The following is a 72,089-nucleotide window of genomic DNA, read 5'->3' as shown; positions in this document are numbered from 1 at the left end:
TGCATTTTACCACGGTATACACTTCCTTGTAGTATTTCTTCCGTTTCCGACGACCATTCTCCGTCTTCTCCTGTCGTGCTGCTAGACTCTTCCACCAGTCGTCCTCCCTCTAACTTTGGAGTTCTGCTGCATTAGCGGTGGTTCTGTGGTAGACCTCTGTGTGCTGGGGCTAGTGAAATAGCTGAATATATGTTGAAAGTTCGCACTAGCCTTAAATTATATGACACACTGGCGTTATATTGCACTAAACGCGCCTACTTCATACAAGCGTAAAGGCTCAGTCTCTTGTATTAAACGGCATTTAAATACACTGACCGGTAATTTAGTATTGGTGATTGCCTAAAGAGTCAGGCATAGAGAGTTTGTCTTTACCAATACTGTACCTAACTGCAGACAATATTAACAGGTGATACGGCGTATGACGTAAAATGGCAAAAGTTAAAACTTGTGCGAAGCACTTCACAAAATATACGTGGAAGCATTGTCTCTTCACACTCGTAACCCTTTGCACCTGTTTCAAATAATATAAAATCACCTTGCAGACGTTTCCGCAAACCGCACTTTGGTAAATGTTAGCAGTACCTCCTACGCTCTCATTCCACCAAAAGAAGATGAGTTCAGCGTTAACGAAGATAAACTGGCGGTAACTTAGCTTTTAGTGCTCATTTAATAAAACACACGCACTACGGATATGCTTTGAAATTAACTCACCGTCATTTTCAACACAAGGCTGACCGCGACTAATGTCGATTATCAGATTTCAAATAACTGGCGGTTAAAACAACAACTCCGAATTTCGTGTCCGATGTACACGATTCACGATCCAAGAAGCAACTGTCCTTCTGGATGTGTCCCGTAATGTTTTATTCACCTCCAGGTTCATTGTTCGCTCCAACTTTGGGTTGGGCCAAATCATTATAGCCCGCTTCACTCGAAATAGGTGTGGGAGGTATGTCACTCACCTGTAGGCTTCCCATGACCTAGATAACTCGATAATCAACACTTTTTCATATTCTTTTGCAATTTGTAATTCACTTCAATTACATCATTAATAGTCACTATGTGTGTTTGATAGCTTATTTATCAAGCTTTCATTTAGTGTATGACACTCACTCACACTGTGCTGTATTTAATGGAAAAATTAAAATAAACACCAAAATTATTTACACTTGGTCACTTGACAGGTTTACGTACACAACTTGACAGGTGATACCACCTAGTGGCGACACCCGGAACTGTTTGTTCAAGTGACATTGAATATTGCAAATTACTGAAACTGATGCATTGAAGGATTTTGCTTATTATTTGATAACTCATATTAATTACACAATTTAAATAAGCTACACACGATGCTAACATATTAAATGTACCCTAAACAATGCTGTCGTAACCTGACACAACAAGATAATCACAATAAAATTATTTGAGAGTTCTCTTCTCTCTTGCAACAGTAGGGAATTTCGTCAATGTTTAAAAAAAACTGAGGTGTGTGTTCGTCTTTTGAATACTTCCCACAACCATTAACTAGGCCCATAACTGACATTAGTACAAGCCATTTGTAGTAATCAAAATATATATCGAGCTAAATATATCTAAAACTACGGGAACACCCAGAAAGTTTATTTACATAACCAAAATACATAACATTGCACATACTATCATAACAAATCATGTATCAGCGGAGCAGACGAAACAATCTTTTAACAGAGACATCTTGCGGATGTCACTGTACTACTACAAACAGAGCTCTAAACGACTATCACTATAACTCAAGTGGACTCGTCCACAATTTTAAATTTGTCAACTTCCCTTGCTCTGACGGTAGTTCGTTGACCAAGCGACGCTTCTAGAGACTAACATGCTAAAAGTAGGTGTGTCTTAAAAAACTAGCACCTCTTTGTATCCTGGATTCTCTCATAGATACGCTAAAAATTTTATTACTTTGAAAGCATTATATTTTCGGACTCAGTGTCGCTGTAGTGGCAGTGTATGCACCTACCTACAACTATCCTAGGAAGTGAGACTAGCTATCCATATATGCGAACATTGGAGCTCATAGGCATTCCACCCATACAAAGATGGTTACCTTGATTCCTATATCTTCCCACGACGTGGGAGACCAAGGCTCCGTTAGGAATACACGCTTTCTTTAAGTTTTTTTTCTGTAAGACCTTCGCTGCTTCTCTGCCAGCAAAATAGCGTATCTAAACTATAGAATGTTCTGTTTTCTCCGAAGTCAATATTAAATAATATTACAATATCATTGCTCCAATCTGATGTTAGTTAATGTTCAAATTACATATCCAAAATAAACACTATATATACATAAAAATACCAATAAAAGATACATGCACCCGCTGATACTTATGCAAATTCCATTAAACTTCATATGCAAATCCCTAATTAAATGGTAAAAATATTCATACATTGACGCAAAAATTAAATATGTAAATCAAATCAAAACACAGTTCATGTGCCGTTCACAATATCCGTTTTCCTGAACAACATTATTTACTTTAGAAAAGAAAAATATGCTCCGGGTGAAAATTCATCAATTCTAACAACATCAGTTTAAAAAATCATCTTAGAACTCGAAGGTTAAGTGAAAATAATTTTTGCCTTTTTCGATGAGTATTAAATTTAATTGTAATTTTATTATATTCCATGGATTTATTAATCATTGTCTTCTACAGGGACATAATATAGTGGGAAGTTAATGGGCATGGGAAGGGGGGCCCAAAAATAATCCTGCGGGTGGGTCCGACATTTTTGCATTACGCTACTGAGTTGTTGATATGGAAAATGTATAGAAAGTGTGAGGAAAGCTCATCTCCTTCGTTCTCATGCTTATAATAAATGTTGAAGTTGAACTTTGAGTCTTCTTAACTTATGAGCCATAGCATAGAATGACAGTTCTTTGGCAACTCTTAACATGAATTATTTAGTTGCAGAAGATAAGCTGTTCAGCATATACCGTGCTTCGGAAAGAATCTGCATATCAAGATGTTTTTTCCCTTTCTTTCTGCTCGTATCTTCTCCACCTCTGATCATTCTAGTGTTGTTTAACGTCCTATTTGGCTAGGTTTTTCCGAATCTAAGAAGTGGACGATTACACTACCGAATAATAATTGTAAGAGATAACAAGAAACTGTTTTCGATATGAAATTAACATTGGATCAATAGCTTCCATCTTTCATATTATCACTCTATTGCAGCTGGAATTTACAGACCTGTTTCGATATTGTATACGTATAGTTTGAAAATTACCGTAGTTCTATTTATAGTCTACCGTATATATATAAATGAAAGTCACTATGTTTGGGACTTAGTACCTCTTGAACCACCCGACTGATCTCGATCAAATTTTCAATATAGATGAGGTCGAACCTAGGATGGGTTTTATCATCTCACTTTGACGGTGCAACTTAGGGGAAGGAGAGATATTTAAAAAATAATCGAAAATGACTTATATTAGTGTCGAATCCATAGTTTTTGCAGTCGCTGAGATGAACATTGACACTTCCTATGCCGTTTAAATCCAAATTCAGTCCTTTATGTCTAAAATAAAACGTATTCTCCCCGTGCGAAGAATGGGTATTCAGCTAGTTAATTTTAAGTAGTAAGGGGTCATATTTACCCTTATCAAAATCTTCTAGTCACGCCAATTGTGTTATACTTATTATCACTGAAAATATAACATTCAGTTTTCGGACAGTCACCGATCTTTTTGATTTTGATAAAAACATCATCGACGGATTGGGTATCAGTAGTTGGATTTCTTGACATTTGCAAAGATTAACACATGTTTAATATCCCTTCCTCCCTCGTTTTACCCTAAAAGAGTGTCTCTGGGATTCCCATCATTGGTTTAATGCAAAACATGTTGTTGCTGTATGTACACAATAATATTGCAAATAAATTGATTGCCTGTTGTTAACCCCTTTGGTGCACTTTGGCTCAAGGTCTTCTACCTACCTACACCCAGCAGATACATCGTCTCGCTATGCCTTACATCCTCTGTATTATATTGTATTAAAGAATTCCGCGACTGGAATTTTTATGTCCCAGCATCAGAAAGAAAAAGAAAGGAGTTAAGAAAAAACGGCACGTGTACGACTTGGCCCATTTCCTTCCGACGTAGTCTTCCTTTTTTCCTTCCCTGTCTTCCTTTTTAATTGGATAATGTCTTGGTGCTTAGACGATGACCTTTCTTTATCTACTGTAATCTTCAGTCTTTTTTCTCTACTTGAACCAGTAGCATTGCAAGGTTCCCAGTTCTTCGTCTGCTCCTAGACAGTATGTTACATATTTTAAGTACACTTATGGTATTTTAATGTATATATATATATACAGGGGCGGATCCAGGACGGACTTCTGGGGGGGCGGTGGGTTGTAACACTGCTATTTAGAGCTACTTTTAAAAGCTCCAAACTCTGGGGTGGGTTTCATTTATATATAAAATAAAAGAAAAGTTTTCTTTTCTGGGGCGGGGGCGATTGCCACGATCGCCCCCCTGGATCCGCCACTGTATATATATAAGGAAATAAATTGAATATTTTCTCTGTTTATAGTCCTTCTAATTATCTCCAATTTAGTTTCCAGAATAGATGCGTTTCGGGTCAGATTCTTCTCATGGTCTGTGGTATCAATTTATACAGTGGTTCCGAATTACTTCAGAGCTTGGAACTCTTCTTTATTATTACTTTTAAGGCAAAGAACGGACCCCACACTTTTAAATTTTGGTATCTGCGTAGTAATAGAAGTTAAGGAGTAGGCGACCATATTCATAACAATTGAGCGTGTCATTTTATGAAGGAAACTATTTCCGTTTAGTTGATTTTGAAAATAATAATAATAATAATAATTTCATGCTGGTCAAAATATTTTGTTCCTTTCAATTTGTGTAATTATGATGGCACTGAACACTTCTCAAACTCGAGTCACTGTAAAGTTTATTCACCAATAGATACAATGGACGCGTCTTTTGAATGTGTAGGGATTGGCTATAAAACCTCGTTTTAGACAAAAACTGGAGTTTTTCTCTTCTTTAAATGACACTTTTTACATTTATTTTGCCCTAAGTTCGTTATATCATAATTTCTGGAACTCATGAAAACGTAGTTTACTCAACACACAAAGTGAAATATATTTAAACTGACGTATTCTCTGAAAATTTCCTGCATTTACCTTTGTATTTTTACAAAATTCCTTCCTTGTAATAGAAAATACATCCACTGTTAATGACTTCTCTGCTTAAACAAACATGTTTATACGGCTCAGTGGTGGCATAACGCGGTGGCTCAGTGGTAGAGCGTTCACCTCTGGTGCTAGGGGTCCCGGGTTCGATCCCAGCCTCCGCCAAGTGAACCCTGTGGTGGACAAACACCGTGTGCGTGGGTTTTCTCGGGGTTCTCCCGTTTCCTCGCACTTTCTTCATTCCACCATTTCCTTCATAACTCATCGTCACCGTCTCCTTTAGCCTAACCGGCCTAACCGTGGGACGTAAAACTCAAAGATTTCATTTTTACCATAGTTATGTGAGGGCGATAGGTCACGTACTGTCCGAGATATACGATATGTTGTTAAAGCTGACAAGTATGTTTGTAAAAGGTGGCAACGCTGAACATTGGGTTGGAATCCTAACAACCTGGTTAAGATATAAAAATAGTGTGTCATTTGGGTGGGTTTATGTACTCGGGAGCTTTTGAGGTCGCTGATAACGATGATGACGTCAAGAGTAAAAAAAACCGCCGCTGTGCAGCTTTGCCATCTTTTACAAACCTTACTTCTTTGTTTCAACAAGATCCGACTATCTCTGTCAGTACGTGACTTATCGATCTCACAAAACCACGGTCCTACTCCTCATGCTTTACCGCCTTGCATTATATGTTTTAAACCATACAGCACTAGTGACTTTTTCCGAGTTATTGTACCTTTTCCAAACTCAACTTTCCTCTTCTGTTGATGGCAACACTGTTCAGCGGATCCTTCTAGACTTAGTGTCAGCGTAAACAGTTCTTATCACTATTTAATTTAAGTTGTACATAACGTTAGTACCCCACTCCCTGTGTGCGCCAACGGCGTTTGCATTTAAAACGTGTTTCACTTTATTTATCAAAAGGTTTGCAACACTGATCTGCGTTTGCCATCTCTTTTGTCTTTATTTTCATTGTTGCTTCAAATGATGGTATCGAATTTATGTCATTCCGTTTACAAAAACATAACTTCCTCCTGGGTTGGCAACACTGTTCATCAGGTGATTTTCATCGACATGGGAATATGTCTTCCTTTCTCTAGTTGCTTCGTGCAAAGTTTCGTTTCTCTGTCTCTTTAAGTTTCTTTGTTATGACGGTTGGAAATTCTAAATTATATTATCATGTGAAAACGTCATTTCATGACTTTGTTGTCAAGGCGGCACGGGTTAACGTTCTGGGAGAGAGCTGCTATTTCACAAGTGGGTGTTTATGGTCACATAGAATACATTTGGGGGGGGATGCGTATCGCAACACGAAATTACCCTAAATAAGAGACACCCTAATACGGGACTTTTCGCCGGCCTGCTTCTTCTAAGTGCAATATCTGCAGAACAAATAGAGATATTGACGTTGGGTCAAAAGAATGTGAAGAAACTCATACCCCATCAAAATTTTCGGGACCCATACTGTCCTTCCTGCGTTAGCGTCGGTCCAACAAACCACCTCGTTCGTGATGTATTCTGTCGTATACATTGCTTCCCCAGCTGCAGTGGGGAATCACCATTTGCACGTTCCAATCGATCATTCAGTATTTTGGCTAAACATAACAGGTCATTTTACGTTTATACGTAGAATTCATTTTTACGTTCCCTACTGCATCTCATGTAGTGAATTCCCTTTTCCCTTTGGAAAGTGCACTTGTGCAGTTTGTTTGCTCCTTTTTGTTTGCGCCATCATTTTGGTGGGTCTTTTCATTCTTTTGATCCACCGTCAATATCTCTATTTGTTCGGCAGTTGTTGCACTTAGAAGAAGGAGGTCGGCGAAAAGTCGCACAGCTGCTGTTCGTAAACGCCAATGCGTTGAATCTGTTTATTTGAACTTTTTTCCTTGCTTAAGCTGTAAAATCACCTCCCGAAGTTTTTTGGTCTTATTCCCTTCCATTATATATATATATATATATATATATATATATATATATATATATATATATATATATATATATATATATATATATATATATATATATATATCGGGTGTGTCAAAAGTCCCTTGGGTATCAAGGTATCAACAGTCACATACACACGACTGTAGTTTCATTGAATGTGAAACGAGCGATACACATTAAGCCCAGGGAAATATTTTCGAGAGTATGTCAAATAGACGACGCTAATTCGCTATGTAATGTTTTAAACAAGAAGCAATCATAACACATATATACACAAAAGAAACACAAAACGAAGACGAAAACAGATAATATCGAAAACAAGACTAACATCAGGATATACAATAACATGCATAAAGAAATTGTTATATTGAATAAAAATTTAAAATTATAAATTAAAATATAACATAATGCGTTATATATCTCTACAACTCTTAGTTTTCCCCTTTTGAAACTGAGTGCCCTCTGTAATAAATCATTTACATTACCTTTCGTTATAATCTCAGATGGAACAAAAGCCTTAACTAATTCCATTCATCGATTCCTAGTATACTTTGAAGGACGCCAAAGTTGAATTTCATCAACATTACGAGCAAAAATCAATTGAATACGGCTTTCTCGGACGCCGTAACTTTAGCTTAAGTTACATGAACAACGAATTCGTTTAATTTGCATTGAAAGTAATAAATCAGAATACAGTCTTGCGCGTTCTTTACTTCTACAACTCTTTGCTTACTATTTTTAGAATTTGTGCCATCTATGGAATTTCTACGAAGTCAAATTCGAGGGCAATTAAATCTAATGAGTACATGCTTCTTAACTGTACGATTACTATTACTGTTGCTACCAAGATTAGGTTCGGTTACGCGATTACTATTACAGTTATTAACAAGGTTAGGTTCGGTTATCTTACCGGTAGGAATTAGGTTCATTTTCATTCGTTTCACTGGTGACGAAATATCGTGTCTCCTAACAGATCTATACCTATTCTTTCCCCAATATTCACGGTAATTTGTCTTATCACGGTTTTTGTTTCCTCTGTAATTAGGTTCGGTTACGTTACCGGTACACATGAATTTAACATCACCTTTCACATTGGGATCACACTTAGTCTCACATGGATGTTTCGAATTTGGTTTCGATTTAGGTTAGTTTGGTTCAGGATAGTACTTTATTGCACCATTATTGTATTTTCAAAATTTTGTAATGTCATACTTAGATGATTGAAACCAACGCACTGCATCACGTTCTGTACAAGCACCATCGGATTGTTCACTAATATCATTTTAGTCTTTTCGTTGAATGAACATTTCAATAGCTCTAACTCAATCAAACAATCACTACAAGAATTGGTGCCAACACGCGTTCTCTTTCTTAATTTCACGAATACTAGAATCAACTTTCTTCCTGCTACATGAACCAATGTCGTGTTACCATTACCTCATTTCCAGAATTAATATAACTTAATGTTGAATATACTGGGAATACTAGCAACCAATAGCATTCACTAGACGAAAATGACCATAACTTTTCGCACATTGATACCCGCCAGAATCTTCATTACACGCAGCATCAGTAAGACAATCAAGAACACTAGAATAAAGAGAGAAGTTGGGATAATCTGATCCAACCAATACCACAATATGTTTTTGCGAAAACTCAGTAAATTTCACAAATGCAAACTCAGGATCTGCATTTTCTGTTGTTTCTGTGAAAGTTTCAAGTTCATTTATTTGGGTAGTATGGTCATTAACTATAGTTTCTACCACTTCGATGGAATTTTGCATTTCAGTGAATCTGCGCAATATCTGTTCTACCTTACGGTCACTCTGTTCGAATTTTGCTGGTTCAAACGATGTTGTAGATGATCCAACTTGTTATAATTTCGCTGTTGTAGCTGATCGAATTTATTGTCCACTTTGTTGATTCACTAGCTCCAATTGATATTGAAACTGGTTGAATTTGTCGTCATTTCGCTGTTGGAACTGGTTGAATTGCTTTTTTTTTTTTTTTTTTTTTTTTTTTTTTTTTTTTTTTTTTAAGTTCCACTATACTTCCAGATGTATTCATTCCAGCTTCCCTATCGTCATTAACTTCATCTCCTGGAACACTCATCTTAATGTTTCTATTTATTTTAGTCCCACTTCGCAATATGATATAATTCACGTTAGGCTTAATGGTGAAATCGTTATACTATACTGCTAATCGAGATCACAATTCATGGCGTTTCGGCACCATTTTTATATTATATAACATCACTCCTGATCCTTAAAATATTATTGAGCCATATGAATAAACCAAAATAATTCACTCACTATAGCACAATATGTCGTTTATTCTCAAATTTTTAGATCAGCTAACCGTAACAGTATATCTCTTCTATGTTTTTCTTATTACTATATCAACGAGCAATTCGTCGTTATGGTTACAAAACATTCTATTACATACATTAAAAAGTAACATTAATTCAAAATAAAAATCATTATTTTATGTATTCTTCTTCTTCTATTGAGATAGCTGACTACTGCATATAAAAGAAAATCAAGTATCGCAAAAATTACAAGCTTAGAAATACAAGAAATGATACAACATATCGTTGTAACGTTATTCCAGATGTCGAAACTTATGAATCTTCACATCTTCAGCCTAATCATGTCCCTAATGGTAGAAGTAATGAATGGCCTGACGGTGACGTTAGGTCTGATGATCGCGAAGGCCATTCAACTGTCCACGTCGACCAATCTTTGAGTAAGGGAATTGTTCATCCAAGTAATTACTCACCGTGACATCATAATGGGTGGAACGTCATCGTGTTGAAAAAATCGGGGAATGCACCACCTTCAGACATAGCAGTTGGCAGTATCTGTTCCTGTAACAGTGTGAGGTATCGTTCCATAGTTAAACTTCCTGGAATGAAAAAGGAATCGATTGTGTTCCCCATATGCTTGCCTACACCATAATATTCTCTGCGCCGGTCGTTTCAGAGGGATCTGTCCACCCAAGGTTGTCACGTGACCAAAAGCGTATCTTCTGCCTATTAACCTCCCCATTTACGTAGAAGTGAGCTTCATCTTCATGACTATGATTCATCTTCATGGACTTCTCCAGCAAAGTTAGGGTTTAGCCATAGTTGCTCGATAGCCCACTCGTAAAACTGCAGGATCGTTCTCTAACTGGTAAGAGATGTTACTGCATTTGCATTTTACACGGATGCCACTTATGCATCTGCAGCACCCTGTGCACTGAGCAATGACTCATCCCATATTGCATTGATAAACGACGTGTGCTCCGCTAAGATGATATCGAGAAGGAGGCTAATACTGCCATAGATGTAGCTTCGTCCGTCTACCACGAGGTCTGTCTGTCCACGACTATGTCCGTCTCCTCAAATGGAGTTAATAATTTATAATTGACACTTCAACATGTGGCACAGGGTCACGTTGTGGTGACGCTGTTTGAAATCGCCAGCCATTACACGGACACTCCTTTCGCCCCATAATTTAAAATTCTGGATGCTTTCCTCACGTGTTGACGGCATGGTTCCACAATTTCAAGAAAAAGGTTAACCTAACTTTCAGTAAACAATAACTTTTCACCAAATTTAGGTACCTGAAATCTCAACGTATATTTGACATTCTGAGAAACTTCTACCCCATATTCATATGTCACACTACCCACTTATTGTTTATGATAAAAATTTCGAATCCAGGATGGCGAAAACAAGATGGCGGTCGTTTGCCTGACATGCTCCTAAAAGTGTCTCCCTGTATCTTCGTACATCCCTGTACATCAATGAATGCACATACATGTGGATTTAAAAAAAATAGCAATTGGACTTCTAAATACATCCACATAAGAAGTTGTGGGTGAGAGGATGACTGATTGATCAATGCCTACGCTAAATCATTTAACGTATATAGAAACTTTGCCAGTACTGAGGATTTGTAACGTAAGGTGCCACTTAGGAAGGATTTTTTCTAAATTCGATAAGGAAGGGGGAATAGGGGTGCAATTTATAGTAAAGTTTTTCTATATCCAAATCTCTGAAGGGAAGGGATATGAAACTTAGTATATTAACTTTTCATTTAAGATAATTAGACCTGGGTTTCAGTGTTTCTTGATATTTCTCCTATAAGGGAAGAAAAAGGTGGGGCTACAGTTGTTATAACTGGATTACCATAGTGTATCTCGAAATCTCTTAAGTTAAAGACATGAAATTTAGAATTAAAATTTTTCATTTAAAATAATTTAAAGACTTGTTTAAGCGTTTTCTGATATTTCCTTACAACAAAAGAAGAAGTTGGGAATTAAAAGAGGTAGAAAGTCGCACCTATTAAAACAAGATTACAATATCTCGAAATCTCTTAATGTTACAGACATGAAAATTGGTATTTAGACTTTTCATTTTAAATAATTAGACATGTTTAAGCGTTTTATGATATTTCCTCTAAGCTAAGCAGTTAGTATACATACATTTGGCGTGGGAGTCCCGGGTTCGATTCTCGACGGAAGCTTATGTGGTTCAGATTCCATGTTAAAACTGTAGGTCTACGTCTCATATAGCCTCGCTGCTGCAAGGGACGCTAAACTAAAAATCAAATCAAATGTTTCCTTTAGTAGAAAAGAAAAAATGGGTGGAGGTTGAAATGAGATGACTATTTCTTAAAATCCTTTGAGATTAGAGACATATTGAGGGTACACAACTTGCTCTACAAACTCCTTATTCAAAACAAGGAATTACATGCCACAACGTTTCCGGAACTATCGCCATAGCGTTTCTCGAAATTCCGCTTTTAATGAAAGGAGAGAGGCAATTTCTATTTGTTTATCTCAACATGTAAAAATGTCTCAGTAAATGCCAGTCTCATCATCAGATTAAAAATTGTGTGAGTAATTTGAGATGAATTTTTAAACACAGTTTACACTTGGGCCGACATAGGTTTTTATCGTTTTACTTTGATTCAAATGTGTATATAAGGAGGTAAATGTTTAAATTTATCGCAAAGTGTAATCCATAAACGTATTCTTGCCGTACAAAGGACGGAAGAAAATGTTGTAATATGAAGTGCGAGGCTGTAGGCCAGGAGCCGGGGAATGAAGTCCCCAGCTAGTCGAAAGCTATTATATGCATATTACGGTATGATACATAGTTGCTGTTGAAGTATTGTAACTCTTCTAATTATATTACCTTGTTGTTGCAAAAAAACTTGACAGAATTTATATCTTCAGACGTAATATAAATTTTAAAAAAATATCATTAGCATTGTTACAAGAAGCATATACATGAAACTGACAACTTAATAAATGGCTGCGAACTATTTTGCACTTTCCCTACACAAATACCTTGCTCAATTCTGCTATTATAGGCGAACTCATTATAAGTAGCTGTATATTTTGTGGAATGAAACTTCCTCGTAAAACCCAAACGTTTTTTCCTAATATTTGTATGTGCGTAAGTAAAAGTTCGCAAAACCTTTGAAAAGGAATTCAAGTAGACGAAAGGACATCCACGTGGAACAAGCCTTCATACCAGATGGACTCTCGAATACTCAGACACTGACGTTCCAAACATACTACTTCCGAACAGCGTCACACATAACCTTGATAACTAATTTTTTTAAACACATATATGCATATATAAATATTGTGGGTAGTGAGCGTGATTATTTTTTTCTTGGTTTAAACCGGTTGTGATTTTTAAAATTGCTTTTTTTTTTTGTATAATGTCTATGCAAGTAAGAGAAAAGAAACAAAACGGAAGCTCCTTGCCTGTGTTGAACTAAACTTTCCTCCTCAGTGTATCAAATTTATAGTATTTAGCTTTTATAAATTCAGTGTATCCCTCTTTGCTCATATTTCATAAATAAATGTGTCATTAACAATCTTAAAATTAATATATACTATTTTATGGGGGAAAACTTAGTTAATTTTAGGGGGTGTCTTCCCACTTTACCTAATCCACATTTTGCCTAACACTTTATCAGCTGTCAATCACACATAAAAATCACATCCACCATTTTATGTCAAAATTTTATGTCCTACATACTGAATTATTTAATAAGAGCGCGAAAATAGTTTCAACAGGAAATGTTAACTTTTAAATTCAGTTGAGTTGGAGTTTAACGTCCCTTTCAGCAGCCAGTCTATATGGGACGGGACCTACTGATTAACGCTGAATCCGAACCACATGAGATCCCGCCGGGGATCGAACCCTGGTCTCCCACTCCAAAGGCGCGTACACTAACCGCTTAGCCACGAAGGAGCTCATGTTAACTTTTAATGAGGTGCAGGACTACCAACGTATGCGAGCTAAACCAAGTTTTAAAAAATGAAATGAAATCTTTGAGTTTTACGTCCCACGGATATCTGTGATGCCAAAGGAGACGGTGATGATGAGTAATCAATGAAATGAAGAAAGTGGGAGGAAACGGGAGAACCTCGAGGAAACCCACGCACGCGGTGTTTGTCCACCACAAAGTCCACTTGACGGGGACTGGGATCGAACCCGGGACCCCAAGCGCCAGAGGTGAACGCTCTACCACTGAGCCACCGCTGCCGCAACCAAGTTTTAAAAAAATCAACTCTCACCTAATAAGAAAATCAACTCTGTGTCATCGCTTTGATTGACGTTTGCATATCTAGGAGGTATTTAAGCGAATCTTGAATAGGTAAAGCTTGAAGACCCGTAAAGAAGATCTGACTTCCATACTTATACACGCACACATCAATTTCATACAAAAAATAACTTACATCAAAAAATTACTACAATCACTGGAAGAAATTGCTGTTAGGCAAAATGGGAATTAGGCCAAATGACGAGTAAATTACTTTTGGAAATGTGTATTTTCTTTAGAGAAAGTTTTCCGAAAACATATTTTTAATTTTGTTCGATTTCGTTAATGATGGACTCCGTAATAACTGCAGCATGAAAAGGTTCAATTTTTAAAAAGATGCACAGAAAAAAAGTTTAGTATGTTAATAAGTAGCTTCTCACTTTCGATCGTCAATCGGAGACAAGAAAGAAGGAAGAATTGTCTTTTAAAAATTGAATTCGAGATTTCAATGGATTTACACATTTTAAGGTCCATGTATATCGGAAAAGGGATTTTTCGATGTCCGTTCATCAGTTCTTTTGCTCGTTCCTTCAGATGTATGAATAGGTATGCTATGAGAGGGAGGAAATTCATTAACCTCTCTCATTTAATTCCAACTCTGAATACTGTGCATATCTAGTTGCCGGCTACTAAGAAATAACATAACTCGCGATACCCTTGTTCAAAGTGATTGAATAATTATTATTCTTGGTGCTGTTTAACTTGGTGCTGTGAAACCGAAACGCGCCTTTGCGTACAAAAGTAGTGAAGAGCGCAAGAGTCTGGTCCTTGCAGTTTTTGCAAGAGTCTTGGGTGCAAGTCCCAAGGACCAAGACCAAGACCATACCTGCAAGACCAAGACCAAGACCAAGACTCTTGCGCAAGAGTCTTACACAAGTACCGGTGTTACAGGGATTTTTACCCTGGAACTTTTACCCCCTGGAAATCTTTTACCCCCCTTGTCGGTTTCTGGTAATTTCAAATTAATATTGAAATAACATTTTCATGACATTGACAAAAACTTAGTGCATGTGACCGAAAGTTTGATTTCATGGGCAGATGCGTATATGTTGAATAATTGTTTATCAATATAACTTTTAGCCTCCTTAGATATACGACACGTTGAGTATTGAGCGATATAGTATTATACAACAATAAATAATCCATATTCACAAGTGAGAGTGATTTTGTACAGTTATTTCAAATAACTTGGGAGTTTCGAATTTGGTTGGAAGCCATATTGATGACGTCATATCTCTGTTTCTTCAAATGGGATTCCTGGGACTTTACTATGTTCATATATAGATATAATAAAATTGATGCTGAAAATTTCAGCTTGTTATTCCAAATTTCCATCTTTAACTCAATTTGAACCTAATTTTACTGGACTATAGTGTCTCTCATTTTTACCTTCATTGGAATATTTGCATTTTGATTTTTATCCTCATATGTATTGGAGTTGGCACTTCTGCCTGAAGACTAGCTTTATCAATGCAAAAAAGAAAGGAAAAACTATTTCGCTGGAAACAAGTTTTCATTTTGTCTGATACCTTCAAGAAAGAAAAAAAGAGAAGATCCATCGAGACGCTTGGATTCTTGCGAACTTGGCCATCCACGTGGAAGAGGCGTTACTGTTTTCTATTAATGTACTTTGAACGTCAAGGAAGAACTGAAAAAACAAACAAACAAACAAAAAAAAAAGAATGAGAGACCAAAGGTTTTGGGAAGTTGATTTGAAGCCATTCCACAATCAAAATACGTCAGAGAACAAGGAAAAAAGTTAAAAGACCTCACTAATTCCCAACAAACTAATTTGCAATCCTTTTTTGGTGTTGCATTCACCTCTGTGTGGCAATGAACCGAGGACATGCAATCATTGTTAACAAGAGATAAGAAGATCGCAACAGGTGTTCCTTCACTTTTTCCTCATTCTTTTTACGCTTCAGACAGGGGTGTCCACGGGCGGGTTTTAGGGTGCAGTGTTGTGCCTGTAAGATTATTTGGGGGGCTCATAATATTTCACTGATAATGGCACAAACTTTAGAATGGTAAATCCGTGGCGGTTTGGGGAGTAAATAGCAAATTTGGGGGCAGGATGGTGAATCTGGGTAAGAACAATGGTAAATTGGGGAGTGGCGTCCAATCCTTGTAGGGGATGGACACCCTAGCTCCAGGTATTGTCATAAAGATCTCTCATCTTAAATTATTCATACCATACACACCGTTATTGAGGGAATTCGGAGCTATAGCCTTTTATAGCTGCTTATTATTTATCCCATTAGTCCTCTGTTCTCTTTACTGTGGTGATATATACGAGGTGGTATCAAAAAGTTTCGAGACTAATAACGAAACTTGGGTGTACGTATACGACTCTGAGACAAAGCAACAATCTTCACAGTGGAAGAGTTCATCATCTCAACGATGGAAAAAGGCGAGGTAGGTCTGCAGTTCGATCAAGTACATGCTCGTTTTTCTTTTTTCTTTTCTTTTTCTTTCTTTTTTTGACATTCACAGCATTACGTCATGATCATCAAGAGCGAGTTCTACTGCCAGGTTTTAAGACATCTGAGGGAGAACATTCGGTGAACCACTCATTGTAGCATTACCGTACTTTGCCGATTCATGTCAAGCGTCTCTGGCGGATTTGCTCAGTTTCACATAGAATTTCACGTTCCCTCGTTGTTCTAACTTGCTGGCCATGATAAAATCGCAAACGTAGTAACGCATATGGTCAGAATAGCAAAAGTTGGACATCTCCCGATGTACACATGGCAATGTCTCTTGGCATACTGACTTACGAAGGTCGGTGCTTCCTGAACGTGTGCGTGCAGCGTTGTGTTGTCATTTGTTGGCCTGTGACAGAACTAGTCTCGAAGCATTTCGATACTACCTCGTACAGAAACACGGGGGAAGCAAATCAATTATAAACGTTATGGTTTCAACTCTTACTTTCTCAACAATATCCTCGAAGGACGTGTTTTTTTTTTTTTTTTTTAAATACTTATCATTAGAATGTATGCTTCTCATTAAAGATTATTTTATGTGAGGTCTCTTTGCATATGTAAACACCAGGTATAACAGAGAAAGTTTTAGGGGTTTTTCACATTATTTTAAATCAAAAGCTCTTAAACAATCGTTTTCAGATTATGGGAAAAAATTACCATTCATTGTAGATATATTTTGTTCGCTATCTTGAAATATCTAATTGTGTAGCACACATTAATGTCTTTTGCATTTGCCTATACAATAACTTCTTATAGAGTGGCTCAGTGGCAAATCAGTTACCTCTAATGCGTTGGGTCTCTGATTCGAGCTCAGCACGTCTTAGGTGGGCCTTTCTCATGAGTATTCATGAGCCCAAGGGCTTGAGCCAAACCCCAGATTTCCAATTCTCCCCCAAATTTACTATTCTTCTGCCCAAGTGTACCTTTCTCGCCCTCAAATTTACTATTCTTCAGTTTGATTGTGGGGATACGCTGGCTCAGTGGTAGAGCGTTCACCTCCGGTGCCTGGGGTCCCTGGTTCGATCCCAGCTCGCGCCGTGTGGATTTTGTGGTGACAAACATCGTGCTCGTGGGTTTTCTCGGGGTTCTCCCGTTTCCTCCCACTTTCTTCACTCCACCATTTCACTCATCTCTCCCATTTCACTCATCTCTGATTGAATTTGAAGTTAGCGTGCTGTTCAGCAGCAAGGCTATATGAGACGTGGACCCACAGCTTAACTTGGGTTCTAAACCACATGAGCTCTCGATAGGAATCGAACCCTCATGTCAAAGGCGCGTACGCTATCCCCGTAGCCACGAGGAAGCTTTCATTTTCAAAGAAAAATGATGTCCCCAAATATTCTCCTGGACGTATGTTGTGCCCTAAAATCCGCCTATGCGCAGCCCTGAGCTTTGTGGTGGACAAACAGCATATACGTGAATTTTCTTGGGGCTCTCCCGTTTTCTTCACTCCCACTTTCTTCATTCAACAATTTCATTTATTACCATAATCACTGTCTCTCTTGGTCTCGATGCATAATTGTAAGTGTTCATAGTGTTTACAGAAGACAAAGAAATCGGTGAGTTCAGTTTAGTCAGCTTATTCTCCCAATTTAAAATATGGACAAAGCTGCAGTCTCATATTGCTCTGCTTCATCACCATCACGTAAAAGATAAGTTTAAAATACCGAAGAAATTTCTGCCTTAATTTGCTCATGTTATTCTCCTGGTATAAACATGGATAAAGTTTATCAGTCGGCTTTGCTGCTTTGAATCTTCTTGTGCTTTGTACTGTCAGGAATCCACAGCATCTCACTTGTCAGTGATAGAGGAGTCTTCTCTAATGTTAGGAGGCCTATTTTACCATCACAGACCACGTGCATTTCTTATGGACAACACTGTGGCTGTCAGTTTCCTTGACCTTCCGTTTCCTACGACATTCTCACTCCATAAATCTTTCACCTTCATTGATTATCCGACATCTTCAGCCTAAAAAAGCACAATCGTGAGATGTTACACCGATGTTTATATCATTTCACTTTAACACAAAGCTCATTGGTGTTTAGTAACAAACGTTACAGGCCAACTATGGCTGAGAGTCCTGAAGGCAGAACTTTAGATAATCAAGATGGAAGGAGATATAAAGCAAGCTTTTAAGGAGATGGACAATAACCTTGAACAAATGTATAGTGGTGTTACCCATGAGACGAAAAATGTATAGTCTCTTCTCGAGAACAAGACAAGAAGTGCATTCTCAAATTCAAGGCGAAAAGTGAAACCTGACATTTCTCGTCTCAAAAATGAGGAGAATCAAAACGACGCGCGAGAAATTTCTCGAATCTCGTCAGAAACAATAGTTCACCCAAGACTTAGGTTTCAAACACTGTTTTGGTGTTATATGATTCCAGGGGTGCACCACGCGAGAGGCCACCGGGTCACCCCCCCCCCCAAAAAAAAAAACTTTCTAACTCGATGAACAATTTTACACTTTGTTTCTAAAACTATGTTTGCTTAGCAAAGAAATAATTGGAGCAAGCACAAAGATTTGATTGTACACTTTAACTGTACATTTCTTTACTTATGAAACACTCCATTTATATATATATATATATATATATATATATATATATATATATATATATATATATATATATATATATATATATATATATTGATACTATAGGTAGCAATACTTAACAATTATTTATCATTTTATCGGATGCAAAACAATACCGATTCAATGCTATATGACACAGTGTCTTATAGTGTTGGACACCTCCCAACGCAAAAAAAAAAAAAAAGTGGCCCCTCTTAACAAAAATGTTTGGTTACTCACCTACATGATTCGTATATAAAAGCTATAGGTTAATAAAGCAATTGTATGAACACAATGAAGAGAATTTATCAAAACATTCAAGGATAAACAAATCATTACGCAATATACTGCAATAATAAATAATGTTTGAAATGTTGTTTTATCACAATCTTCGTAGACTTTTCGTGACGCTTAAGGATTCTTATAACTTCTAGGTGAAATTAAGAAAAGCATCCAGGGCTGGCTTAAATTTTGTGCATAATTTTACAAAACGATATAAGACGTGAAAAGCTCTTTGAGACTCGAGACGAGACAAGAAAGAATGTTCCAGAATTGAGACGAGACAAAAATCCCATTTCTTGTTTTGTGGGCAACATTTGATCTAGATTAGGATTAACAATGATCTGTCCTTTTATTTCTGCGGCAATCAAATAAATAATAGAGCAAGTGTCTTAAGTAACGTGAGAAAGTTTAATTAGAGTATGTGTCCATGTAATTTTCAATGTTAACCCTGCAAGTACACAATGGAGTCTGTAGAACTTCATTTTAAATTTATACTGTTAATTAATTTTATCAGATTGATGAGCGAAACTCATACTGTAACGGTTTCCGTCACACTGTTAACATTACTTTATTAAATCTGAGAAATCGTTTCTTATCTGTGCACTGAGAATATCTTCTCTCAGAAAGAAGAGTTTGAAACTCTCATTAATGAGAAATGACAAAAAATAGATGAGGTTGTATAAAGCGAAAATATACTGTTACTTTCCTTATGAATGAGAATTGCCAAATTTTATTTCTAAGAAAATATTCTCTCGGTGCACAGATAAGAAACGGTTTCTCAAATTTAATAAATTATTTTTAACAGTGTAACACAACGCAAAATCTGGATTTTAATTTGCGACGATAGAGATAGTTGTTATAATCAGTGGTGCTATTCAGCCGGTTCAGACCGGTTCGCTAGAACCGGTTGTTAAAATATTTCGAGTTCGCAGAACCGTTTGTTATACACAGACATAAACACATACACACATACACAGCTGGAAGAGAGATCTGGTTGGATACAAATTTTTCACAGCCAAATACAATTTTACCTATTAGAAAACCTTGCTTTCCTCTGTACATACGAGAAGATTAAGTGGAGGTGGGTAAATTGTAAATTTTATCTTAAGTGTCTTTGTTTTAACTCTATAGCTCTTTATAGCTATAGAGTTAAACGTATGTTCTCTCAGAACAAGGTATAAGCACTCCATCAGGTCTTGTTTCCATATTGACAAACTATAAGCATTTATTGCATGAGGTATAAGCGTTTATTGCATTTATTCCTTAATCTCAAATACTAAAATATCAAGAATGAGAACTGAGGTTAAATGAGTGAAGTGGTGAGCGTTTTTATATTTGAAGCACATACATACCATTATCATCAATTGCCGTATGAAGGTCTTTATAATACTTTCTGACAACTATATATCTTGGACAATTCGTTTCCAATATATTCGCAGTGCTACATAATTTCGTGACATCACCTTGTATTAGGATGCTGTCTAGGTCTCTAGTTGTTACTTCTGATATCCAGTAAAAAAATTGGTTTTGTCTACCTTGTTTGGTTTATTTCCTAAAAGATTTATATTTCTTAATCTACTATATCTCTCTTTCACACACACACACACACACACACACACACATATATATATATATATATATATATATATATATATATATATATATATATATATATAAACCATAGGGGCTAAACCATAGTTTGCCGCTTTATCCAGTGTAAAGAAAGTAGGATTGAAGCTCATTTTATATAGTGTATATCTGAGCATCAAGAGGAGGGGCTGTAGCCCCTATAGCTCTCCCCTTGGATCCGCGCCTTATATATATATATATATATATATATATATATATATATATATATATATATATATATATATATATATATATATATCGGATGTTTCGAAAGTTCAATGACATAGGGTAACTGTTATTATCAGAGTTACAACAAAATGTAAGGGAGGAAATCGTCTCCAAATATGTTTTGAATCTAAATTAAAGGATTTTTTTTTTAATCGGAGGAGCCGTTTGGGCTGGACACTCTTTATGTACCCAATGTTAAATGAAAATGCAACGTTGCCATTTACCTGGACCCACAACATAAGTGAATGAAGTTACTGTCTTTTACGCTAGCGTGTCGATGGCCAGCACCTATTCACTTATGTTATTGGTCCAGGTAAATGGTAACGTTGTATTTTCATTTAACATTCGGTGTATAAAGAGTGTACAGCACAAACGGCTTTTCCGATTTAAAAAAAAAAAAAAAAATCTTTCACTTTAGATTGAAAACATCATATTTGGAGACGTTTTCCTCTCTTATATTTTGTTGTAACTGTGATAATAACGGGGGACTTTTGAGATACACTATTTATCTCTCTCTCTCTCTCTCTCTCTCTCTCTATATATATATATATATATATATATATATATATATATATATATATCCAGAGAGAGAGAAAAAACCGCTTGTTAAAGAATTAGAATAGCACCACTAGTTATAATTGAGTTTTGCATATTTTACGTTGTATCACACTCTGCAATTTTTGCGAAGTCTGGTACGTAACGAGACTTGTAATTCCCAGTTTCAGTCTCCGAATACGTTATTAATAATTCGTTTCTATAGTACATAGCATTTCTATAGTGCTAAATCTTTTCAAATCCAAGCTGTAATGTTGCGAGTGACACAGCAATCTTCTTACATAGCTATGCCTCGTGCAGTACACATGGGTTGTTTCAAATTAGGGATGGCCAAAATTTTCCAGAATCCAAAGAATTTATTTTCCGGAATCTGAAATTTCACTTTCCGAATTTCGGAAAAAATCTGGAATTTAGAAATTTTCCGAAATTCAGAAAAAATTCTGGAATTCGGAGAAAGTCCGGAATTTAGAAAATTTTGGAATTGAGAAAAAATCCAGAATTCGTAAAAATTTCGCAATTTTTCCGAAATGGGAATTTTTCCGAATTTCGGATTTTTTCGATTTTCTTTCCGGATTCCGGAAAGTAAAAATTCCGGAATTGGCCATCCCTATTTCAAATCGTATACCAATGATAGAGTTACTTGCAGATCTTCTAGGCTAGAAATTCACATGCATTCTAGAAAAAATGACTACTAATTATCTCCCTACATTAATACATGTAAAATCGCCCAAGTACTTCGTGCTTTGTCAGACCTCAGAGCGTAGTTTGTGTACAAAATAAATAAATAAATATGTATTTCCAGGGTTAAATAGAGTAATTAAAGAAGTATGTATGGCATAAGCTTCATCTCGGAGAAATGAGTCCAACATGAATTAGAAATGTTTAAGACCAACACGTGTTGTTAACCGTGAAAATTTATATATAAATCTTGCGTGAATAGCGGTCAAACACGCGAAAGATTCTCTTTCTGTTTTATATCAAGTACACAGTAATGAGGATGGGGTCACTGATGACGTAAAACAAACATATACAACGTCACATTCAGAGAAACTGAAAGAAACAAGAAAACAGGAACCTGCACCAACTAAATTTTTGTGGTTCACTGTTGAGGGCGAAGAAACCTTTAATTAAACTGCAATAAGTATTTTGAGCCTCAATCCCGTTTCCTCTGTTCTTAAATCCTATGATGACGTGGATTTATATTTGATGACGTTCAGCTGCAATATATTATTATTATAAAGAGGAGTCTGACTATTCTTTGCCGCAAGCGAAGAAATGGCCTTCATTGCAGGTATACACGTGGAGTGATCTTGGAAGGCCGATGCGCTGATGGTATTTGCTGTTTCTGAATATTTTGCACAATGAAGACAACGAGAACGGAAATCGTGATTACTATGTGCAGTAATGTTAAATAAGGCAAATGTTGCAATTCTTCGGTCTCTCATTATCTGAAATAACTATAATAACGCTAAGACCATACCTTAATGAAGTAAAGCCACTTAGAATGATCGTTTGGTCTAAGACACTCAAGATCACAATACGTACTGTTTTCAATATTGCCGCCTACAGTGTGGTTATTTCATTTCACAATTACATAATCATTAACTGGGTTCTTATTGTTTCGGTTAGTCGTAAGGGACCAAGTTCGAGTGTAAAAAGTAATTCTATAAAATAAAGTACAGAGATTCTATAATTCAAATGCTTAATAAACAACCCACTTTGTATTTTACTTTTCGATAATTAATCTTTTTGCAAATTAAGCTTTACTTAAATTTGTTTTCAAAGTAAACGATGAAACGCAAAATATTATTCTAAATAACTTATTTTCTGTATATATATTAATATGTTATACATAATTAGGATTTCCAGACGTCCTGTAAATAAAGGATCATCCGCCATTCCTGGACAAAATGCACTGTTACTATTTTTTGCTTCAAGGTGTGGAGGATGACCCGGTTTAAATCGTAAATAAAAAGCATTCACAATAGTGTGTTCTCCATGGCATACTTTCATACGACCCTTCAACAACTCATTGCCTTACGACTGTCCGGGTATTCCTACCTGTTCTCCGGTCTTGTAGAGTTTGTGACGTTACTCGCATGACCATAATCCATCACTGTATTGTGTTGCTGAGGTAGTTTTCCCTCAGACATTTCATTGGTACCAACTTAATGCTTTCCTGTGGAGCCCTCTAAGGTTTTTAATTACTAAATAATGGATTTCTGTATACATATTCTTTTCGAAATTATGAATAATTTTTTATTCGCATTGAATTCTGGATTAGGATGGTCTTTTGCAAAATAAAATTTCTCTCTCATTTGTGGAAGGATAAGTCTCGACAATCTGAAGAGATGGTATTGGTAAATTAGAAACTACTATTATTATTATTATTATTATTATTATTATTATTATTATTATTATTATTATTATTATTATTATTATTATTATTATTATTATTATTATTATTATTATTTAAAACTTACCTTCAAACAATTCTGAACTTCTCACTGTTCAAACATTTTTCTTTTTTTCTTAAAACGTTCACATTTCTGGAAACTTTGCTAAAAAAAACACTGGTTAATCTGGAAAATAATTGTAGTTCTTGATGGAAACTCATCTATCTGCTTTCGATTTGCAACTGTAGATAGATTTAGCATTTTTTGCGGGTTCTGTAAATAGCGGCATACCAAAAGCAGATAGGTGAATTGTGGTAAAGGCATCACATGCAAAATCGTATTGTCTAGTTCACTACGTTTCTGCTTTTCGAATTTTTTTTTATTTGTTTTGAAGATATTACAGAAAAACTCTAAAATTAGCGGTAGTTTAAGTTCGCGGTAGTGAAGACCCTTAAGCCCTAGATTTCCCAATTGCGTTGCGCCCGCGCTAACCACTCGCCTACATTCGATCATATTTAAACCTCAGAAATCTCAAGGAATATCATAATCTTTCGTTATTAACTTACAGCCTGTACGCTAACCAAAACTTATTTCAGTGTGCCTTTTTAATTCTTCCTCCACTAACGAATACTAGAAGAACACAGTACTACAAAATTTCGATGTCTACCTCACGTACAAACATAGTTGTAATTTGTAGAATATGTTCCGCTCATTCGAAGTGGACACATATTTTAAAACTTGATAAGTAGTATTGTCTACAAAACGAAAAATTTCTCGTCTTATCTCGAACATAAGACGAGAAACACCTCGTCGAATTTGAGACTCATCGATAAATTTTATGAGTCTTGTTAACAACACTAGTTTGCCCAAGTCTCTAGATCTCAAGCAGTTTAAGTGTTACATAATTCATAATATAAAACTATAAATTTATAAAGTAATTGTAAGACCGTAAAGAAAAACATTTATCAACGTTTAAAGGTACACAAGTTATTGCATAATATACGCCAATAATAAGTATAGTTTAAATCTTATTATATCGCGTTTTTCGTGAACCATTTGTGACACGGTAAGATTCTGGTAGTTTGTAAATGAAATTAAGATCAGGACATGAAATTAAGATCAAAATTTGGGCAAATAAGGGCATAAATTTTGTACATAAATTTTACAAAACAAGGATATTTTTCAGACAAGATTTCTACAAGATTTTTGAAACGAGAAGAGAAAACATCATTTCTAGTTTCGTCTCATTGGCAACTGTATTGAAGAGACACAGTGTAATACTGTACACGAACTATTTATATTTTATGTTTCGAAAACTTACGTTCAAGTAGATTTATTGTGTGATTTTAATGGTTGTTTAGCCATTTGTGAAATACATTCTATATATATATATATATTTTTTTTTTGTTAGTCTCGGTAAATCTAACAAAAGCATATCATTTGTTAGCATATTTTGTTAATCCATAATTGCTAGTTCTACGTAATAGTCAGTGCTTTATGCAGTTTTTCTTGATTTTTGGAGGGATTCTTGAGTTTAAGCAATAGAAAAGTACCTTCTAAAATTTACCTTTGGTTAACACGTACAAGCTGAAAATCTTGGGATAATTTCTCTATTGAAGGAGGGTATGGATAAAACAATTGAAAAAGAGTGGTTGTTGTCCGTTAGACCACCAAGAATTTTAAAAGGGAAAGACATCAATCTATTTTGAAAGAACTACAACAGTAGTTAGAATTGAGATTCTACCAAAAAAAAAAAAAAAAACGCCATTTTTGTTTGTGATAGTCATCATAGCAGTAATAATTATTTGTTGCATTTTTGCGTTGCTTCGTGATTCCCAAATTTTGCGAGAACCATTACGCCATATTACCCGAGGAAAGATACTGCACGTTTCATAGTGTTGCTATACGCTTCGATAGAGAGTATAGACCTACAGTAGGCCCTAATGTTATTTAAGCATTGCTTTTGCTAGAAAAATATTTTAATAATAGTAAAATAATAATAATAACTATTCTATCAGGCCTTGTTTCCATTTTGTACCAATACACAATAACACATTGAGCAAGTCTATGTGATAATATGTAAAAAAAACAATCACGTAACAGTTTCAACACAATAACTGTGTCTTCATCAGACTTCCACTCCCTCAGAGAAGGAGTGGAAGTCTGATGAAGACACAGTTATTGTATTGAAACTGTTACGTGATTTTTTTTTACATATTATCACATAGTCTTGCTCAGTGTGTTATTGTGTATTAGTATATAACAATAATAATAATAATGAATTCACTTTAGCTACGGGTCCGAAATTATTCACACTTGAGATATGTACCCCCAAAACAAGGACTCATACGCCCCTGTTTTCATCTGCTATAAGCTATATTTACTTCTTTACTAGAGCAAAAAGCATAGAACCACTAATATATAATAACACAATAATAAGCACTGAATATTGTCGTCAAAAAATCCAATCTTGCTTTAAAAAAATAATTTAAAAAATCTGTAAATAACGGAACTCTATAGTAAGCTTTTTATATTTCCTGCAATATTTGCTACCTAGGTATTATCGAAACATTAATAATAAAAATTAAAGCAGTGTTTCTCCAGTAGGTATTCGACAAAACTCCATGACTACTTCCTTTATTATCTGGCACTAGTGAACACTAGCCACTATATGGGAATCCTGTACTATTCTCGAAGCGTTTTGCATAAGCCGAGAATAACTAGTGATTCACCTTAATAAGTTGAGATATCCAAATTATATTATGTGTAAGGGTTAGAAGTCTTAGAGAACGGCTACGTCTGTTCGTTCGTCTGTCTGTTGACAGGTATCAGAGCAAAAACGGTAAGAAATATTGAGAAGCGGATTTTTGCGATTCAAATCGATTCAAAAGCTCAAGAATAAGTTCCATCTCTTCCGCTAACCCTCTATTCAAACCGGTAGTTGGAGCTGCGGTGGTTCAGTGGTGGAGCGTTCACCTCTGGTGCTTGGGGTCCCTGGTTCGATCCCAGCTCGCGCCAAGTGAACTTTGTGGTGGACAAGCACCGTGTGCGTTGGTTTCCTCGAGATCTCCCGTTTACTCCCACTTTCTTCATTTCATTCATTTCTCATCATCAACGTCTACTTTGGCATAACCATGGGACGTAAAACTCAAAGATTTCATTTCATTCTTTCAAACCGGTAGTGGTTCAAATTAAAGATTTTCGATTTCAACGTAGATTACCATAGGACAAAAAAGGTAATAGATAGGCCTATCGTCAAACAGTTTTTTCGCAAACGATTCAGTATGCCAAGAGGACATGGCATCACTTCCCGCAACTTTCTACGGAAACAGAAAGTGAATGAAATTATTAGTATATCCGGTTTCGATATTATTTGCATAAAGCGAAAACGGCAAGACATATAGAGTTAATTTTTAGCAGTCAACTACCGTCCCAAGAATAGATTACACCTCCTTTTTTAATTCTCTATTCATGACGTTACTCGCCATAAAATAAAAAAAGATCATAGATAGCGAGAAACGGTTTTTAGCAATCGATTCAACATCACAAGACACCATTGCCACCAACAATACTTTGCCAAAACCGGAAATAGTTGGAGTTTCCCAGTACTTTCGGTTTTAGTAATTATTTCCATAGAGCAAAAACGGTAAGATATCGAAAAGCTGTTTTTCTGACAGATTCAGTATTCCAAGAATGATATTTTTTAAAAATTTAAAACGGAAGTGGTGAAAATTTATGATATTTTGGTTACAATACTGATCACATAATGGATAAAATGGAAATAGATAACGATAAGCGTTTGTGTATATATAGATTCAGTCCCCAAGAATATGTTTCACTTCTGATTTTATCCCTTGATTGCAACCGGAAATGATAAACATCGATTAGCATTTGCAGTTCCGATATTTTTTTAAAAAAATGAAATCATTCAGTTTTCCGTCCCATGCTTATGCTAAAGGAGACAGTGATTATGAGAAATGAAGGCAATGATGGAAAAAATAAAGTGGGAGGAAACGAGAGAACCCTGAGAAAACACACGCACACGGTATTTGTCAACCACAAAGTCCACTTGGCGCGGGCTGAGATCGAACCAGAGATCCCGTGCATCAGAGATGAATGCTCTATCACTGACAGTTTGATATTCATCTCCATACAAGAGAAATAGTACGAGATAGTGAAAAATGGCTTTTTATATATAGATTCTATGTCCGAAGAACAGATTTTATCTTTGATCTTATTCCTCTATTGTAACCAGTAGGTATGGATGTACTGCTTCATTTTTGAATATTGAATTCGCACAATTTGGAAGTCTACCTTACAACGATATATTGTTATTATAACGGTATTATCAATCGGTACCTGTTTTGTCGACACATGATCAGAGGCGCATTAACGGAACATATATACAGTTAAAAGAGAAAAGAGGTAATTAATAGGTTGTCATGGAAGAAATTGTTGTTGATAATACAACTTATGAATATATAGAAGAATAAACAAGTGATATCTGGACACAATTCTTATAATTTAAAAGGACAAAAAGGGATAGTTATGGTCAGTAACTATTAGTTAATATGTTTAGTGTTATGACTTATTGATCTAAAGTTGATATGTTAACGAATTAGGGCTAAAACGAGAATAAAAATATTATCGTTTTATCTGGTGCTGTAGACCCGGGACTGAGACCTTTAGTTCTGAAGGAAAGTAAGAACAAGGTTTACGTATATACATATATATATCTTTTATGAGTTTCACCATTTTGAGAAGTGGGAAGAAAATCCAAAGAATTAGCAATATGCAGAATTCGGAGATTGAGGAGGTACCAAGTACTTTAGATGAAACCGTGTCCGAACGTTCCCATTCTAGTCTTGTTGATATGATTAGTCAACTACTAACTGCTAAATTCGATCAACAACAAATATTGAACGATGAAAGGCTAAAATCATATCATGAAAAGCTAGAACAGATACTACAACTACAAAAATCGAACGATGAAAAGCTAGAACAGATACTAACTGCTAAATTCGACCAACAACAAAACTCGAACGATGAAAAGCTAGAACAGACGCAACATGATATGACACGAGAAGCTGATACTTGTATATTGGAACATCCTGGCGAAAAACGGAAAATAATTGCTAAAACCGAACCTCAAAGTTACGAGCACACAGAAATAAAAACAACTGATGGTGAAAATAAATCGCACAGATCTGTATATAATTCTGAAGATGAATACATATATCTCAATTATGGACGTGGAGATGGAAAAGCATTAATACTGTTGTGTGATAGTTGTAATGATAGTTACTATACTTTCTGTTTGCTCCCATCACTTGATAAAGTTCCAAAAGGTGATTGGTTGTATCCGAAATGCGTACGTAGTACGAGAGATGGACAAATATATTGAGACATCCAGGTTTGATCAAGCAGAAAAGGAGTACACATTACATGAGTTTGGGGAAATGGCTGATCAATTTAAATGCAACTATTTCAACATGCCTATTAATCTCGTACCCAAATCACTTGTTGAAAACGAGATTTGAAGAATAATGCCATCAATTGAAGAAAATGTTACCGTGGAATATGGCGCAGATCTGCATAAATGGACCTTGGATCCGGTTTTCCCACTAAAATGTCGAACAATTTGACACGTTTGGATGAAGAATATGCAGATTATCCAAATATTTTTATGGAATCAGGAATTCCAGTGTATAGAACTGATCAAAAAGCTGGAGAATTTGTCATAACTTCTCCAAGAGCGTACCATTGTGATTTTAATCAGGGATTCAACTTTGCTGAAGCAGTAAATTTCGCTCCTCCAGACTGGCTTCCAATTGGAAGAACGTGTATTTCTCACTATTCAGTGTTGAATAGGTTTTGTGTTTTTTTCCATGATGCGCTTGTACGTACTATGGCTTTGAAAGCAGAATTGCTGACTCCTCCTGTAGCTGCTGCTACGTATGATGATATGGTGGAGAACGTTCATCATCATTTTGGTATCTTGTGGCTCCGGCCAATATACATAATGGAACTGATACATTGTTCCCTATTGAACTTCATTTTGATATAAGGGACTCAGAGGATTTGGAACCCTCACATTTGATAAGTATGGTTCGAACTCGTCGATCTAAAAAATTTCAGCGACGTAATGAAAAGGTAGAGCAAGAACAGGAAAATAAATATCAGATCAAAGTTGGTGATATGGTATTTTTGAAGCTTCATCCGCAAAGCAACGCTAACTTAAAGCGAATTTATAAGTTTTGTGACGTCTATGCTGGCTCTTACCTATGTATTAAGGAAATTAATCCTAAAGTGTTTGAATTGATTGACGCTAAAACAGGCAAATCTATAGGATTTCGTAATATTGATGAACTAAAGGTATGGCAACCTTCGGAAATCACATGAAACAAATGGCTAAAGCTAGTTAAAACTTTGGTCAACCCTGATGTGTTAACTAAACTAAGCTTGGATAACAATTCTTAATCTATTCTTTTGGATGTTACGAGTTGTTTTATGAATACTTCATTTGAACTTTATATGTGTGCAACATGTTATGATGTGATTATGATATACCTGTTGTTTTAAATATTTTGTGTTGCTAATTTATTTTGTCTTTGTACTAACTTTGAGTGTTATGTTTATCTTTATTTTATCTTACGTATTCAAAGGAGATCTAATTGTGTTAAATTGAAATCCATGACATTGATGTTAAATTGAAGTTTCTAAATGTAATTATTGCCTTTTGATCTTGTTGACATTTGATATGATTACGATCTTAATTATAAATAATGTTATTTGTATATGGATGTTGTCGCTCAATGTAAAAAGGAACAATTAACTAGTAACTCTGCGTAAGTCATCAGTTAGTTATAATTTTGAATAGACCCATAAACGATATTATTTTAATGAATCGACGTTTTTCTGATATGTGATTAGTAATAAAATAAAATGTTGTTATGAATGAATTAATATATATATATATATATATATATATATATATATGGAGAAGGAAAAGAGAAGAAAAATACTTATATTAATGTAATAATAATTTAATACGAGGGCTATTCAAAAAGTAAATGTTTGAAAATATTTCATCCAGGGTTCTTTCCTTCACTGTAATACTGTTACGGAATTCCCGTTCTGGGCGACATTTTATACAACGATATATTGTTATTATAACGGTATTATCAATTTGTACCTGTTTTGTCGACACATGATCAGAGGCGCAATAACGGAACATATATACAGTTAAAAGAGAAAAGAGGTAATTAATAGGTTGTCATGAAAGAAATTGTTGTTGATAAATATAACTTATGGATATATAGAAGAATAAACAAGTGATTTATGGACACAATTCTTATAATTTAAAAAGACAAAAAGGAATAGTTATGGTCAGTAACTATTAGTTAATATGTTTAGTGTTATGACTTATTGATCTAAAGTTGATATGTTAACGAATTAGGGCTAAAACGAGAATAAAAGTATTATCGTTTTAACCTTAGTTTCACACTGTGAAACAAAACTCTCTTTTTGGTCTGTGGAGATTAATATTTAAACCGAAAATGGTAGCAGATTTTTACCAATTCCTGTTATGATAGAAGAGGAGAAGGAACCAATTGTTCGGGCACTAAATTCATACTAAAAGACTAAGGGGCACGGTGGCTCAGTGGTAGAGCGCTTACCTCTGGCGGGTGCGATCCTTGGTTCGAAGTAAGTTTGTGGTGGACAACATAGTGTCATTGGGTTTTGTCAGGGTACTTTCGTTTCCTCCCACTTTCTCATTCTACCAATTATTCCATCATCATTCACTTGCTTTACATCGTCTCCCTTAACCTAAAGAGCATAACGTGGGACGTTAAACTAGAGTATTTCATTTTATTTCTTTTTAAAAAGCAGTGCTTTTCGCTATCTATTAGGTGTTTTTGCTATGGTACCTGTCAATTCACCCCTGACGGACGGGTGGACATTGTACATTCATAAGACTTATGTTTGTGTATAGCATAGTTTGGAAGTTTAATACGTCTCTGATGGTAGTCTAAAGAGGATACACTACCTTATTTTGCTACCAAACCTCTGATAATAAATCTCTGCTAATAAGTAATGACGAATGTTCTTTAGACACCACAATGAAAGTTTCATTTTTAAGGAATACCTGTTCATTCCAGGAACTGATTTTTCTAACGTCACTACAGGTATGTGAACTAATGCTTGCTTGCTACCCACACAAGAACTACGTCAAAAGAAAAAGACAATTCACAGAGATTTATTTTACTCCACGTGTGCGACAGAGACCTTGGTTCCCGGAGTGTCGTTTACTCTTCATTGTGGGTCGGATGCATCATAATGCTGTGTGTAGTGTTGTTATTTATATCCGTTCGGATGAAGATTGCACTTGCATTGTGGTTGACCTTGGCTGAATCACTTTTTTTCTGTATTAATTTGATTCTTAATTTTTGTCTTTTTTAAAAAAAGTTCCTGTATTCACATTATGTATCTTTTTCTATTTCTTTTTCTCTACGAGGACCGCATCTAGAAAGTCACATTGAATTTTTTATTCATTAGCGCGACTACCAAAGCCTGGGCTTGTACGTGCTGATTATTATGTCACGTTTTCAACTTAATTGCTAGCACTTACTTATTCTTCAATTTTTGTTGTTAAACATCAGAAGTAATGCATTGAAGTGACCTTAATTTAAGAAGCAATAAAAACAATTAATAAGCACATTTTTATCTGATATAAGTAATTGAATGGGAACTCTTACAAACAATGAGAACCATAAAACAAAAAGTGAAATGCAACCTACAGCTAGTGATAACTCTTGTAGAAGTCAACAAGAACATATGAACGTATTGCAGTTGCAATACTCTAAGGCATTGATTCTCAACCGATGTGTCGCGACTCACTGGTGTGTTATGTAGTCCCCAAAGGTGTGTCGCTAAATTTTAGAATTTAAAAATAATGAAGAATTTAAAAATAATTAGTAAACATCGAGACAGACTGTACCAATTAACACCTCCAGCGGTAGCAATAGTGCTGAGTGCTATATAGAGTCATTATAAAAACTAATTGGTTTCATTATTATTATTATTATTATTATTATTATTATTATTATTATTATTATTATTATTATTATTATTATTATTATTATTATTATTATTATTATTTATAATAAAAATATCAAACAAGTTTCCTGGACGTCTAGTAAAGTGTGTCGTGAGACAAAAAGGTTGAGAACCACTGCTCTAAGGAGCCGTTCAAATTATGTAACGCTATTTTTGACCAATTTTTACCCCTCCCTCCCCCTTGTCACATTTCCTAACGCAAGGTCGAACCCCTCCCCTCATTATTACGTAATATTTTTTTTACTTTTATTTTTTCATCAATTGTGCTTAATGGGGGGGTTATTAGAATAAAAATCTCATTTTAATGGTAGAAATTTTTATTACAAAATGCGTATATTCTGAATATATTTGTAGTGCGTTTTCGCAAACAGCTTAAAGTATTAGAAAAATGGTAGTACCATAATAATATTTTAATCCCATAAGGTTGTTTCTTCTTCTTCTTCTTCTTCTTCTTCTTCTTATTATTATTATTATTATTATTATTATTATTATTATTATTATTATTATTATTATTATTATTATTATTATTATTATTATTATGTATTCTGCCTTTCGGCAGGTTCTGGGACTAATGAGAATTTATTTTTTCAATTTTAGATTTGGACCTGGAAATGTTTCTTCCACTTTTGTCGATCTTCAACTTCCTCTTTTAACTCCCAATATTTTCTCCTATCTTTCAAATCGTCGATCAGCTGTGTTCTTCTTCTTCCTATTCCTTGCTTCCCTTCCATCTTTCCTTCTATGGCGGTGTGAAGAAGACAATTTCTTCTCAAGATGTGGCCTTTCTACGAAGAATGATGACTAGAAATGTCCTCTTCTCTCCTATCCGTTTTAAAACATTTTCATTTGTTGCTCTCTCTGTTCTTTTTATCTTCTCCATCTTCCTCCAACACCACATTTCGAAGCTCTCCAAATATTTTTTCTCTAACTTCCGTAATATCCAAGTCTCTGAACCATACAGTCCAATGCTCCATATATTGACCAACTTCTTGTTAAGTCCAATATTGAGCCTGCTAGTTGAGTGATCTTTTCTTCTTGAATGCTTCTTTAGCTATGACAATTCTTGACCTGATCTCTTTGGTGCAGTAAGCGTCTCTCTCAAAATACTTCTCAGATACTTGAAATTATCGACCTCTTCAAGTTCTCTTTGTTCTACTCTGATCCGTAAGGGCGTGTTTTCACGGGATATTCTCATGACTTTCGACTTTTCGATGTTAATTTCCATTCCATACAGTTTTCCAGTGTCAACTATTTTGTCAATCCTCTCCTGTAGTCCTCCTTCGGTTTTAGCTATTATAACCGTATCATCTGCATACCCGATCTTGTTAATGATCTGTCCTCCAATCTTGAAGTCTCCAGTTCCCATTAATTCTTCCTTCATTAAACATTCACTGTAAATGTTGAATAATTGGGGCGACAAACTACATCCTTGTCTGACTTATCGTCCAATCTCCACACTATTGGTTTCTCCTTCATTCAAACGCATCTTCACTCGTTGTTCTATGTACAGGTTTTGAATGAGTCGTCGATCTCTCCAGTTGACTCCGATTTCTTTAAATATTTTCAGAAGTTTCGTCCAATTGACTCGGTCGAAAGCTTTTCGCCAGTCGATGAAGCACAAACACAACTCTTTCTTTACATCGAGAATTCTGATATAATTCTCATCAATCCAAAAGCATCTCTGGTGTCTTTTCCTTTCCGGAATCCAAATTGATCTTCTTCTAACCTCTCATCTATCTTGCTTTCCAGCCGCCTGTTCAGTATGCATGCAATGATCTTTCCAGTCTGGGGAATCAGCTGCACTTCTTTGCTTGTTTTTTCTTGGGCAATGCAATCATTGTAACATCAAGAAAATCCTTTGGTAATTCTCCACTCAGGTAGATCTTGTTAATAAGTAAAGTCAGTACTTTCATTGCATTGTCTCCTAATTCCTTGAGCAAATCTACTGGTATGTTGTCGTCTCAAGTGGCCTTTCTCCTTCGCATGTCTTTGATTGCTTGTACTACTTCACTTTTCAATATACTGGGTCCTTTTTCATCATCATCCACCTCTTCCTCTGCTTCGATCGCAATATCTTTGGGGCAGTCCTTCTGATCATACAGATCTTTTATGTATTCCTCCCAAATTCTAAGGATTCTTTGATGGTCAGTGGTTACATTACCTTGTTGATCTTCGATGCCGAACGTTCGTATACTTTTGTTAGCCCTCCCTCCTAATTCTTGTGCTTTCTGGTACATCAGATCATATCTGCTGCGCCGTTGAAGTTCCATTATTTCTTCATATACCTGCTCCATGTACAGCGGGCGACACTTCTAAATGGTACAGCCATATGGAGATTTACGGCTAAGGTGTACCATTTAGAAGTGTCCACCGCTGTACACTTCTTTGGCTTTGTCCGTTTCTCTCGTCAATTCATTATTCTTCTGTATTCATTGATGTCCGTGTTTTTTGCCCTTCTTCGTTCCTCCATCTTCTTAAGCGTTGCTTTAGTTATTTATGGTTTTCTCAGTGCTCTTTCCATCCTACCAATGTGGAGTGTGTCAAGTAGAATCTGTTTAACTTTTTCCCAACTATTCTCTATATTGTCAAGCACATCTCCCATTGCACAGAATTTTTCTTCAATCTCTTCTTTCACATCATCGTCGATAGTTCTTAGTCGCTCTAAGTTCCATTTTCGATTTCTCCTTGCATTTTTCTTGATAGATTTTAACCAGGTTTGCACTTCCGCCACCAGTAGATTGTGATCCGAATCAATGTCCGCTCCTAGCAATGTCTTTACGTCTCGAACACTATTCCTGAAACGTTGCTTCACAAGAATGTAATCGGTTTGGTAGCGTTTCTTATCTCCTGGACTTTTCCACGTGTACAGCTTGGTTTTTCTTTTCTTAAACCACGTGTTCAGTGTCAGCGATTGGACGTTAAAAGTTGGGGGGCAAGATATGATCTGAATATTTGTGTATCGACCTTAATTTCCTTGGTTGTTTCTAACACATTGTTTGCCGAAAGGTTGTATAACTAATAGGATACTATCTTTTTCAGTTAAAGTACCGTATATCTATTTCATATTTTATTAAGTAAATTGACAAAAGCAACAGAAGTAGGTACTAGCTCTTTGTACTCTTAAACAACGAAGGTGTATGAAAAAATTTGATTCCTTGCTCATGAACATCTTAAAATTCTGTCTGAAAAATTGTGTGATCAGATTATTTAATAACAAATTTGCAAAACAAATAAATAAAAAGGATAATATTAATCATAGTAACGAATAATGAGGCTTGTTTTGTAGGAGTTACATTGAAACTGGGGATTAATAAACAACTTAATTATTAATTTCACACGTGCTATTAAATGTATGTTATTACTCTTAGAAAATGAAAAACAGTGAATACTACAAGCATATGCTACATTTAAAGAAATATTTACTTTTGCAGCTTCCCGAAACATGTTCGTTGCCATTAGGTACCGTTACAGTTTTCACTTTCTTGTAACACACCAAAACACAATACTTAGAATCACTCCACACTCCAGTTATACAAAATAATCCTAAAACCTAGAATTTACTAAATTTAATTGTATATACACTCATACAACCCTAAACACACCACTTCACTCGTATACACTGCAAAACAATCGAAAAGGTAGAAGTTGTTTCATATTAGTCCCTTTTTAATCAATGTTCTTTACTATTTAGAAAGAAGAAAATACATTTTAGGAACTGTCAATTTTTGTGCAATTAAAGAATAACTTGTGACAAACTTCTTTTTTGCGAAATGTTCTCTCAATTAGTTTCAAAGCGGCTGACTAACATATCGAGCCCTTGTAAAAAGTGAAAGTATGCTGGAATTGTTGTGCTCCAATGGGTTAATTTTTGGAGTTATTTTCGGTGGCAATTAAAACCCAATAGCTGTAGCTTTCTTAACTCAACGGGAAGACAACCAATACGTACCCACGCAACGGCAAATATATGGCACCATTTCTTCTATGAACCAGTAATACATACAAAAACTTTACATTTTCAAATGAAACTATATACCTTAATGGGCAACCTAAAAAAAGTGGGGGGGCAACTGCCCCCCTTTGCCCCCCCTAATCGTCGCCCATGCACGTGTTCATCACCACCAGATCATGTTGCCTACAGAAATCGATAAGGATTTGACCTCGTTCGTTTCTTCTGCTTAGTTCAAATTGTCCCACTACCTTATTCGCAACTTCTTCTCCTACTACGCTGTTGAAGTCTCCCATTACTACGGCGTTGACCTTACCTCTTTCTTCCTGATGCAATATGTCACTTATTTGATCATACATTACTTCTACTTTATTATCATCATGGTCGGTTGTTGGCATATACACTTGTATTATCACAATATCCACTGGTTTTGCATGTAGTTTTATAAACATCAATATATTTTTCCCAGAAGGGATGGAGGAGAATAAATAAATATGAGGGTTGTTTAATTAACCAGTCATAATTCTAGGAAATTGGATACTGTTGTTTTCCCAAGTAGATCGCACCCATCCTTCTAGGTTACCGATGGTTGACAAGGAGGAAATACTGCTGGAAAGTGCAGGTGAAGCAGGGTCTAAGGAACTGATATCGACTTCTTTTTCCGGGATCCAGGATGCTTCATGTATTTGAAGTTCGCTAGTTTCGACGATGCAAAGTTCTCTTCCTCGCCGATCACAGATTCGAAGTGGCTGCGCACGTGAATGAGCAGGGACAACTCGTTTGTGAACAAGCTTTCGAGCATCTTTGAATTTTGGACTTAAGTTTACTCCTTTTAAAATTCTTCTTTTCCTAAATCAGGCAGAATGCAAATAAGCTCGATTTCTCCAGAAATGTTCAAATTTAATAATAATAATAATAATAATAATAATAATAATAATAATAATAATAATAATAATAATAATAATAATAATAATAATAATAATAATAATAATCGTCATCATCATCATCATCATCATCATAAAAGTCAGGACGAGATGAATATCTGACGAATTAGGTTTTTAATATCTTATTTTGCTCTGGAAGCCTTGGGTGGTTCAATCGCCGAAAATATTATTTCACAAAAAAGAGTTTCATCTGCTTTACATACGAAACCGCTTAGAAGAATAGAGTGGATAATGATTCAAATCGTAAGCTTGAAACAATATTATCAGAAATAGCAATACGAGTGGGAACGTAAGGACATTTTCAAGCGGTGGTTACGATCAATAACAACTAACTCCAGAAACGCGTGTCTTAAACACAATGCTGCGATAGTTACAAAACGGAGTTTTATTGTATTGTAATACACGTAGTGTACGTCATCAGTCATGCTGTTGTCTAATAGCGACTTCGAATCTCTTCTGCATGATTCAATTTATACAGACTATATGTTCGCAATTTCCCAAAACAATACAAATATATACAAATATTTATTTGTTTATTTATAAAAATGAAAAAATAATTAAACTATTTGTTTAAAAGAGTGCATATAAACCTGAGAATAAAAAAAAATCAGTAAAAAAATCAGTATGGAATAACGAAGACGTAAACTCGCTCCTCCCTTGTCATACTTCGTAACGCATGACTGAACCCTCTCGCCCTTTACCGCGTTACGTAATATGTGGACGACCCCTAATCAACGTATCTTTTCAACAGTGTTACAACCTTAGTGTTTCTAGCATCTATTGTCTTGTAAAGCAGTGCCTTTATAAGTACATGAATTCGCAGCACTGAGAAAGGAATTTTACTAGTCCTCTAACTAGAAATCAATTTTCAAAGTATTCTGTGAGTTAGCTGGTCAAGTGAGTTTGTGGTGGACAACACCGTGTTGGTAAGTTTTCTCGTGTACTTCCATTTTCTCCCACATTCTCATTCTACCAATTCTTCCATCATCATTCACTTGCCTTAATCATCCGTCCTCCTTAGGCTAAAGAGCATAGACGTGAGATGTTAAACTGAAAGATTTCATTTCATTAAACTATCCTGAGTATTTTCTTCTTTAAACTGAAAGATTTCATTTCATTAAACTATCCTGAGTATTTTCTTCTTGTCTAAAATTGTGTAAAACATAAGCTGTTTAATATATAGAAGTATTTCTTTGCCCGTCGTTCCGGAATCGATTTCCAACAGGGTGTTAGATTTCCTCTGTTCTTAAACTTCGAAAAATAATAATAATACTTTGTCCAGAAAGTTCAGTGAATGACGTCATACTGCTCACGGTAGTAAGAGCGCCACCGCCGCATTCCGCTCTAGATAAATCAAGACAGTCTGAACAGTTTCCGAGTGGCGACGCTGAGAGTGTGCTTATCGTGTGTATACAGCACACTGTAGAATGAAGGTGTAGTACGCGTGATCGAAACCAAAAATGGATACCAAAATGGAGCAGCAAACTAATATGCTCTTCGCTTTCAAATTTGGAAATTCAGCGAAAGAGGCTCATGAAATGCTGACAGCAGTTTACGAAGTACAGGCTGTCACCTTAAATGTGTTTATGAGTAGTTTAAACGTTTTCGACAAGAGTGCTACACCGGGGAAGATGCTCCTCCGAACTGACCAGCCTGCAACTACACGTATCTTGGACAACGTATGGAAAATGAAGGAACATTTGGTCAAGGATCGTCGTGTGAGAGTGTGATTGACAGCGGAGAAAGTGGAAATTGGTCCTGAGACAGCCACCTCATATTGACCCACGATCTGGGTAAGCGCAAGATTTGCTCCTGACTTGTGTCCTACACTTCGAAGCCAGCCGTGCAACTTCGGTTTGACGCATGTGGAGACCTCATCGACATGGCGGATCAAGGCAAAAAAAAAAAAAAAAAAAAAAAAAAACATCGTCACGGGCGACGAGACCTGGTGCCTGACAGGTCTGTTTTAAACAGAATTTACCTTCTTGTAGGTAGATTCGTATATAAGAAAAAGCTTTATTATGCTATAGTTTTCTACTTAATGGTCATAAAATGAATAAAATGAGAGGAATAAACCATCAGAAGAAATCTTACCGAATTTGAGTTGTTATACAATAATATAGTATCACTGGAAAGAAAGCAAAGTCTAGATTTTTGATCTTACACTCATAGTTCACTATAGGCATTGCACCATAATGTAAGTCTCATTAGAATTGTTTTTACTGCGAAATTTATGTTACAATGAACACTTTTAAGGGTGATTTTCACCGGGAGATTTATACTGAAGATAGAGCTTATAGAAAGTATTTTTTTGACTGTATGACTTGTTTTATCGTAAACAATTACAGTATATATATTCACATTTCAGAGAATTTAATTTAAAGGATTCTGAAATGGTATTTGGAAATCAAGGAAAAATGGGTAATAATAAATTTCCCTCAAACTTAAACATCCCTTTTGCGAGAATTAGGCAGAACAGGAATTTCTGTTCTGTCTAAAGATTAGATAAAAATGTGTTACAAAGTGCTAGAGGGTCATTAGGCAGAACAAGAAGGAATCATTTAGTGTATACTACAATATCAGTCTGATTAACAGATAGGGTGGTATTGTTCAGTACCAATTTTTAGGTTAACAAAAAGAAATGGTTTATGGCCGTTATTCTAGAAAATTTCACATAAGGATTTACATTCACTCACGTCATGCTAGTCAGATCAAAGAGAATTATCTATCGATTGGTATACCAGGTCATTAACACATTATTTTTTTAAACGCTAATATATTGTAGAATTAACGTATCTCCTGCTATTTTAACTCTGAATTAGACTTTAAGGATGAAAATAAATGTTAGAAAGACAAAAGCCATGGTGGTCGGAACGAATTGGTCGGTGTCAAATGTAGAAGTAGGTGAGCAGAACAGGTAACTACTTTTCGATATCTGAGTAGTAGCATATTATTAGTAATGAAATGAAGTGCGAACGTGAAATAAATGAAAGGCGAGAAAGAGCGAAAGAAAAGTCCATTTTAGGAGGAAGAAAAGTCTAGGACCTTAAATTACGAATTGAGAAAAAGATTCATAAAATACTTCGTGTACTGTATTTTACTGTACCGTATGGGGCAGGAGAAACATACACATTAGCAAAAATAATGAAAAATGACTGGAAGTTTTCGAAATGTGGGTGTGAAGAAAATGGAGAGAACTAGCTAGGTCGAGCTGAATACGAATGAGAGGGTTTTAGAAATGATGGGGGAGAAAATAACAATTTTAGATATTTAGATATTACTAAGAAGACGAAGAGGAACTGGTTGGGGCATTGGCTAAGAAGGAACTGTATCATGAGGGACGTGCTAGAGTCTATGGTGGCAGGAAAGAGAGGAAGGAGCAAAGAAGACTACAATTAATGGACGATATCAAAACAGAGAAATCGTACGCGAAGACGAAGAGGTTAGCGAAGGACCGTGGAGCATGGAAGCTTCTCAGTTGCGGGAAGTGTGACTTGCCAATAATGGCAGAATACCTATGATGATGATGATGATGATTCGAAGGAATTTGAAGGAACATAATTTGCAGAAATAAGTTCAATGTCGAATAACATTTTTTTAATGCACAATTGTAAATATTTTTTATCCATTACCATTTGAAGAGAATGATGCACCTTATTTTCTTCCTTTACATTGCGTAATGTACTAGATGTATGTGTGTTAGTACCTATTACTAAGGTGTTTTGTTATTCTTTAGATATCTATGGCTTTCCAGAGTTGTCAGAACTCATTAGTTCCCTTTTGTTCTCCTGGATGTCCTGGCATCTTACAGGATGGGCTGTCTCTTTCACGTATCAGTATTAATTTAACTGTCAATAAACTTTTCTCAACTGTAATGTCGTGTTTTACTCAATCATTTAATAAAGCACTCGATTTTATATAACTATATTTGTAGCTGATTAACACAAATTCCACAGCTAGGCTGTAACTTTACGCATGTCTATTGTAACGTATATGTATTTTACATCCACTATTTGGTGCAAAATATATAAGTTATACAGTTTCTTATGGTAGAGAAATGGAAACAAAATATTCGTGAATATGAAAAGCAGAAGTAATATAATAAAGCTTAAATAACAATAGTTATACTAGGGTTATTTTTTTTAAAAAAAAAAAGTAAGGTCCATTTTACAATCAAAACGAAACAAAGAAAATTGTTCAAAGCAATACAGAGAGGAAATGCAATCAGCATTTTAAAATCCTTCCCATCAGTACAAGAGCTGGATGAAATTATTTACTTAAAATAAGTAGTATAAACATGGTGATGGACAGCGATTTGTTTTTCTAAATCCTTTCTATTTCCCTTTATATTTCTTCGCTGGCATTATATTCTTATTTCAATTTTTTATTACTAATTCCGAAAAGATTTGCCTAAGATATTGAACTTGGACGGACTTCTTTCTTTTTTAAAAAATATAGTGCTAAACTGTGGTCTCCAGTTCCTGTTCTGTGTTCTGGTAACATTGAATGTGTTTGTCGTTGTCGAAAATGGAGTGCTAGGTGTAGAAGTGTATGATGAAATAGATTTTTTTTACGTTTATCAGATGTTTAAACATGATACAATTGTTATTAGAGATTTATATATTATCATTGTATATTATAATGGATTTTGAATTATAATAAAAGTTACATATATTGCTTAAAAAAAAATATTTTCTTAAATTCGTACATGCAATTCTCTAACTTTCTACGAAACTTAACTTGCCAGTTTAAACTTTTATCAGTGGCGGACTTAAACATCTTGCAGGCCTAAGCTACTGAGCAGAGGTCCATTATCAGCCACTACACCCACCCCATGATAAGCTGTCCATTAATGAAATTGTCCCTGCATACCTTAGACAGTTAGCTTTAGCTACAGACTCTTTTACAAATCAATTGTTTCATCAAATATAAATTCTTAACATAATTAATTAATTGGTCAAACATGTTTTTTTTAGGGAATTAAAAATATACCATTAAAAGTAAAACGGCACTTTTCAAAACTAGGCTCCCGCGAAGTTAGAATAAGTTGCTGAAGTAAGATTGTAACGTAAAAACGCATGAAACCAAATTTAAACCTAAAAAAAGAAAAAAAAAGAAAAACTAATAATAGAATAGTAAGTACTTGCATGAATCTTTCTGAAAACCAGTGGTGGATTTAGATATAGGGTTATTTAAAAAGCGCGCCCGTTTTGTTACATCAAATTATGAACTTTATTTTTTCAAAACACACTAACCAAATTCATAGACATGTTCATCACACATTCCGATTTCAGGTGTGGTGAATGACGTTGGACATATGACCTCCTCTACTACGCGGGCATGCAATTACTCTGTACAATTCGCTATGACTACCTGACAAGTTTTCACTTGGATTTAAATATAGGGTTATTTAAAAAGCGCGCCCGTTTTGTTACATCAAATTATGAACTTTATTTTATCAAAACATACTAACAAAATTCATAGACATGTTCATCACACATTCCGATTTCAGGTGTGGTGAAAGACGTTGGACATATGACCTCCTCTATTACGCGGGCATGCAATTACTCCGTAAAATTCGCTATGACTACCTGACAAGTTTTCACTTGGATTTCGCCGACGACTTGTCGAATTTCCTCCTTTAATTCACGGACGGAACAGGGTTTATTAACATACACAAATGATTTAAGAGTACCCCAAAGAAAAAATTCATAAGGAGTTAAGTCACATGATCTCGGGGGCCATTGCTGGTCAGTATTACGCGAAATGAGGCCTTCCTTCTGATAAAAAGTTTTCACAATTAACACACGTTGCGCAATAGTAAACTGCTCCATAATTAGACACAGACCGAAGAAATGCGAGAAATTCAGACTAAGGCAACAATCGGAATGTTTGTGGGTAGAGGAACAAAACAAAACAATGTCGGCAACTGAGAAAAAATTGCCAAACGATCCAAAACCAGCGCGCGCTTTTTGAATAATCCTTTATCTTATATCCCTAGTCAGCTTGCCTTATTTGCCTAGTCAGAAATCCGACGCTGACATTTATTATAACGAACAACGAGTTTTTGGATACCTTCCATATAAAGTTTTGCCGCCTTTCATTATAGCCAGTTTTTCGTTATCGTTATTACTTCTTCATCAGTGTTTAAACGTTTGCCGCCCAGAAAAGTCCAATGACGACTTGGAAATCGTGATCAAAGCTTGCACCAAATCTTCCGTCATTACAGATAGCTAATCAGAACGCGATTCTCATGGACTTTTTCCTTGGTAAGTCTCACCCATTTTCGTACTTTACTCTCACTCATTGCATTTCCACTATACATTTCACTTATCTGGCAATAAACATTTGCAGCTGTTATGTTTCTTGTTGTCAGGAACTTGATCTTAATCTGATAGTACGAAGAATTCAGACTGACTTTGTGTACGCAAGAACTGTCCGATAATGTAAGGGGTGGAACCTGCGCGCACACTTATTCTGAAGGGCACGCACAATTTCAAACGATATTCATAAACAGATTACTTCAAAATAACTCTCGTATTTATTAAAATGTATTGATATTCTTATAATTAAGCTATTTTAATGTTTAATTTCACTTCAACTGTTACGTTGTAAATAAATAAATAAATAGAAAGAATGTCCGTAGTTTGTCACCTATAATTTCTCTACACATGATTCTATTCACTTATTTTCCTTAAAAGGCTAACAAATGTCAAAGAAAAAATTAACTTTAAAAACAAAAGAAAAACTACGTATTGATTTGATTTCATTTTGTGTTTAGCGTCTTTTTCAGCAGCGAGGCTGAGATCCGAACCACATAAGTTCCTTCCTGGAATCCAATCCGAGTCTCCCACGCCAAAGGAGAGCACGGTAACCATTTAGCCTCGAGAGAGCTCCAAACTTCGTATTCAGGAGAACAACGGATTTTTTAATAAATTAGATCAGACAAGAGCCTTAACTATAGCTGATGCTTTCTTAGATGAAAATATCTACAGAACGATTGCTGAGATTTTAAAGAAAATAGAAGCATTCGCTCGATTCTTCATTCTACATTAATAAAATTGATGTTCTTGCAACAGGTGGAAGGAAGAAATATTAGATGGGAGAGTAAGTACTTAAAAGTGGACTGGAGCTTTGCGAGGAAGCCGTGAAAAATTGGATAAATTTAACATGGGATTTTTTTCAATTTTGCATGATATCACGTCCTACACTGCTCATTTGAAGAAAATCGTAAAGTAGGTTTATACATTTACCCATATTATTCAAATTCATGAAGTATTCATTATGTATGAGTGTGTAATTTGCACAAAATTAGTAATATCATTTTCTAAATTTTCCATAAGAAAATTAAAATTTACCACTAAACTCCACTCCACTTTTTAGAGAAAGTAATGAGAATTAGCAATTGAGGTGCATAGCTTCATAATTTTTGATTCGTCTTTAATCAACCTATAATTTACTTCTTATTTCTTATTAATTATTATCTACAGAGAAAATGCTATTTAAATTAAAGAGTGCACATTCTCGTAGTACTTAATGTTTAAAAATTTCAGCATTTTCCGGTTAGAAGACTCTGTTCAAAAAATGCAGCCGGAGAAAGCAGGCTTGTCTTCCGTAACCGGCTAACCTCAGGATTTCGTCTACCCTTTGGTTCTTCAGCCCCACCCCCGCTATCAGCAAAAAAACAAGTTTTTGTCATTAATAATGTTCATATGAGATTGGATGAAAAATTAAGTCGGAGTAAGTACATAAATCAACCTGGACATATTAATGTTTCACATAAATATTAATTTTTATCATATTTCAATATATACTTATATGTCTGAACAGGTTTGTTCAGACAGAAAACACAAGGTTTCGTTTACACATAGCTATTATATGGAGCATGATTATAACGTATCATGACGCATTATTTAAGTACGATGATACACAAATAATTGATTATTCACCTCATTCTTGATAAAGCATATTTAATTTCAGGATTGTCATATGACAGACTTTCAAAATCAAAACACTTTTAGATTTCACACGTTTTAGGTCAGCATCTATTACATTTTCTCAATTGGAATTTATATCTGTAACATTTAATTACCTTTCATTTAAATATACTAAAATTTTATGTTGTGTACACTGAGAAAAAAATTGTAGGTGGCGTACTTAGAAAGATAGATTACATGCGTAATTCTTGTAGTTTATGGACTTAACGTACAGCAGACGTATAACTGAAAACGTATGTTTTATAATACTTTTTGTATAAGTGTTCCATCTATACGTACTTTCCGTATGAAACAATATAGGCGGTCAGGATCTCACATACAAATGGATGTATATAACATATAGCTGACGAAGGTAACATAAGTATATGCATGTGATATACGGAAAACTGTTAGATGTCAGACATCCTGCAACGGCATGATGTAACATCTAAGGGCAGTGCCTATGTAGCATACCGATAACGTATGCTCCGTACAGATTTCTATAGTAAGCAAGAGTATACCGTATATTTGTATATACAATATACCGCTGTCCGGAGAACGGATTTTTCTATGTGTATTATTGTCATTTTCATAATTTTAATTCTTAAACTATAGCATAGAATGACGACTTCATACTTGACTAGCATTAAAATAACTTATGTGATTTTTATAAATAATTTTGCAAATAACATTGTCCAAGTTTTTAAATATTATTTTGGAAGCAAGTCCCATCAACTTTACAGAAAAACAAAATGGCAGTCCGGCAATCATCTTTATCTGCATTATTAAGCTCAGATGCCATTTTGAAGCTAAAGCACTTGCATGTAATTTCGAAAAGGAGAATATTTCTACATTTTCCTTTTTAAATAATAATAAAAAAACACCATATCATTTTTAAGGCCCGAAAAAAGAGAACATGTCCGAGTAAAAGGTGTCTGATAACCTTATTTAATATCAGCATAGCACGTTTTGCAGCTTTTTTTCAATCTTATTAACATACTTCTTCGCTTACAGTTTAATATTTCACAACTTCAATGACTTGTATCATAAAATAAAGCGAAAAGTTACTCATCTTGGATTTAAGAAGTAGGTTTCTAGATTAGAAAGGTAAGATTACAATAATCTTGCAACTGTAGTTCATATGTAACAATACTACAAATGTTTAGTTGTATACTTAACGTAGAAAGCTGAAAATACTTCTCTAAATTCAGTGGAGATATTTTCTATGTGTTAGATACTGACCATTTGTGGCTACATAACTTTACATCAATCATTTTCATGTGCCTTTAGTATTATATCAACAAGTCATTATATTATGATGAGAAAAATCATTCTTTTATTGCTATAGCGATGAACTCACGGGATCCTTAAACCCTGAAAAAATGAAGTTTTACGTCCCACGATTATGCCGGCTAGACTAAAGGAGATGGTGATGATGAGAAATGAATAAAACGGTGGAATGAAGAAACTAGGAGGAAACGGGAGAACCACAAGAAAACCCACGCACACGGTGTTTGTCCACCACAAAGTTCACTTGGCGCGAACTGAGATCAAACCAGGGACCTAATGCTCTGCCACTGAGCCACCCTAGAGTTAGTTATATGATTGAAATACTGTATAAAAACACATTGAAATACTGATTGCTTTCGGTTTCTAGAATTTGCCAACTCCTTTGCCATGAGCACCTGATTGTTACAGTTGACCGTCAATTTGACCCCTGAAATCTCTTTTTGACTGATATATTATTGTTTTCGGTACATTACTGGACTATGCTATTACCATATACTGTACAGTGGCTATAAAATTGTTTACACGTGAACTGCAGTGGAGGTCAGTGTGAAGAAAAGAGATTCAAGGGCGTGGTTTACAAGCTAATAGAAGCACTTGATTCATATGTGCCATGAATAAGAAAAAAGGATAACCCAAAACAGAGCAGACGCAGAAACGCACGGAGGGATCCTAAAACAGATGCTGTGACCTGATAATCTTGTCACTATCCACGGGGGCACTTTCTAATATGCTCGCACACTTTCTTGATTCTTTTTTAAAGAATGGTCTTCGTGTTCTTTTTATGAGCTCAGGAACGTGATTTTCAGATGAATTACCTCTTTCGGCCTCAAGCCATATATCTTAACACACTAAGCTCAAGAAGGTCAAAAGAACGGCATGTCTAATACAAATCTTATTTAGTTTAATACTTATGTTTACATTTACGTTTCTAATCTGATCCATTGCTAATTCTTTGCACTTTTTCCTTAAATTTGAAATTGTAAAAGTTTGTTGAAAGCTTTATTTTAACTGTTCATCATAATTTGAAATTAAATTACGTAAGCTCTATATTCTCGTCAGAAAACTGAAACTGTACAAAGAGAAAGAATATTGTTTTCTTTGCTTACTTTAATTTAACCACTTTATTCAGCAATGATGCACACTTCTGTTAATAAAACACAAATTGACTGACCAAAGCAAAGAATATTTTAAAAACACTCGTGTAAGCCATTGAGGCAATGCATAATCGCTTTCATCAAACAGGACAAAACTGTTATATATATATATATATATATATGCAGGGGCGGATCCAGGATATGATCAAGGGAGGGGCTAAACCATATTTTGCTGTTTTATCTAGTGTAAAGCAGGATTGAAGCCCATTTTATCCAGTGTATATCTGAGCGTCAAGGGGGGGCTATAGCCCCTATAGCTCCCCCTTAAATCCGCCACTGTATATATATATAAATATATATATATATATATATATATTAGGGATGGCCAAAATTTTCCGGAATCCGGATTCCGGAAATTTTGTTTTCCGGAATCGGAAAATTTACTTTCCGGAATTCGGAAAAATTCCGGAATTCGGAAAAATTCCGGAATTCGGAAAAATTCCGGAATTCGGAAAAATTCCGGAATTCAGAAAAATTCCGGAATTCGGAAAAATTCCGGAATTCGGAAAAATTCCGGATTTCGGAAAAATTCCGGAATTCGGAAAAATTCCGGATTTCGGAAAAATTCCGACATTCGGAAAAATTCCGGAATTCGGAAAAATTCCGGAATTCAGAAAAATTCCGGATTTCGGAAAAATTCCGGAATTCGGAAAAATTCCGGATTTCGGAAAAATTCCGACATTCGGAAAAATTCCGGATTTCGGAAAAATTCCGACATTCGGAAAAAATCCGGAATTTAGAAAAATTCCGGAATTCGGAAAAATTCCGGAATTCAGAAAAAATCCGGAATTTTTCCGAGATCCGGAATTTTTCCGATTTTACTTTCCGGATTCCGGAAAGTAAAAATTCTGGAATTGGCCATCCTTAGCTAGTAGTTGTTAAAAGAGAAACACAATAATGAATAGGCTATATATACTGTATTAATTTCTTGTAGTTGGATATGTCTTTATCATTTACGTAGACAATTGCTACTGCAGTTATTTACTACTTTATGAGAAAGATCTTATTTTCACACACAAAAAAGTCGCCGGTATGTCTCAAACATTATCGCGTTCCCACCTGCAGCTGCTCCAAAGCACTGCAAACTACTTTTTAATCAGGCGAAAGGCAGTGAAGGAAAATAAATCTCAACAAATATTCTAATAACATTCGCTTATTGTCAACATACCTACAGTGAGCGCAGAAAGTGTTCGTACACCGTGCATAGTTTATATTGAAAACAGCTAGCATGAGAACGGGAGGTGGAAAAATATATATATAACCAGAATTAAGACTACACATTCATACATTTTATTTCTATATACAAGAGAAAGGCCAAACAAACACAATCACTGTTTTGTTCAGAAGAAAAGAGAGAATTCCTTTTTTGTAAACGCAAAAAGTCACCGTACACTTATGCTTGAATTAATGCTTATAAAGTATATTACGTTATTTAATATTTTGTGGGATTACCCTGTGCGTTAATGATTGTCTGTAATCTTCGTGGCATTGATTTCACCTGTAGTAGTTCGTAGTTCTGTAGCTTCGGGACTGATTATGTCCCATTCTTCTTGAATAGCTTTTCTTAGGCCTTCTTTAGTAGACAAGCTGTGCCTTCTGATTCTTGTCTCCAGAACAGATCATAGATGTTCTATGGGGTTCATGTCTGGGGATTGGGGAGGTGTGCGAAGCTGTTTCAAGGTATTATAGAGTCAGGGGCGGGTCCAGAGGGGGCAATCGCCCCCCCCCCACAAGAGGAAACTCTTATTTTATACATAAATAAACCCATCCATAACAAGTTTGGAGCTCTTAAAAGTAGCAGTATTACCGCCGACCGCCCCCCCCCCCAGAAGTCCGTCCTGGATCCGCCCCTGGCAAACCTTGCAGACAGGCCTTGTTCAACAGTACAAACAATAATTGCGATGTATAATGTTTCTATCACTGTGCGAAACCATAAAAAAAATAATAAAAAAAGAACTCGAAGACCAAGAGTGTTGAGTGAACAAGTTAAACGTTACATTATTAGGGAAAGAAAAAAGGTTCCAAAAAGTAGTGCTGTGCAATTGGCAACGGATCTGGAAACACGCGGTGTTAAAGTATCAGCCAGTACAGTGCGGAATATTTGCAGGGTATCATGGTCGGATAGCCAGGAAAATGTTCTGGGTGAACAAGACAAATCGTATAAAGAGACTAAAGTTTGAAAAAGAGTATAAAGATAAGGGATCAGGCTTCTTTCTGGAATAGGGTCATATTTTCGGACGAAAATAAATTTAATTTTATCGAGTCCAATGGGAGGCGTATGGTATGGCGCAAGGTGAATACAGAGATGAATCCTCAAAATCTCGTCTCTAAAGTAAGACACGGAGGAGGGTCCGTGCTCGTCTGGGGTTGTATGAGTGCCTCAGGAGTGGGTCGTCTCCACCTTATCGATGGAGTGATGATCTACAAAGTGTATATTAACATATTAAAGGAATATATCCATACTAGTGGGCAGAAGATGGTTCTTGAAAACAATTTATTGTTCAGCAAGACAACGACTCCAAACATACAGCGGAAAATACTCGATTGTGGCTACTCTATACAGGGGCGGATCCAGGACGGACTTCTGGGGAAGGGGCGGTCGGCAGTAATACTGCTACTTTTAAGAGCTCCAAACTTGTTATGGATGGGTTTATTTATATATAAAATAAGAAAGTTTCCTCATGTGGGGGGGGCGATGGCCCCGATCGCCCCCCTCTGGATCTGCCCCTGAGGTTTGCTATCTTTCTCAAAGACTTACCCTTCTTATGCACTTTAATAATTACTTTTCTTGTCTCCTCATTTGTTTCTGTTCGGTTGCTTCCCATTTCGACAGCCCACCGTGCAGTTTTTTCACTCCTATTCACAACTAAACTCATTCTGTTACTCGTCATGCTATACAGAGGTGTATACTCAGGTGAATACTAGTGAACCCCAGTTGTGGTATCTTTGTTTCGTATTCGTACGTCAGGTGTACGATCACTTTTTGCGTCTACTCTATATATTTTCTACGGAATTTATTTACTTTCTGACCATTAAACTTGTCTTTGTGGTTCTTTATTGATATATTCATAAAGCTTAGTTTTCATTATTCATATTGTGTGTGTTATTACACTTCTTAAATTTTCTGTTTCTTTTTCGCAGGCATTTTCGTTTCAATAGCATAGGTGTACGAACACTTTCTGCGCTCACTGTATGTACAGTAAATACAAATTGACTTTACGAAGTATACAACGTAATTGTTCAATAATTAACATAAGCAGGCATTCATTAATTTATATTAATATAATAGTTAACAAAACTAATAAGCGGGTGATTGATGACTCAGTGGTAGAGTTTTCATCTATGGTATTCTAACCCAGGACATGTGGGTTTTCGATGGCTAATTTTGTGTTCGAAAATTTTCCCGGTGGTACTCTTGGTTCCCTTTCTTATATTTGTTCCATCATCACTCATTAACGAATTTAGTTTATCAAAACTCTATAGCCATATATTCATTCTGTCCGTCAGTGAAACAAACAGTCTCAAGAACTATCTGATGGATTACCAATCAATTTTGGCCATGATGTACAGAGTCAATAGTTAAGAATCGAGTTCCCTGATGAATGTAATATTCAAACCGGAAGCGGTACAAATCAACCATTTCCGGTTTTAACGTTAATCATTATATAGTAAATATGGTAATAGATAGCGAGAAGCGGTTTCCAGTAATCGACATATATAACATTCATGTAGATAGCATGTTACCCAGTTTGTGCATCTGCTGAAAATAATGAGCTTAGGTATTTAGAGAGCATTTTCCGCTTTAGAAAATGTGTGCTTGGTAAAGAATGTAGAGATTTAGCTGAGTCAGGCACGTAGCTAGAATATGGTAATAGGAAGGGGGGGGGGGGTCTGTCACGAAATACTATGGTTATTTACCAGGGGCTCAATCATTCTAAACTATTTTATTGGCAACATATATTGATTCGTTTAGCCAAGATTTCTAATGGGGGCATGATACTGTGGTTACACACCAGAGGCTCGATCAATCTAAATATTTTACTGACAACATACCCATATTGATTGGTTAGGACAATAAAATGAGGATATATTAGTAAGTATTTTAATAAGAAGCTATGAAGAAATCTCGAGTAAAAAATTATAAAAAAGTATTGAAAAAGATATAGTCTTCCGAGGTCATTCGAACGGTGTCGAGAATTTTGCGTCTGGGAAATTTGCGCCCTACCTCAAGAACAGGGAAAATTGCGCCTGCGATGTACCTCCACCGGGAAGTTTGAGACCTGCGAAATAAAAGAACCTATTGGAGCTTACGCATTTCCTCGGAGGGGCTGACATTACAGCATAAACAATCCTCCCCCCACAACCATGCCATTTGTGATTTATTTTCATTGTGGCTATATAAGGGGAGAATAAACTTCAATATAAGCCAAAAGAACACAACGGATCAACGCAATCACTGCTTCTTCCAGAGATGATTTTGGGGGAACACTGGCCTCCCCAGAGCTCTCAGAGTGCCCCCTCGGAGGAGACCAAAATAATACGTCTATAATATAATAATAAATAGAATAGTACCAGCAGTGACCCCCCTCCGGAATACTAAATGTGCCCCCCGGAACATTTTTCCTGAAAGAACGACTGAACGCAATTGTGTGTTTGAAGTGTAATTCCAGCAAGTAAACACACTGTACATAGTTTTCTTGATAATATTACTGAACTGATTTTACATTCACTTTACATTTTCTTTTCTATATTTTGTGTCCTGAAAAGCCAAACAACTCTCAAGGATTGTGAACAGAGATATCTGGGTAGAGCCAAACAGCCTTTTGTAGATTAAATTATACTCTTTGATTATATTAATAAATAATTATATATCAGTCATTTATACGTTTATTGTAAATTTTGTAGTATAATGAAAAATTGTATTTGTATGGATTGCCCTTTAGTGAACTAAAATTGTATTTTTTTTTTTCATTTGTTCGGAATATTATAACGGATGGAGTAACTCACTGAGACGATGAGAGGCAAGCCTAGTTCAAGTGCGAGTGGAAGTTACTTTACACAATACAATAATAAGTTGAATTGTAGGGCGCTAACATCCCAGTGCAAATATATAGCCGGCGCATTTTCCCCTCTTTTTGGGGTAGGGCGCAAACATTCCAGTGCAAATATATTGCGAGTGCATTTTTTCCTATTTTTGTGGTAGGGCGCAAAATTCTCGCATTCAAGGAAAATATAATGTCCGTGAAGTTGACAAGCCACTTATGTCAGACTCCAATTTCGACTTTAAACGTCGCTAGTGCTACGTTAGTGTTCGATAGTGACGCAAATCGTTAGTACTCCAACTGCATGCCAACACGCCCACTTCTAAGAATCATCTCAAAAGTGAGGTTAACCATTAGAGCAAGTAAGTGCTCATTGGTGCCATTAACATTAACGTTAAAGCCTCCATCGTACGGCCCTTTGAGTAATAATAACACCACGTTTTTTGCTAGTCTCAATGCGTCCCTATATTCTCGCGAATATTCTGACGTGCCCAAGTTAGTTACTTTTTTTTGGGGGACTATTGTTTATGTTATTGTTTATTGTTTATTGCTAGTCTGCAGAGTAGTCCTTACATTAATATGCCATTGTCCTTGATAATCATTGCGTATTTACAAGCAATTTGTTATTACTGTTAGAAGATATCAAAAAACAAGATAAAATATACTACTTAACGGTTCATATTTTTCTTTTACAGTACATAAACGATTAATAATAATAATAATAATAATAATAATAATAATAATAATAATAATAATAATAATAATAATAATAATAATAATAATAATAATAATAAGAAGAAGAAGAAGAAGAAGAAGAAGAAGAAGACTATTCCAGCATAAAAGTTATCAATTGCATTACACTGGCAACAAGCGACGCATATTTTAACTTCATAAAAAATCGTTTCTCACGATTTTCTGGAAAACTACGTATGATAACATCTTCATTATGTCAAGTTGTTTATCTCAGTGTAATATATGTCTTACCTCTGGACAATATCACAGTAAAACAAAAATTAAATATTAGGAGTACATCGTACTTTTGGACTACATCTCATTAACCATGGGAAGATTGAGTAGTGTATACTTTAAGATATAAGTTTCAGCTTAACTTGCATCATACATTCTTAGGATTACAAAAAGGAAATTTGTTCGTTTGCATTTGAACAAAATTCTTAGGATTACAAAAAGAAAAAATAATTTTTCCGAATTCCGGAATTTTTCCGAAATCCGGATTTTTTCCGAAATCCGGAATTTTTCCGAATTCCGGATTTTTTCCGAAATCCGGAATTTTTCCGAATTCCGGAATTTTTCCGAAATACGGATTTTTTCCGAATTCCGGAATTTTTCCGAAATCCGGATTTTTTCCGAATTCCGGAATTTTTCCGAATTCCGGATTTTTTCTGAATTCCGGAATTTTTCCGAATTCCGGAATTTTTCCGAATGCCGGAATTTCTCCGAATTCCGGAATTTTTCCGAATTCCGGAATTTTTCCGAATTCCGGAATTTTTCCGAAATACGGATTTTTTCCGAATTCCGGAATTTTTCCGAAATCCGGATTTTTTCCGAAATCCGGATTTTTTCCGAAATCCGGAATTTTTCCGAATTCCGGAATTTTTCCGAAATCCGGAATTTTCCGATTTTACTTTCCGGATTCCGGAAAGTAAAAATTCCGGAATTGGCCATCCCTAATATATATATATATATATATATATATATATATATATATATATATATATATATATATATATATATATATATATATATATATTATTTAGTTATTGCTTTGATCAGGGTATGTTTTATAAATGTATGTGGAATATATCTAGATTTATATGGTAATGATCACTATAGTACATATTGTACAACATTTTTTTGCGCAATTTCCAATTTTGTTGCCTGCTCATTAAGGCTTTATCTGTGTTAACAGATAAGGGAGTGAAAGTTTGCGCAATTTCAGCGTACCCAAACAGAGAGAGAACTGAAAGACGTGTTCGACTCCAACCGATGTATTATAGAAAAAGCAAAGGAGCTCTAGTTACACCTATCCCTCCTAGATGAGCATCCATCTTTAATGCAATTATTTGTTCAAAATATATAATTTTTTAAACTTAACACTGGAAATCTCAATATTGATACATAAACACTAAAATGGCGTATCTAAGTGAACCCATCTACTATATTTTTACATATTCAGAATTGTAATCTTTTGTTCAGGACCGGTACATAATATTTTTAATTAGATTCTTACTCCTTTTTAGATTTCCAAATTGTGTTATGCATAAGTTTCGGCAGTCTTATAGAATGGCTATCTCCGGTCGGTCATCTGTCAACAGGTATCAGAGCAAAAACTGTAACAGATACTAAAGAAGCGGTTTTTGGCAATTGATTTAGCGTCCCAAGAATAGTCCATTTCCTTTGTTAAGTTTCTACTGAAACCGAAAGTTATTCAAATTAACCATTTCCGGTTTCAAGGTTTAATGCAGTAAAACAAAGACGGTAATGGATAGTGACAAACTGTTTTTCTTTTAAATCAATTTACCATCTCAAGAGAACATATCGTCACAACCTGCGACACTCTACCGAAGCCGGAAGTGTTTCAATACTGATCTCCACAGAACAAAAACGGTTAGAAATATGAAGAAGTGTTTTTTTTTTTCAATCGATTTAGCGTTCCAAAAATAGTTAACTCTTTACTCAAACCGGAAGTGGTTCAAATTAACCATTTCCTTTTACAATGTTTAATGTCTTAAAACAGAAACGCTAATGCATAGCAACAAGCTGTTTTTGTTTAAATCAATTCACAGTCTCAAAACAACATATTGTCACATCCCGCAACACTACCGAACCCGGAAGTATTCAATACTGATCTCTATAGAGTAAAAACGATAAGAAATATTGAGAAATGTTTTTTAATCGATTTAACGTCCCAAAAATAGGTTCCATGTCCTCCGTTAACGCTCAATTCAAACCGGAAATGATAGAAATTAACCACTTCCGGTTTCAACGTTTATTTAAACATTGTAGAGACTCTTCGCTAAGCTCAGCTCCATTAAAAAAAAAAAAAAAAAAGATGATCAATAACTGAAAAGCAATGAAGAACATAAAAATATAGAAAGTATAGTAAGTAAGTAGATTGTATCATCAGAATGATATTATATGAATTGATAATTGTTTTCAAAACATTTCGTATTGTGTAGTCTTTCCAAACGGTAGTCCTAGAAAACAATTAGAGACTTTGTGGCATTATTTGCGACTCATCTATAGCCTATATATAAAAATGAAACTGAATATGTAACTTCATACCTTCTGAATCATCCGACCGATCTCGATCAAATTTTCAACATAGATGAGGTTCGAGGCTGAGATTTTTTAATCACTTTATTTTGACGGTGCAATGTAGGTTAGGTGGAGATATACAAAAATGATCGTAAATAACCGATATTAGTGCCGAATCCATAGTTTTCTGCGTCGCTGAGATGAACAATGACACTTCCGATGCTATTTAAATCCAAATTCAGGCCCGAAAATGACCGATATTACTGTCGAATCCATCCATACTGTCGAGGTCGCTGAGATGTACAGTGACAATTCCAATTCCGTTTTATTTCAACCCGGTGAAGCGGATAATCACAGCTAGTAATTTATAAAAGATATAGGCCTAAATAATACCACTGGATCCCTGTATATATGTACTATATCTTGGATACTTATAAAAGTTTCTAATTTACTTGTTAATATTGCTGCCTGACTTTGAGTTTAACGTCCTGTTCAGCAGCGAGGCTATATGAAACGTGGACCTACTAATTAACGTGGAATCCGAACCACGTGAACTCCTGCCTGACTTTGAATAACTACTACTCCGCAGATACAAAAATGTAAAGACGTGGGAGTTCATATCTTGACTTAAATTTAAAAAAAAAAAAACGGGTCCGGTACTCTAAAGTAATTTGTGGATCACTGGTATAGTGGTATAAATTTGGACATCCAACAGTTATGACGTCAGAAAGTGTGTACCGAAATTACTGGACTATAAGAACAGATTACGGAAGGGCTATTAGTTTATTTATCTAGAATTTTGTAGATAACATTGTTCATTTTCTGCATTTTTGGCATTTCACATAGTCTTTGTTTTCCACTAACATTTAAAGAAATAGAGATGGGCTTAGTAAAGGTAGAACTTTTCTTCTAAACCACACATCTATGATAAAAAAAAAAAAAATAAATTAAACTAATATACCTAATTTAAAGTTGAGAATATTAGTGGTCATTCAGTACACCATGATTTGTTCTTAAGGTACTCAATAAATGAAGTAACTACGTATGCAAAAATTCCAAATTTGGAGCAAAACTAGCAGCCTTTATTGATTATTCATAGAATATTTTATTGCATCAATTATTTTCATGAACGAACAAATAGTTGAATTCAGCATATCGGCGAAAAGCCAAATGACTTTTCTCACAGGCAGTACCTCTCCGGTACATATTTTTTATAGTACTGCATTTTTTTGATAGTCTATGGGATTTTACGCGCATTTTCTTGGGAAACAATTAACCTTATTATTTTTTTTTAAAAAAAAAAACGTAGTGAATAGTAATGAAATGTGTGGTATACGCCATCAGTCGATTTGGTTGGTGTATTATAGGCACAATTAAACGTCAATAGTTGTATAACAGTAAATATTATATACATTTTTATTTTATTCAAGTTCCAAATTTTTTTTACATGTTGTGTATATAAATTACTAGCAAAAGTATTCCCATTCTTCACATGGGAATAATAAGAATTAATAATTATAAACCTGAAAGTTAAATATTATAAAATGACTTCCTTTCCCTCTTTGTAAGGGTGGAATTTTCGGAAACTTCAAGAATGCATTCCTTCATGTTGAAGTAAGAGTTTATAAACCTAATATTACTTTTGACTTAAGTAAATGCTCAAATTCGACATTTTCTAAATAGAGAGTCGGAAAGTGGAATATTTCTCTTCATAAGGGGAATTTTCGAAAACGTTGTAATATGTCTATAGTTGCTTTTAGTGAGAAGTTTTTATTCCGGTTTTTTTTATTTCCTTAATTTTAGGGATTCGTAAGACACTCTATTTTTCGAAATAAATGGAACCCTTCTTACTCCCCCCTTTAAATACGAATTTAATTAACTTCTTTCTAACTTTCGTAACAAAAGAAATCTCCTGTTTAAATTTCACTTTCCTAGCTACAGCAATTTAGTCCGGGCGATAAACAGTGGGTATGTAAATGTGCAAACATATATATTTGAACTTCTAAAAAACGGAATATGGGGAAGTATATGTATTCCAGTACTTGTAGGAAATAAATACAAAACCAAATAACAGGAAACAGTATAACAATGTATATATTTAAAAATATGACAATAAAATAACATAAATAATCTTATTTAAATCTTTATTTAAATACGAGATACAAGATCGTATCTGTAGATTTTTGACACAGAGAAAAGTGAGCAAAAAAAAAAAAAAAATGTAAAAGTTGTGTAAGCAGGGCATCGAACATGTACCATTACATTGAGAATGCTTCATATCGGTAGTAGTTGTTTGCAACTCCGTTTTCCAATACCATAAGCTCCTTGTTGACAAATCTGAAATGTACAGAAATTTAAATTATACAGTATATTATAAATATCATACATAACGAATATATTTAAAGACAAGGTTTTGTACGAAGAAAAACAAGCTCAAAAATTGATCATAAAACAAATAATACCAGTAATAACTCAGGTATCACATTTGGCCAAGCGAAAGTTAAGGATTTTTACTACATTACACATAAATTGCACGCACTGATTTAACCTGAACATATAAAAGCAGTTGCATTTAATATTTATTGATGAGATTATTACAGAAAACAACTGAAATATAAAAGTTATGAATGGAAGATACCAGTGGCGGCTCGTACTGTCATTAACAAAGCGTGCTACAATATATATATATATATATATATATATATATATATATATATATATATATATACGTGTATTTACCCACTGAAGGCGGAAGTTGATATCCATCCTTCGATTCTTCATGCTGGCAAACTTTTCTATCACCCTGGAGTTGAAATCTAGCATCTTGTTGATCAAACTTTTTTTTATCGAGAGCATGGCAAGGCAGTTAACCTTCCTGACCTACGGAAATTCCTCACGAATGTCTTAATTCTCTTTAGAGACGAAAAGCATCTCTCAGGCTCTGTTGTGGATATTGGTATGGTCACTATTATTTGCAAAAGGGTTGTTATTTCGCTAAAAGTGTCCTGTAAATTGTTTTTAAATATAGGCTGTCAGAACCAAAAGCTCAGTGCAAAGTCACTGCTTACCTAACATTGGGTAGCTTTCAACCGCAGTGTCCAGCATACGTTCCGGAAAAATCACTAAAATTTGCAGAATCCAGAAGTTTGGCGCCATCCAAATGGCTTGTTTTCTCAAATCGATTTCGCGCATCCGCAGAAATGCGATCACATACTTCTTTGGCATTGGGTACTCTGCAAGATATAATCCGCCCACATTTGTTTTCACCAACTGTTGGAAGAAACATATCATTTGTCCTAATATTGTCTGTGTCATTCCGAATTTTCTCAATGGCTTCAATGAAATATTTAAGTGCTGTTTGTACTTTAATGGTAGGCCTGCACTGAATTTGATTATAGAAAATATTAACATGCGGCATTATTTTGTGAAAGAATTCTAACCAAAACATGAATTCCCTGTGTTGGATTTCTCTAGTTCTGAAAAGCACTCTTTCGAAACATTTTAGTTTTCATAGATAGAATTGACGGTTCGTGACTTGAAATTCCATTTAGTAGCTGACCCACTTGGAATACGTCGTACAGCCACTTTTTTCAAAACAGATACACGCTGTGGGGAGCAGGAGGAAAAATGTGGAAAATCCTGAAAGACTACAGAAGAAAACCCTTGCCGATTGACTTTGAGATGCAGTTCTTCCCATTATCAAATTTAATTGGTTAACAATGGACGTAGTGTGCCAAAGGAAAGTGTTCTTTAATTTTAGATTGTACGTCATTAATTGATCCCTTATTACCGATGCCCCATTAAATGTGTGCGCTATAATTCTGCTACGATCTGAATCTGAGTCAAAAATGTTCAATTCATTTAATATACACTCCCGACAATTCTGGGCTCCCGGACCTTTAGGATTAAAGAAAATATAAAAGAGAAGAAAAGACAAAACCGAGCGGCGAGCGCCGCCAGTAAGCAAAAGAAAGCGAGAAAGAGGAATACTTAGCGCTTGCGCAGAATGTCTTCGGGCTCAATCTAACACAGCACGGTGGTAGCTATTCTGGGTGTAAAAAAAGGAAAGTGGACAAGGCATATTGAGATCTTTGCTCCATGCTAGAGATATAGGCTTGTATAGTTCAAGCGGGCTCCATTCAGTACAGCCCGCTCGGTTCGTTAGTACAACTTCCACACTGCTGAAGGCGCTGATAATCGCGCTCCACGCTCGAAAAAGATCGTCATGGGAAAGTTCTGTATTTTGTTAATTGATGGACAGTTTAAACAAATGAATAGATGAAAATTTTTTGAACTAAAATTAGTCTAACACAAATACACAAACATAGGAAGCGTGCTGTAGCCCGGTAGCCCTACGTCAGAAACCGCTACTGGAAGATACTCATAGATATAGTTATGCATATTTTACAACTAAGGTGCAATGTTTCAGAACGAAACTGTAATAGTCATTTTGGAATGCACATTTTTTATTGCCGTGAGAATTTTTGCATTGTTTCTGCACAGAAATTATTGCATTAAATTTCTTCATAAAATGTGAAACGTGACACTTATTTGTGCCTTCAAGTGCCTGAGTAGTTAATCTGTGTGGCATGTAATTGGTTTCCAATGAAGTTACTTGATTCGATTACAAACCCAAACAGTGCTTAAGATTTCTGTTTAAATAGTAGGATCCGTCTCATATAGCCTCAGTTAAAATCAATGCAATCTTATTTAAACTTATATCGCTTCATTTCATATTAATTCAACTTAATTAAAGCTTAAGTAGCCTCAATTCAAATAACTTACTCTAATTTAAACTTATATAGCCACAATTAAAATCAATCCAATTTAATTTAAACTTGTATATCTTCAATTCAAATAATTCCAACATAATGCAAATTTATATATCCTCAATTCAAATAATTTCACATAATTTAAACTTATATCGCTTCATTTCATATTAATTCAACTTAATTAAAGCTTAAGTAGCCTCAATTCAAATAACTTACTCTAATTTAAACTTATATAGCCACAATTAAAATCAATCCAATTTAATTTAAACTTGTATATCTTCAATTCAAATAATTCCAACATAATGCAAATTTATATATCCTCAATTCAAATAATTTCACATAATTTAAACTTATATATCCTCAATCCAAAAAAAACAAAAAACAGACAATTTAAATTTATATGTCCTCAATTCAAATAATTTCACATAATTTAAATTTGTATATCCTCAATTCAAATACTTTCAACCTAGTTTAAATTTATATACTCTCAATTCAAATAATTCCAACCTAATTTAAATTTATATATCCTCAATTAAAATCAACCAAATCTAATTTAAAGTTACTCTCAGGATCCCTTGCATCTATCACAAAGCCGCTTCTGCCCTAAACAGCAATGGATAAATTCACACTTGAAAATGGTTCTTTTATGTTCTAGCAACATGAATAGTAATATAAGAAGTAATGAATTTAAGTATATTTCATTCTTGTCTAAAACTTAAGTCGAAAGATTGTTTGCAAGTTATCTGCATATGTTTTACGGGAATATCAGAGTATATTTTTTTAATCTTGAGTGTTTGAAAGAATGAGTAATAATAAGAACAGTAAAGCAATAGATTTATTAGTGTGCAGACAGGGAACCTTTTCGGATGATCTAGTTGCTAAAGCGCGGGCCTTAGTTCCCGAATTCGATTCCCGATGGGAGAGCACTAAAGTTTGAACACGTTACTAAGGTTTGGATTCTACTTTAAACTGTAAGTTTAGGTCTCAGTGCTCAAAGGCGGAACTAAACTTGAAGCAATAACTTCAAAGAAAGATTCATCCGGAGACCATTATCTGTTGTCGCTTACCTCTAAACGAAGATAAACTATATTATTCCTATCCTTCCACTGTTCAAAACTATTTCTGGCTAATGATGTATCACTCCCATCTTGGATGGAAGGAACAACTTATGCACGTGCATTTTGACGTTCCTATATGTAGTGTGGAATATTTGCGGCAGGGGGGAAAATCGAAAGATTAATAAAAATCTTTGAATTATGTCACCACTACATAAAAGTTCTGTTTGTGTCTTCAAACAATATTTGCGGAACAGGGATTCATAGCCATCTGTCAGAATCAAAAGCAGAACACACACACACAGTTGAAATGAAATGAAATGAAATTTTTGAGTTTTACGTCCCACGGTTATGCCGGTTAGGCTAAAGGAGACGGTGATGATGAGTAATGAATGAAAAATGGTGGAATGAAGAAAGTGGGAGGAAACGGGAGAACTCCGAGAAAACCCACGCACACGGTGTTTGTCCACCACACACACAGTTGAATTAGCTCCATAATTACTGCACAAAGGTAATACTTCAATGATTTCATTTAACATACACGATTGCAGTATTATTGGATAATCTGTATTATGTCTTTTATCAATTATAATAATATCCAGTGCCGGATTTATGTATAAGCTAAACAAGCTATAGCTTGGGCCCTACTCTCTTGGGCCCCAAAAATTAAAGAAAACAACAGGATATACCGTACATTTCCAAAATATAAGAAAACTAATAAATAAAATAAAATCTACATATAGCAACAGTGCTTCATGTTGTATAGACCCATATGATGTAAGTAATGGGGCCCCTTCTGCTAGCCTGCTTCCTGAAATATCACTAGTTTCTTCATTTCTGTATATAGGATACCTACGTTCATCTTGATACTTAAAGGGCCCCATTACCTTCAATAGCTTAGGGCTCCACCAAACCTAAAACTGACTCTGATAATATCGTAGTAAAAGTGATAGTTGTATCCTTGTTTCTCGTGCTTGTTTCATAGTAAAAGTAATACTTAAAAGTGGTGAACTATTTTGCGGAGGAATACAAGTGTCAATATGCTATACAGCAAATTAGCGTGCTATAGCTACGCGTGACTTTATTTATTGCGGTTTAAGGTAAAAGGTTGAACAGATAGTAGACCGATACAAAGCGAAACCCTAGAGCACATCGGCATAATTGGAAATTCTTAGTTAGACTAATGGTCGACATGGTTGGGAATTATTAGACTAATAGTCTGCATGGTTGCAAATTGTTAGACTAATAGTCTGCATGGTTGGGAATTGTTAGACTAAAGTCTGCATGGTTGGAAATTGTTAGACTATTAGTCGACATGGTTGGGAATTGGTAGACTATCGGTCGACATGATTGGGAATTGTTGGACTAATAGTCTGCATGGTTGGGAATTGTTAGACTAATAGTCTGCATGCTTGGAAATTGTTAGACTATTGGTCGATATGGTTGGGAATTGTTAGACTATTGGTTGGCATGATTGGGAATTTGTAGACTAATGGTCGACATTGTTAGACTAATGGTTGGCATGGTTGTGAATTCGTAGACTGGTAGTCGGCATATTTGGAAATTGTTAGATTAGTTGACACATGGTTGGAAATTTGTAGGTTAATGGCGACAAGGGTGAGAATTGATAATTGCAAAACTAAAGTTGAAAAATACGTTGGCCTAGAATTGTGTGTGTTGACGAACCAGCCATTCGCCGTCGTTTATTCAATAGTTTCCACTTCGTACTCCCAATTGTAATTTTACTTTTTCCCTAAGGGCTATGTTAGCAGTTGAGTTGGTTAACAAATGGTAGGCAAAGTGGGCAATTTGTACATTGGGCCAACGTTGGTAGATCGTTAGCCTACCATTTCCTACTGTAGTTCTACTACCTGTACTGCCAGGAAATAAGATTGTTGCAGAATGTGGTTTGTGGGAAGTCATCTTATAATAAAAGACTGACATCGAAAGAGAAATAAAATACAGTAGATATGTCCTTCACAATCTTCAGAAAACCCAGCACACCGTTTAAAGAAAACAGTAGGTAGAAGAGTAGTGCTATGTTATGTATAAAGTACAGTAAGCAGTTAGTTTTAAAATAAATATGCTGTGCTAGATAAAATATCGGGTACAGTTTTACTATTCAAATCCACAGATAGGGATGCGCACGAGACAAGATTTGTGCCTGTCTCGTCTCGAAAATGTACTGTAAAAGTGATGTCTCGACTCGAAAAATACATATTTCTCTATTGGAAGAGCCGTGTCTCGACTCGAATTTTGTCAAGAAAATCCTATCTCGACTCGTCTCGTGCGCATCGCTATCCACAGACTGAAATGCATGGAAAATTTTGGGGAAGTCTTCAATTTGCCCATTTTATGTCGAGAACAGCACCCAACATCTTCTAATCCGTTCCTACTATTACTACTACTACCACTGACGCAAATCCCAGGGGGAGATGAGGGGGACATGTCCCCTCCAATCTTGAAACTGGGGGGATTGGTCCCCCCAATAATCCGATTTGAAATGCTTTTATTGGGAATAAATGTGATGATTTGTGTCCGTTTGCTGCAAAGAAAAGTGAGATGAAATTGATGTTCCAACTTCATACATATTTTGAATATCACTATATATATTTGAACCGTCTTACCCATCCCCCAATGTTGAAGACAGATTTGCGCTGCTGCCTACTACTACTTATACTATGGATCCGTATAGTAAAACTGCTCGAAATATTGCAACTTAAAAATGTCCCCTTTCCGTATAACAAGAGTTTTCGATAATCCGAAGTAACTTCGATCCCATTCTTTAGTGTGAGAGACCCTGGTTCGATTTCCGACAAAACTTAATGTGTTCTGATCCTACGTTAAATTGTAGTCCATATATCATAGTTAATACTAAATGTGACGCTAAAGACGAAACATACCAAAGGTGAATTATCCATGACTGTAAGTTTAAATGTCAATTTTCTGAGATTCTTTCACAATACAGACAACTAACAAAACACAAACAATAACAGAGCGATTCAACGATAAATTGCCTTACAAAGGTAACAATGAAGCCAGTACGAAATTTCAAGTTGCTATTACCGTTGTTTACTTTTCTTTTCACAACAATTTAAATCTGAATTGGGAACTTTGAAAGTGACGGTAAGAGAAATCATGTCTTGGAATCTTTTTGTTCAATTGTTTTATACAAAGTGAAGCGCGTGTGTCTCATTCATTTGTACGTATGTTACAACTACGGGTGCTTTTTTTTCTTTCTTTCTTTTAATGCATGTGCTATTAAACTCTTAACGCTACAAAAAATTTCATTAGAATTAACAACAATAGGTGACACACCTGCTTTTCAATAGAAGATACGACTACATCGCTTAATTCTGAAAGATGCCACCGCGTAAGTTAAATTCGCCTTCTAATCGTAAAACTTAACATAAGGAAGCAATATTTTGATACTTAGAAAAAGTATGGAGGTACGCACTTTATTCATTACTTGTAGTAAAACAGGACGATGTTATATAATATGTTTTTTTTTTAATACGGTACTCAAAATGGAGAATTTAAAGACTACATTAAGCAATGGAATATAATGGTATTTAATGCTTAGTGGGGATTCCCTTTTTGCTCACTGTAAGTACTGGTTAATTTCATTAAACATTAAAAGTTGTACAGGAAAATTAAACATACAACTTAGTTTTTAAATTTAAAACTTTAATAACATTATACAGAATAATAACGAAGGACATCAACAAATTTAAAAACAATTAATAAAAAATGAAAATAAAATGAAAAATTGGATTAAGAATAAAACAATTTGGCGCTCTACGTAAGGGTGAGGGCTTTTTCTTGTGTGTGAACTGAGAAAAGGAATCATATGTGGCGTACGTAAACTCGTATGTTATATTTGTAAATCTTGTAATTTTTGGATTTAACATACAGCAAACGTAAAACTGAAAAAGGCATGTTTTATAATACTTTCTGTATAAGTGTTCCATCTATACGTACTTTCCGTATGAAACAATATAGACGGTCAGGATCTCACATACAAATGGACGTATAACATAAGCTGACGAAGGTAACATACATATATGTATGTAACATAAGGAAGACTGTTAGATATCAGACATCCTGCAAAGGCATGATGTAACATCTAAGGGCAGTACCTATGTAGCATTCGGATAACGTATGCTCCATACTGATTTCTGTAGTAAGCAAGAGGATTCCGTATATTTGTACAGTATACCACTGTCCGGAGAACGGTTTTTTCCTAGTGTGTGTGTATGTGTCAACCCTAAATCGTCCACGCTGCTTTTAATTTTTAGTTTCGTCTTTTCATTTTACACACACACACAGACGCATGTTTCCTTTCACATTAAAATTTCAGTACTACGTGTAACTCAACTTGAAATGTAGTTTAGGCAGGGCTGGATTAACCTATCTGGAGGCACGGGGGTAGAAAACATATGTGGCCCCTGCTGACTTCACTAAATACATTTCTGTGAAAGTACAGTTGGGAAGTTAAGGGAATACGTTAGATTTTTTTTTTTTTGTTAAATTTTATTTTATGATGATGATTGTATTTTCATGAATTTTACGTAGCGAGTTGAGATTTTGATCAGAGTGGAAGTCCCTGCCCACCTGCAGGCCGGGGGGCCATAGCCTTCCTAAGCCCCCCTTTATTCGGCCCTGAATTCAGGACTATTCATTCCTTCACTAAATAATGCTTCCACAAATGAAAAGAAAGAAAAGAAGATAAAAAGAAAGGAAACAGAAATAAAGAAAGAAAGAAAGAAAATTAAAAGATACGTACAACGTACATCAGGTGTTATTAAATTACGAAAGTGTAAAGTACGCTAAGAAAGCGTTTTTACTTTCTTCCTTCATAAGGGTTGAGTTGATATTGAGTTGAACATCCCTTTCAGCAGTGAGGCTATAAGAGACTGGACCTACTGATTAACGTAGAATCCGAACCACATGAGCTCCCGCCAGTTTCCCTCTATAAGAATTTGAATATAAGCGTTGCAAAAAAAAAATACATGATTCGAAACTATACTGTGAACTCTTCTCGTCTTTAATACACCAGTCATTCTTGCTGAATTTGCTCTTATGTCTGTCGAAAGAAATACTGACGGAGGAACGGACAGAAGAAATTCTGATATTCATAAGTTTTTGTAGTCTGTTTGATTCCGTTTCCTCAAACCATATGTAACATAACCATTGTCAAATCATATACTGTAACTAAATTAACCATAAGACTGTGGAGCTCCTCCGTGGCTAAGCGGTTAGCGTACGCGCCTTTGGCGCGGGAGACCCGGGTTCGATTCCCGGCGGGAGCTCATGTGGTTCGGATTCCACGTTAATCAGTAGGTCCACGTCTCATATAGCCTCGCTGCTGAAAAGAGACATTAAACTCAAAATCAACTCAACCATAAGACTGTGTACCGACTTTCTAAGTACACCGTATATTTTGAAACATGCTATCAGGAAGGGATCAGAACTACATCACTGAGTAATGTGCCACTTCCTTTTAAGAACATTAAGTATAAGGACAAAGAATAAACATGTATTGATCATAATTTCGTTTGGAACTTTCTTCCTGAAGAAAAGTTGGTAACATATTGATGCCTTCTTTCTGAGAAAATATCAGATAATATTTATCGTAAACGTTTAGCATACTGTGTATACAAAATACTTAACTATATCTAAATATATTCAACCACGCCCAAATACAATGTTTATACATACGCATTTTTAGTGCTAACAAGATAATAAAGAAAAAAGGGTATATTTGTTGTCTTCACTGACGGAAATATTAAATAGGAAAAAGTAAGTGAAATACATTTACAATATTTATTTACATACTTACTTCCTAATTTTCTTGCTTTCGCCTGTCTCCTACTAGCTTAAATTAGTAAGCTTTCCTGTATGTAAAGAATGTTCTTGTATTCTAAAGCAATATCATAATGAATATTTCCCTTCACTTCCGTTTAATTTTATCAGTTAGTTATCTGTAATCTTTCACTGCTTGGTTGAAATATGTTTCAACATTATTTATATCTCTTTACTTTATCCTGTATATTATTTATCATTTATGGTTGCATTTTGGATTATTATTTATTTTGTGTTTGTCCAGTGTTAAGTGCGATTATAAATACTGATATATATAATTAAAATCTAATTCTCTGAAGATAACGTAACATAATCATTTTCGACTCACCAATGACTGACGTAGGAACGGGCTTTCGCAATCATAGTCAGGAGAAAGAGAATAGGTTGAGCAAAGATGGAAATGCAAAGAGTTAGATGGAATAAAATAAAACAAGTGTTGGCAATGGACAATTAATCATGCATCAACGAGTAGTGTATCTGCAAAACCATTGATTACAACATGTTTCCCTGTGACCATTGTCTTCTGTCAACAGTAGAGCTGTTTCCTTCCCCTTACATCAACAAGTAGTGTAACTGCAAAACTATCGACTGCGCCTTGTTTATCTGTCTTCTGTCAACGTTAGATTTGTTACCTTCTCCTTTCGTCAACGAGTAATGTAACTGCAAAACCATCGACTATGCCTTGCTTACCTGTCACCGCTGCCTTCTGTAAACGGTAGGTTTTTTGTTGTCTTCTCCTTGCATCAACAAGTAGTGTAACTGCAAAACCATCGACTACGTCTTGTTTACCTGTCAACACTGTCTTCTGTCAACGGTAGGTTTGTGTCCTCCTTGCATCAAGTAGGGTATCTGCCAAACCTTCGTGTCTTCTATCAGCGATAGGTCTGTTGCCTTCTCCTTGCATTAAAAGTAGTGTAACTGCAAAACCATTGACTACGCCTTGTTTGCCTGCCACCACCGTCTTCTGTCATCCTAACTTTACTGCCTTCTCCATGTCTCTCTCTCTCTTTGACTGCTTTATTGAGAAGAGCAGCAGCAAACTATGACGTCACAGAATATCTAGTTGGAAATGTTTGATTTACCAGTTTCAACCTGTATGGAACTCATAAAGCGGTTAAAAGCATACATATTCCTTAATTTTCATTGACATTTTCCCAGCTACCGTGTGAATTTACATGAATCGCACTAAACCATTTAACAACATTGTTTCGACAAGGATTAATATGTCTTTTAAGACTATCAACTTCCCGTATTGAGCTAATCTGGGTTTCCACAAATGCTTAATGACGATCAAAAAGAGGCAAAAATTCAATCAAGTGTTGAAAATTTGACACACTTCAGAAGAGAGGGACTCATTTTTTTTTTGAAAAATGTTCTAACAATGGATGACTCACAGATTCTATTATTCAACCCAGAAACAAAAACGCAGTCGATACAATGGTAATACACAGATACCCCCCCAAAAAAAAATCGTCAGGTATCATCCAATGAGAAGGTTCTGTACGCCATCTTCTAGAATTCCTACGAAGTGATATTGTCCCACCCTGTTCCAAAAAGTTATACAATTTTCGCACACTTTTGGATACAGAATTTTTGCGAAAATTGAGTGAGGAACAACCACAAATGACAAATGGTAGTTCCATCCTTTATATGAACAATGCACTGCCACACCATGCTAATATTGCGACTTCATTGTTGGTTGACCACGGTATTGAACATCTGCCGTGCCCACCTTACTCACCAGATTTAGCCTCGAACGACTTCGGATTGCTCCCAAACCTCAAGGATTCTCTTCGTGGACATCATTTTGCCAATAGATCATCCCTGGGAAGTGTTATTTTTCCAGCATCCGAAACATACCCCCGGAAGATGACTATGCCATATGCTACACTGAACAGACGGAGCGATGGCAAATGTGTATTAGTAAAGAGGGAAAGTTTGTTCCCAGTATTTCTTTGTCCTTGGAAATTAGAACGAAACAGCATGTACTATTGGTGAGTACCTGGTATATATGAACTCAGCGTCTAAAAATGGGTCCCATGTGAGGCCTTGCCGTTATTTATATATATGCAGTTTGCCACTTCCAGTTACCGTTATCAATATTCAAATCGAAAGTGGTAGCTTCTGCTATATCCAATACAATAAAGTTTGAGTTAGAACCGGTTCTTGGGGTACTGAATTCATAATCAAAAAATTTATTCTCGCGAAATATAGCTTTTTTTTTTCACATATGCGATCAGTGTTGAAGCCTGAAATAAGATCTCCACAACTTCTGTCTGAATAGAGACATGAGGTTAAGATAAAACTTTATTCTTGGAATGCTGAATACACAACAAACGATTATTTCTCGTTCTGTCTCACTGTTTTTGGTTTCGTATAGAAGCAATATTGAAACCAGAAGTGGTAATACATTTTTCTGTCCCTTCCGGTTTAAATAGATATACAGGGTGTTTCAAAACAACACCAGCAGCGTTTGAGAGGTAATTCCTGACACCAAGACAAAAAAAAACCTATAGACCAACCTGGGTGCACAAGTGCTTTCTTTCGGAATTACAGGCTGCCGAAAATATAGCTATTAAAAAATAACTTTAAAGATCCATAGCTCCAAAACTATGGAACCTACCGTAGTCCGTTCAAGACTTCACTTAGGAACTAGTATGTCCCCCATCCAAAAATCCATGTTTCAGAATCCTGCGGTACTTCCGCAACAATTTTTATACAGGTTGTTGAAGAGTACTTCAAATTATATACCCGTAGCCAAACTCCCTCTATAAAAATCGTTGTGTGAGTATCTTAGGATTCTGAAACATGGATTTTTGGATAGAGCACATACTAGTTCCTAAGTCTTGACCCGACTAAGGTAGGTCCTATAGTTTTGGAGCTACGGACTGCTACATTTCATTTTTATCATGGTTTTGTTGGTTTATAGTTTGAATAAAGTTAAGTGACTTTACAAAGTTGTAATGCCCTTATTAAAAACACCCTGTACAATTTACTGTCTAGGGATTACTGCTTCCTTTGATTTGCACTCAAGAATGTATCTTTCTATTTTGGAGTTTCTACTTGCACGATAGGAAAATATATGAAAGGAAGACGTTTTTTCCCATTATTTCAGAATAAAGAAAGAAAAGAAACGACTGTTATACATCCGCTCCCATTCCTAACCACAGAGGTTGGTTTAAAAACATATATATACACACAAACTGAGACCAAGAGAGATGAATTTTTTTGTTGTTCGAAAAATAAAGAAATTATAAAGAATATGATGTGAAATGTTTTTTCCCTCTTATTTTTTTTGGATGTTTTGTTTATATCTAAATGTTTCCGAAGTAGATTAAGAATGGAAAAATCCAGTAATTATATATAAAAGTGAACGTCAAATCCGGGTCAAATGCTCGTACAATTATGAAACAGGTTATACCTAGGTATTATTATTATTTTTTTTATAGAATTGTTATTTTTTTTATTTATTCGTTTTTGTTAATTTTACTTTTGTTTATTTCTTAGTTCCGTCATGCTGGTTAATGTCTATTAAGACCTTATAATATGTGAAAATAGTTTTTTCAATGCTCTTATAAGTTTACGTAACTACATTGGTGGATAATGGTATTGTACTTTCCGATAACCGATTTGTTTGTACCGAATGTGGTGGACAAACAGTGTGTCCGTGGGTTTTCTCGGGGTTTTTCCGTACCATCCTACTTTCTTTATTCATCCAGTTCCTTCGTTTCTCATCATCACCGTTTCCT

This window comes from Thermobia domestica, chromosome 10, assembly GCF_964235325.1.
Source record: "Thermobia domestica chromosome 10, izTheDome1.hap1.1, whole genome shotgun sequence".
NCBI classification, from domain to species: Eukaryota; Metazoa; Arthropoda; class Insecta; order Zygentoma; family Lepismatidae; genus Thermobia; species Thermobia domestica.
This window is presented reverse-complemented; position numbering follows the sequence as displayed.